Source organism: Puma concolor, chromosome E2 (genome assembly GCF_028749965.1).
Source record: "Puma concolor isolate L17-30 chromosome E2, mPumCon1.1.hap2, whole genome shotgun sequence".
NCBI classification, from domain to species: domain Eukaryota; kingdom Metazoa; phylum Chordata; class Mammalia; order Carnivora; family Felidae; genus Puma; species Puma concolor.
Genome location: NC_141681.1, coordinates 41,576,005 through 41,648,093, shown reverse-complemented (window position 1 = coordinate 41,648,093; position 72,089 = coordinate 41,576,005).

Here is a 72,089-nt window from a genome sequence, read left to right as displayed (position 1 = left end):
TGTGACGTGATGCCCATGTACTCTTGAGGGTAATTCGATGTGCCAGCCAGCTCGATGGGCAGAGAAGCTATAAACATAGTTGTCACAAGTGAGAACAAGCGCTGGGTCGAAGGCGGGCTGGAGAAGCAGGCAGCATTGGAACCTGTCTCCAAACCCTAATGAAAGTGTTAATTAGTGTATTACGGAATTTACGGCGAGAACAGCCTCTCCGCCGGACCCCTCAGGTGACACGCTCCTCATTAACCATTTCTTTCTCTTGCCCTCGCCTCTCCAGGCTCCTTTCCCAGGCAAAGCAAATCCGGGGAGAAGGAAGCAGATGGGATTGTGCAAGGGAAGGGAGGCTTTCGGGGGCCCTTGGCTAAACCGGGAAGGCCAGCAGGGCACAGGGCTGTCTGATATTTATAGGAATAAGTACACATTTAATCTACATAATCATTAATCTTTCTTTATGTAAAAATGATTAGTAAATAGGGTTTTTAAGCAACTGTTTAGTTTACACATTGGCATCATAGATTAACTTATTTCTAAAACACTTGATTTTATCACTCTGCCTAATGATTTGTCACATGATTTATTGGGTAATATGATAAATCATGTGCAATTTATTGTTTATCCTATAAAGTGTGCAACAATTCATTAAACAGTGATGAAACCCAGCAGTTGGGCAGGAAAGCCCACCTTGTTGGCGGCCGCACTCGGTGGGGCAGACGCTCCCTCGGGGAGTGGGGTGGTCCCTCTCTGTGTCCAGGTTTACGGCCTGGGGCAGTTAGACTGCGCTTAAATTAAATAGTTTTAGAAAATAATGGTGCAGTCATAATCTTATACTCTAGCCATATTTATTTTATATGGAAAAATAAAGTCTAAAGCCTGATGGGTGTTAAATCCGTGGATTTATTTGTGACAATAAATGTGGCATTCTTTGTTACGAAGGCATTAAACTTAATGGCAATGTTTCATAATCCTGCGTGGCAGTTGTGTTTCCTTTTCCCTGGCTTTATTTCCAGCCAAAGCACCGCTAAAAGTCTCCTGGGGACGTTTCTGGGTGTTCCCCAAGGTCAGAGGTCATCTTGATGCCCAGGGCCTGGGTGACAGGCACAGAGCTGAGGGCGGAGCCAGCGCCAGGGTCCAAAGTGAAGTCCTGACCTCTGACCTCAAACCTCCTCCCAGGGACACAGGAACCACTTCTAAGAGAAGTTCATATACTAGTGGTCGAGACCTAGGGAGCTGACCAGTCCTGCCGTCTTGCGGTGAGAGGCCGGGCACGGCCAACTTTCCCAGACCTGGCCTCTTGTCTTCCCATCTCTTGGTTCTTTGCTGTTCCTTCCTTTCCGTGTAGGTATTTTTGTCTGTCCGGCCTCCAGGCTGCTTTCCTTTGGCGAGAGAACCTAATTCCCTGTCCTTCACTCTTAGTACAAAAGACCTCACCAGCTCAGTGGCTCCGGCGATCGAATGACTCCTTCAGCTTTGACAGAGCAGAACGTCCGCTAATCATTTGAACGCAGGATCTACACGAGGCCCCCCAGAGCCGGATTTCCTGGAAACGGCTTTTACCACAGTAAAAGGAAGCCTGGAACAGCTGCGGCCACCTTGTCCTCCCAAGGACATAGAGAAAGTGCTCCTGAGGGGGCAGCTAGAACAGATGAAGACGGGAGGGACCCTACCCTGGGTTAATTGGTAGATTACATTCACTGGTATGTGATGTGGTGTGAACTCCTAGATCTAGCCGTATCTGACACAAGCTCTAACTAGGATCTCTTTTGCCCTCGTATTTCTTTTTTTCGGTTTTGTTTGTTTGTTTCGTTGTTGTCGTGATATACATTTACGATTAAAAAAAAAAATCTTATTAACATATTAGCTCTCCCGTTGGTGTGGGTCCGTGGCTTCTCATCAGGAAAGTTTCCCGTGTGGAGAAGGGACATCTCAGTCCCTAGGCTGCTTTTTTCCATCTCCATGGTGTCGTGCACGCTGTAATTCCCTGAGCGCGGGCTTTGGCAGAGGCGCCCCGAGGCTCTCACCTTACCCAGAATAGTCCTGCCTTGACCTATTTTATATACGGGGCCTCCGTGGCAAATTTCACTTGGAAACAGTTCAGCTGCTACAGAGGGAAGTATGTGGCACCTCGTCTGGGTTGGAAGCACCGGTGGGGAAGGCCCTGTACGTGTTCATTGCGTGCCGTGTGTAAGCCCTCAATAAGCATGGGCTAATTCTATGATTAATTGAAGGAAAACGCCGACAATCTAAGTGTGAATGACAGTTGCTAAGTTGTCAGGAGGCTAAACGGACCCTTAATGGAAGCCGTGATTTTCGTGCGGGGGGAGTGTGGTAAATTAAAGACGGCTGCAAATTCTTTGTTATTCTCCCCCATTGAAAGCTGGAGTCTTGGGGGGCCTCGGTGGCTCAGTCGGCTGGGGGTGTCTGACTTCGGCTCAGGTCATGATCTCACGGTTCGTGAGTTCGAGCCCCGCGTCGGGCTCTGTGCTGTCCGTGAAAAGCCCGCTTTGGATTCTCTACCCTCCCCCTCTCTCTCTCTGCCCGTCTCTTGCTGGCGCACTGTCTCTCAAGAATAAATCAACATTTAAAAAAAAAAAAAAGGGGCGCCTGGGTGGCGCAGTCGGTTAAGCGTCCGACTTCAGCCAGGTCACGATCTCGTGGTCCGGGAGTTCGAGCCCCGCGTCGGGCTCTGGGCTGATGGCTCAGAGCCTGGAGCCTGTTTCCGATTCTGTGTCTCCCTCTCTCTCTGCCCCTCCCCCGTTCATGCTCTGTCTCTCTCTGTCCCAAAAATAAATAAATGTTGAAAAAAAAAAAAAAGCTGGAGTCTAATTTCTCTTCCCCTGAACCTAGGAGTGCCTTAGTCATTTTCCTGAGCAATTATGCCAGGAAAGAAGTTCTGGCCCTTCCATTGTCAGGTCCTGAGAATCTGGTGGCTCTGGCCTGGTCCTTTTATAATGCTTACCTCCATGGAAAAAGTTTACCTATCCCGAGCCTGCCCCACAGGGAGGGAGCCCACGAGCCGTGCAGAGAGGCTAGACAGCTCAGCTCTACCAATCACACTGGCCCAGGCCAGTCAGGTGCGCAAAGAAGCCTTTGGATGACTCCAGGCCCAGCCACCATCTGACTGTAGCCACACAAGGACCATCTAGTCAGTGCAAACAAGGGAAGGACAATAATAGTTTCTGCTAAGTGGGGGGTGGTTTGCTCTGCAGCAATGGACGGCCAGACCTGGGGGTGGTTCTCTCAGCACACCTGGCTCCCAGGGCTCTCCGCCGAGTAGGGACTTTGAATTATATGATCTCTGATGTTGTTTTAACCTTCAAAATGAAATGGCCCCACAAACTCTTAGAGCTGATAGTGTCTCTTCCCATCGTGGCCTACAAACTGGTCGGGACTGCCCGATGCGACAGGAAGAGGCTGGACTCGAGGTGACTCCAGGCGAGGACACCGTCCGGCCCTCTCTCTGCCGCTAAGGAGCCGGGCTCCTGTGAAGGGTCATTTCTCCTCTCCTCCTGGTTGTCGCAGCTCATCAGACCCTCCAGAAGCCTGCCTGTCTCCCCACTTCCGGCCCCCCGGGACCCCATCACCCCATCCCGTTTTCTTCATAGCACCTCGTGTCATCGTGAATCTGGGACGGCCTCAGTGATGTGCTTGATGAATTCTCTTTGGTCTCCCATAGAATGTGACCCCAGTGACAACAGAGACCTAGGCCGGAGCTATAGCCCTGTCTGGCATGGGGTTCCACGAGCACTGTTGGACACCGATACGTATTGTTATAATGAATGGGCTGCTTCCTTCCCCCGTCACACCCGCCGTAGGGTGGCTGTGAAGCTAAATGGACTCTGCGGTCCCTTCTGCCTTGGACAGTCCAAGGTCTTAGGATGTGAGGACTCAAGAGGTTGGGGTAGGCCAGGAACAAGGGCATTCTTAGCCTCCAAGGGATTGGAACATGTGAGAAGTGATCCTTACCTGCACGCATCTTCTTGGGGGGGGAGGCGGGGACGCCAGGAAGGCCTCGGGGGTTCCCCCGACGAGCTCAGCTTGCCAAATGGCGGTGGCTGGGGCGAGCCTTTGGCCAGTTCCTGGCTCTTCCGCCCCCGAGGCGCTTCTAAGTTTTGGAATGTGTTTATGCCACATCCCTCTTAATACCTCATAAAATACTATTTGCCAATAATGTCACCCTGTAATTACATTTGCTGAACTCGCGCTGCCTGTGTGTATGCTCTTTTTTCATTATGTAGCTTCAACCTTTATAATGTTACCAATTGACACCATAATTAGTATAGTTTACTGCGGCACTGATTATGAGGGGCCTCCCTGTCAATCAGCCCCTGTTTGTTTCTGTTTGAGGAGCCATTATTCCTTTACCTCTAAACCCTGGCTAATCCCCGGGGCACATGGGCGCAGGGCTGTGTGTGGGTGAGAAGGGGGCACCTCCCAGGGCCTGCGGACCCTTGACCGCCTAGCTTTGAAGCGGGCACTTTGCTTCCAGCCTTGGGACCCAGTGCCCTCGGCCGGAGCTTTGGAAGAAGGAGACGCCCCGTGAGCCCGTGGAGGGGGTCAGGGTGCCGTGGGCCGCTCCAGCCTCTCCCCGGAGAGCCACGTGGCCTCGGAAAGCCGCTCAACCTCCCCGTGGCTCCCTCTCCCACCCAGATCGCCTTCCTGCCCTACCTGCCTCCAGGGGCTTCAAAGAGCTAACAGATGTGGAAGACCTTTTGAAATAAGCGTGCCATATAAATTCAAGGTGTTTGGGAATGGTTTTCTCATAAACCTGCCAACACTATCTTCTTGGAAAAGACAGAAGTCACAAATCCACTCTCGTTTTAATTTACCCTGGTATTTCCTCAGCAGATGGCTAAAGAGCTGCCTGTCATTGTGTCCTGTGTACCAGCACCTAAGGGCGAGCTCTTTCCGGCGAGCCCCGGGGACCGTGGGCTCCCCGGAGGACTGGGTCTGGCTTCCTGCGATCCCCATGAAGGCCCTGTTGGGAGAAGGGCCAGCACCTTTCCCTTCCCCTTGAGTTCCCGGTGCCCAGGGTGAAGAGGCAGCCGTCTGCCCTTTGCCGGCCTGCCCCGCTCACCTTCCGGAGGGGCGTGGGGAGACTTCTCTGAAGCCCGGATGTTTCTCCGCTCCTGCAGCCTTGTGGGGAGCACACCCAGGCGTGGCCCAACCTGACTGCCGGAAGCAGGAAGAACCCGTCCGTGGGTTTGTGGGCCCTGTGCCCGGGGCATCGCTGCCCTTGCGGCGGGCGGTGAATCTGTTTTGCCCCAGACTTCCCACATGGGCCCCGAGTCTGGGCTTCTGGCTGGAGGAAGAATGAGCAAGTCCAGTTTTAGTCGAAAGTCAAGCCTCCTCTTCAACCCCACTCACGCAGCCATCAGGACCTCTCTCTGCCTCCCAGCTCCATTTCCCACTGAGTTGAGCTCTCGGGGTGGGCTGGGCACAAAATGGCTGACGTTGAACACAAACTTAGACCTTTAATTTCATCTGTGTCTCAGGTGATTCTTCTTGGGGACGGTTTTCTTTACCGGGGCACAACCAGCTCCAGTGACGGGACACTCGGTCACCATATGGCAGCCCCTGGCACCGCAGAGCATCAAGCTTCTTCTTGAACCTCCTACTTGCTGCTGGAACCGGAGTCACCTCCCCCCCCCCCCCCCCCCCCCCCCCCCCCCCCCCCCCCCCCCGGCTTCCATCTGTAAGTCCTGGTTTTGCCCGTGCAGCTACCACAGAACAGGCCTGTTCCTCTGATTCTCTAGAATTTCGTGCTCCTCCCTTTTCCTCCAGCTCATCTCTCTCTCCCTCTCTCCTGGGATCCCTGAGGTACACATTTGAAGGGTCGGCCTTTCACACTTGTCACGGCAGCGGCCAAAAATTCACCTAGGATCTCAGCTTGCCTTCCAGAAACATGTGGGAGTAGCAAGACTCAATCTCCAGGTTTCAGCGCCCCCCCCCACCCCCCCACCCCCGCCTTTCCATCCCCTTCACACATGGCCTAACACACACACACACACCTTATCAGGACATTGCTGCTCGGGCATTAAGCAAATACCTACTGTGGGCCAGCTGTGCTGCGGGATACGGCAGTGCGAACAAGGTAGATCCCTGCCTCTTTGGGGACTCAGAGACCAGCTGGGGAGAGCCAGTTAGAGCTCTCCCAGGGTCCATGAAGTCTTGTTCTGGTTCTCAGAGCTGAGAGCAGGGGGCGGGGTGGCCTGACCCAGGTGCCACGGTTCTCCTCACCTGTGCTCAGGTGACGCGGTAGACTTCCAGCCACCCTTGCGGTTCTCTTTCTTCCTGGTCACCCTCCTCACTTTTCTTCCCCGGGGGTCCTCTTTCCACAGTGTTGTCTGCTTGGCACTGAAGCCCCTCCCTCTGACTTAACACTGAGCCCTCCGTGTGACCTCCCTTGACCACCCCCCCCCCCCCCCCCGTCTCTTTCCAAGCACCCCAGCGCTCAGTCTGAGAGTTCGGCAGCTTGGAGACAAAGGGGGTCTGGGCAGGCAGGTCGACCTCCTCACAGAGACGCAGAAAGGCATTTTGTAAACATCAGAGCCAATTCAGGCTCCCAGAGGATGCGCGTGTAATGTGACTTATGCTAGATTACTCTTGCTTAAGTTAGAGTCTATGATTTAGCATTCCTGTTTAGCCGCAGAATTCCACGGAGGATATTACTGGATCCCAAATCTTTTGTCAGTGTAATTGAGCATAACATCTTTTCAGGTTTGTATTTCAAAAGATGCATTATCTCCTCTCAGCCATTTGTTCTATTTGAGCTATTCAAAACTTTTAGCTTGCCCCATCCCTCTGAAGGAATTTGAGTTTTAGGCCGATAATTTATGTTTGTGCTGAGAATGTGATTTCCTTTCTGCACCGGGAATGATTAATAGACTTCTCTCTGTAAATTAGTACGGGAGAGGATATAGGTAAATTGCTAACCAAACTGAGAATTTCACTTTGGCCCAAAGAGTTCTTCAAGCTCTTTCTTACTCGTGTTCCTGAGACACACAATTTCCCCCTGGACTGTGCACCCTTTGACAGCAGGAGAGACCTTGGTCCTTGTCTCCCACCTCCTGCCAGCCTTCTTTTAGGAGCAAGGATCAGCAGCCACCCCCAGCCTGTTCTTATAGGGCCAATGTGCAAAGAAATGGTTTCCAAATTTTGAAATGGTTGAAAAAGTCAACAGAAGGAGAGTATTTTGTGGCCTGTGAGAGTGACGTGAACTTCAAACTTCAGCAACCCTAAATAAAGTTTTGTTGGAACGCAGCCACACTTGCTCGTGTTACCTATCGTCTGACTGACTTTGTACAACCAGGGCAGAAGCTGACTGGCTAGGGCAGGGGCCCTATGGCTGGCAGAGTCTAAGATGTTTATTATCTGGCCCTTTGCAGAAAGGGTTTGCCAACTCCCGTGTTAGCTCGCCTGTGCCTCAGGTGGGTGTTGGGGTTTTTGGAAGCATGGGCTGCATTTACTCGTCTTCTAGTGGTCGCATGTTATTTTCCTTGGGTCACTCCCCGTCCTTCACTCTCAGTCTCCCTGAATGAGAGGATTTGATCCTTTCCCTCCACCTGGCCTCACCCAGAGTGGGAGCACTTGACTTAGGTCACAGCCAATCACCTCGGCCCACTCCCTCTAGGGCAGAATCATTGATTCAGGATGGTCACCAGACTCAACTGGACCACTGAGGTCTGTGTCGGGGCTTCTGGGAGAGAAGCAGGTGGTCGTCCTGCGAGATGTGCACCAGGGCACGCAGAGGTAGATGGAACTCGAGGCATCTTGTCGCAATGAAATGCTCATTAAGGGAGTCATTGGCTCAATGACTTTATTTCAGTCAAGCCATGTCAGATGCTCCTACCCCCTGTCTGTTTGGTTAAGCCCATTGGTTTTCGCTTAAATCTGTTTCTGTTATTAGGGGGTTGCATTTGGGTCCTATGTGTCCTTTACAATAAAGACCTGGCTCATGGTCAGGGAACATGTAGACTGGCTGGGAACATCTGCCTGTAGCCCCCGGGCTGGCCCGAGGGGACCTCCAGCACTGGACCAGACACCTGCCTCCATTAAAGCCAAGAGTTAGTTGACCTCAAAGCCTCAGGTGGACTTTCCGTGCCTTCCCAGAAGAGATGGGGACAGAGTTCTGGGTCACAGAATGGTGTGCTGCAGTGGGAAAGGGTGGGCCACTGAGCTGATGGGGCAGATATGCCATGGCGAGCACCTCCTGAGCATGAGCCATCTCTGATGTGGAAGTCAGCCTCTGCTCACTGGCAAACAGACACCATGCTGGGGTGAGAGGCCAGGGGGTGCATGTCCGGGTTCGGGGGCAACCTGGATACTTCATGGGTCTGGGTCTTGAGCACATTGCTGAGTATCCATGAAACTTGGGGTCACCCTGAATGGGAATCATAATAGCGCTTGTTTTCCCTTGGGTGTTGTAGAGAATGATCGAGATAATCCAGATAAAAGCAGTATGTAAGCTATAAAGCAATGAATGACTGCCGCTGGGGGTGCCCTAGAGCCAGTGCTGTTCTGTCAACCAGTAGGACTTAGGGGGCAGGGAGATAGGGAACTACTTGGGCTCCTACCCTCACACGCCTCATGGAAGTGCCTCTTCTCTCTTTGGTGACGCCCATCTCAACTTCCACTGAAATGGATACAGCATGTACCATTAGCCCTACTGGATGAAGGAAGAAGTGGAGATCAGGGCCCTTGGGGTGCTTTGCCTAAGATCTCGCAGCTCGGGTAACACCAGGTCTCCAAGCTCTTGGTCTAGGCATTTGTAGCGATGTTGCCTTCAGAAACCACGTCTGGGAGAAGTAAGAGGATTCTGTGACGGCCCTTCCCATTCTGAACCAGTTGTCAGCAGGACAGACATGTCAGCCGGCCATGCTAACGGTAAATCCTGGCCCAGCCCCCATCTGCCTGCCCACCCACGATGCCAAGGGAGGTGGCTGACTCTGGCAGGGTGTGCTCTGCGGCAATGATGGGGATGGGGTTCTCCGTGGGTGCCCTCCGTGTCACAGATGACGCTGAGGTTTCATGGACAATTAAACAGGTCCAGAAAACAACATGTGGCTGCTTGAGGTTTAAAAGAATCGGGGCGTATGGATTCAATTTCCTCTGCAGCACAAGTGTGTTTAAGCATAAAGGAAGAAGTGCCTGGGATAGATGAATTTAGAGTGTCTGACGTCTCTAACCCCCCAAGCTGACTCTCTGTGATGCCCTGGTGCTTGTACATAGGATCCACTCCAGGTCTTTGGGAGCCTCAGAAAGGCCTAGCCAATGTCATGCCATGAATCAATTCCTTCATGGCAAGGGGGTTCTCAAACACCTATGTTTGAGAACCTCTCAAACAAGCAGTGACTTTGACTTCTATTTGATTCTTCAAAACCGGTTCATTTTGGATGGCTCATGGTGGTTCTTCCTGCCCAAATGGAGACAGTGAGAAACAAGCCGGGTGTCTGAGATGCTCAGAGCTAGACCTCTCAGCTGAGACCAGGAGAGGGGTCCAGGGTACGTGAAAGGAGAGAGGCATGCGTGGCAGCCTGGTGGGGGGCATCTGGCTCAAAGCCCTTCTAGAGAAAGTCCTTCACGTCAGTTCAGAGGAGATGGGATAAGGAAGGAGGATCTGAAAGGAGGGATGGCATGGCAGGCTGGTGAGGACGGGATGAAATGCTGGAGGTGGGGAGCTCTTCCCCCAAATCCGATCAAGACTCCAGCCCTGCCAGACGCTAGGACACTGCCCAGCATTTTGTGGAGGAAAGCACCGGAAGGAAGAGAGGTCTTCACAAAGGCCATCGGTTGCCAATATTATCAGCTCCAGACAAGGGAAGGTCCACGTGGGGTAGCAGACAAAGAGGTCCCCAGGCTTTGCCCCTGGAGTCAAGATGCAGAAAAGACACCCTTCCCCCTCCCCCCAGAGACCAGGCATGTCCTGGGGGAGGGAGGGTAGGGGCTGCTTCCCTGGTGACAACCCCTCTCACTGCAGTTGCCTGGGAGCAGTAAGAAGTTGTAAGGAAAGTTCCACCAGGAGAGAAGGAGGGACAGGTGGCCCTTGTTCTCTGTTGATGAGGGGAAGAAGGGAAAGGACCTTGCGTCCATGTGACAACAGAGATTTGTTTCCTTGGGAACTCATTTTCCACAGCCCCGGGTAGAAAAATTAACCCATCCATTTGCTACAAATGAGCCAAAATCTCCTCCCTGAGGCTTTCGCGAAATTCTTGCTATTTCTGCTCTTTAGGACAAACCAGTCAGGTGGTGTTTGTTTTTCTGGGCTGTGAGATTTGGAGGCAAATTGGGGTGAAAGCTGAGAAGACGTCTCCCAGCGAACCTTCCAGACGTCCGGAACGGTGGTGGGGGCTAAGGGGCAGGGGGCGGAGCTGGTGTGGGGGTCAGTTCCCTGGGGCGCTGAGCACGGTTCAGAGCTCCAAGTGGGTTTATTTCCGGCCAGAGAGGATGGCAGCGGTCGCTGTTCCAGACTGCACTCTTCTTTTTCTGGTCACGCTTAGAGCACATCTTCCTCAGAAATCCTTCAGCGAGGCTGCTCTCTCCCCTCTGCTTGACCGCCCTCTGCCGTGATGACCCCTTGAGCCTCAGGAGAAGAGAAATGCCAGGGTGTCGCCTTCTTGGGGCCGATTGCTCCGCTGGGGCACCAGGCGACCACAGCCAAAATAAAGGAAAATATCGAGGTCCCACCATTTATGAACATCTGCAAGGGACTCAAGGAGGAGGGGAGCCTCACGGAAGCTCCAGGGTGTGGAGGAAAGAGAGAATGAGGAAGCTTGCTTGTCAGGAGGAGCAGGCCTCCCTCTTTAGCTGAGGCAGCGACACAGGAAGGATTCAGAAAGGGCCAAAAAAAAAAAAAAAAAAAATCAAAACCATGAAGACGCCAGCTGAGTGCTTCCATATGCAGCTCTGATTGAATTATGAGCAAAGAGGAGGTTGAGGGAAGCTGTTGGTGGATCCCAACCACGTTGTGGCAAATGAGGCCCTTTGGCCCTTTGGAAAACCCATGCTTTATTAAAATAAATTAAAAGAGATGGAGTCCTTCTGTTCTCCTCTCTCCCCTCCATCCTTTGAGGCAGACGCAGGCTGCTCACCATTGTTTTACCTTCAGATAGCTTGCACTGTGCAAGGGCAAACCTGTAATTACCCTGCCTGCCGAAAATGATGGCTGTCGCTTAAGAGAAAACCTGACTGCTTTCCTTCCACAGGGTCTCTGATTTGTGCCAGAGCATCTGTCTGTAATCTCTTCAACTAGAGCTTTGTCTGAGCCAGCCCAGTGGCAGGGAAATGACAGGGTTGCTGGTGGCCAGATGAGACAGTGGGAGGGGTGCAAGGTTGGTCCCTGGGACGCTGCATCTCTAGGCCCCCTCCCACCCAGAGGAGGAAGCTCTCGGTGAGGAGCCTGGTCCCTGCCACCGCCAGGGAGAGCTCACACCCCAGGTCTGTCTGCTCGTGTGCCTTGAGGAAGCTCCTGGTCACACCCTGGAATGAATATCCTGTAATCGTTTAATGACTTAGGAGCCATGACATCAGATAAATGCTCCTCAGTTAGAGCAAATGCAGTTGCAAGTGAGAGAAACCCAACTCAACCTGGCTTATATGAGGAAGGGAATTCACTAATTAATTTATGGGTTAACAAATGTCCAGAGATTGGGCAGACTCAACACAGATGTATCTGGAGGCTCAACCACATCGCTAGGGTTTTGCCCCTGCCTTCTATAGATTTGTCTCTGTTTCCTGATCACAAAATGACTTGACTGCCAACAGCTCCAAGGGCAGCTTTCTTCTTTCATCCCCTGCTTGGTCCAGCCAAGGTCACTTTTAGTCATTAAAACGATCACGCTGGTTAGGGCAATGGAGGATCCTAATTATCTCAGCCAGAGTCATATGTTCTACCCCCGCAGCTTCATCAGAATCATAAGGAGAATTATGGGATAGTTTAAGGAAAATAATGGAGATTGTGGGCTATTGAGAAAGGACACGGGGAAATGAATGGTAAGGAGGGCAACAGGTGGACGGCCACAGCATACTCTAGAAGATTCCATAGGGGGTGTACCTGGATGGCTCAGTCGGTTGAGCGTCCGACTTCGGCTCAGGTCATGATCTCACAGTTCATGGGTTCGAGCCCCACATCAGGCTCTGTGCTGACAGCTCAGAGCCTGGAGCCTGCTTTGGATTCTGTGTCTCCCTCTTTCTCTGCCCCTCCCCTGCTCATGCTCTGTCTCTGTCTCTCTCTCAAAAAAAAAAAAAAAATAAACACTAAAATAATTTTTAAAAAGATACCATTGGAAGTCTCTGTTTTGGTGAGATATAGAGAAATGGATGCTTTCTTACCCTGTAGTCTGGACCACCCTGGATGCAGTCATTCTACATTGATTAGGTCAGAAGGAACCTCAGAGAGCCTGTTCTTTTTTGAAGCCAATGTGAGGTTCTCCAGGACAGAGCCATGACTAGGCACAGGCCTCTGGGGACTGGGAAGGCATCACCTTTTGAAATGTCTTAATACACAGATGGACAGCTGTCCCAACTATAGGGTTTTGCCCTGACAGGTAACATATTCTTCCTTGCATTCTGACTGATCTGAGGCCTGGTCTCAATTTTGGTCATTTTCTTATCCTGAGGGTACCCCCATGTTCTATCAGGAAACTGATTTCCTTGTGCTTCATGATGACATCTCACCCAGGAAGACATTCTATCCTACATCAAAATGGAGTATCCTGAGCTCCAGATTACTTCTGTTGCCTCTTCTCCTTCAAAACTTACCCATCCCAAGTGTCATACACTCAGAACTTTGCTAACCCAAGCTCAGATATTAGGAACTAACCACGGCCCACCATGTCATGACAGTTATCACGGGCATGATATGACAGAAGTCTTCAGAGCTGTAAATCAGTGCCTTGGATAAAATGGTGAGGCTTGAATTTGACCTGTGGAGGAAAGAGAATTGGAGGTAAGAAACTCTGTCAGAAATTCTCCCTGCCATGTAGGCAATTGTCTACTTGGCCTTTGCAAGTTTCGGGGGAAAGATGATGTGGCTTTAAGAGACAATTTTTGGATGCAGTTTCTGTCTTTGATCCGTTGGCCTTTGCAAAGAATTCTCTTTGCTGGATCTGCCTCTAACCTTCCAAGGGAAAAGAGGGATTTCCTTGAGTTTAAAGGTGGGCATACTGTCTGTCTTTCTATCTGTCTCCGTGTCAGACAGACAAAACGTTGGCCGGCAAGTAATTACAACAGGAATAGCTACAAATACCCAGGGAGAAAACAAAAACCAAAATCCTGACATTGCGACAAGCGGGAATACACTTTGATATAAGGAAGAACTTTTTTTTAGAGAGAGATATTTGTGACAAGAAGAACTCAAGGAAATAAGGGAAATCAATTTTTTTGGAATTATGTTTTATTTTATTTTTTTTTTTTCAACGTTTATTTATTTTTGGGACAGAGAGAGACAGAGCATGAACGGGGGAGGGGCAGAGAGAGAGGGAGACACAGAATCGGAAACAGGCTCCAGGCTCTGAGCCATCAGCCCAGAGCCCGACGCGGGGCTTGAACTCACGGACCGTGAGATCGTGACCTGGCTGAAGTCGGACGCTTAACCGACTGCGCCACCCAGGCGCCCCTGGAATTATGTTTTAAAACATTCTTATATGTGCCTAAATTATCATCAACATGTTACTATCAGAGGCTGAGGTCAAATAACCTTTAGGGGTTATTTCCTGCTGTTGAGTTGTAGATTCTAGAGAAGGCAAGAATCAAAACGCAGTTTCTAAAGACCCCTGGAACAGACTGGAGTCACGGGAAAATGGAAAACTAATCAATTCAATGTACTTTTTTGAAATGTGGGGTTTACGGGGTATCTGATCTGCATCCAGAACTGCATGGAGGGAAATGACACACGAGATGGCAAGATCCCTGTCTTCCAGAAATCAGACAATAAATACTTACTAAGAGTCCAGGAAGAAGCATATGTCAGGTGATACCTTGGAGATGTGGTGTCTCACAAAGCATATGGAGTACTAGATTGTATGTATGTGTGTGTGTGTGTGTGTATGTGTGTGTGTGTATGTATGTATGTATGTACATACCTTATACTCTAGAGGGGAAAATGATTATTTTAAGAGATAAAATGACAAAATTATTATTTTAAGGATACAAGGGATATTGGGAGAAACTGAGACTCACAGGGAATAATGGAAAAGGTCTCCCCAAGAAATGAGGATTGGTTTGGGAACTGAGAATGAGCAGTTTAGTCGGGATGTCAGATCAACACTGGGCACAGTTCAAAGTCGCCTCCAAGGAGGAGTCTTGGAAACCATGGTAATTTGCGTATTGGCTACAGATCCTCTCTTCTGGTACTAAATAAAAAGGTCAGAGGACTATCAGAGTTTAAAGATGCATGTCACAGATTTTGAGGAATTCTGCTATAAATTGTCTGATGGTAGACACCTCTTGCTGTAAAAAAAAAGGCACTAATGTAAACATTAAATAGTGTCTATTCTAGCAAAATGTCATCTATACCTTCTAATTTGGAGGGGAAGGAGCTGATTCCAAAAGATCCAGTAGTCTGTAATTACTGAAAATTTAGAAAATAAAAGACAATGAGATCACTACAAATGCAAACTCTTGAGGTGAAACAAAAGCAAGACTTAGAAAGAATTCGTAGCTCTAAATATAGCCGTTGTTAGAAAATAAATAAACGAAGGATAAACACAAAAACTCGGGCAAGAGTTTTCTCTAAATTTCTTCAAGTTTCAAATGTGGGTGGGTTATTTCAAAGCTTTAACACACATAATAGTTCTATGTTAAGTGCTTTATAATTTATTCAAGAAAGCTAGCAAATTAGTGATGTTAAAACCGGACTATATGCCACAAAAGTGAAAACAACAGACTATCTAACTTAAGGATGTAGTCTTAAGTTATTAAATGTTAAAATACTCAGATCAAATCCAGCATTGTAATTAAAATCCTTGCTGGCCAAAGAAACATTTTTACAGAAGACAAGTGATTCAATATTAGAAAACCTATTCATATGTTTAGTCTACTAATATAATTAATGAGTAGTAAAAAGCAAAATGGAAAAAAATTCTTCAACTTCTGAAAAGACATTTGATAAAATTTAAAAATCATCTCTCTTATAAGAACTAAATTAGGATGATACTTTTGAAACCTGTAAAAATATATCTTGACTCGCGAATCACTCTCTTATAAAATTATATAATATCGAAAGTTTCCTGTTAAGGCTGAGTAATAAAGAATCACAGTAATCAACATTATTTGAAATTATCTGGGAGATACGGCCAATGCAATTAGGAAAGAAAAATAAATAAAAGGCATAAACATTGGGAGAGGGAGAAGCATCATTATTAAAAGGCAGGAATCAGAATGGTCACATGTAGAGAATCCTGTGTTTGCATCAATGCAGGTGCAACCTAAGAACTGGTCAGACATAGTCATCATCTAAGAATTGGTAATAAGAATGCAATTAGGATCTTATTAGGGATCTTTGTGACTCCAGAGAGGTGTTACCATATATATTATCTTAGATTTTAGTTACATAGGCTTCCCATCTATGTGTTTAGGAGAGTCTGGAACCTTGTACAGAGAGCTGGGGTAGTCATTGAAGAGCTACTGGGGATGAAGACATCCACTGTAGCAAGTGTATTCCCCAACACTGCTGTAGAAGCATGGTGTGGGTAAAATCCACCTTGGGGTCAGAATTCTTTACTTCGAAGGGGGGCAAAGTGTGTAATTTTGATTACTTGAGTCAGACTGCCTTTACCTCCTGGCATAAATCTCCGGTTTTTTAATTCACAAAAGATGATCATAGTTGATTGCAACCTAGAATGACTGCAAAGAAAACCCCTGCAAAATATGTCATTGTGTCAGGAATATAGGAATTGACCCCCAAATAGTTGTAGTCATTTTGCAATCTCCATTTGATAAGAATAAGCAGTTGATAGAATACAGATCAACTTTGCAATGCTAAATAAAATGCAAAAAGGAAACACAACATGCAAGAGAGATGGTAGGATCCCAGGAAGTGGAGAAAGGTTCCTGTGTTCTGGAGTTCCATGGAGAAAAGTTTTCCTCCACTTCCTGGAAATGAACCTGTTTGGTGGTGCAGCCAGCCATGGGTCTTGCTGAACAGTTTTAGTTATCTTTCAAGGTATCTCAAACACAGTTATTAAACAGAACTATTGAATAGGAGTCATTTTTAAAATATGGAGTATCTAAAAGGAAATAAAGCAAAACACAACATTTCTTAAGAAAAATGAAGGAAGACTTTAATAAATGGGACACGGGGTTGGAGGACTCTATTCCTTTCCTAAGTCAAGCTATCAATGTAATGCAATCCCAGTGAGTCTTCAAAGTGAACTTTTGGCATATTGAAAAACTTTGTTTACATATTTCATCTAGAAGAATAAATGTGAGTTGAGCAAAAAAGAGGCTGCAAAGGAAAAATATTTAGAGAAATCTTGAACCAGATAGTAGAGCATATTTATGGTGTCACATTGTTTAAAAATGGATGATACAAAAATAGGTCGATGGAAGAGAATCATAAAATCACAAATAGATCTATAATCTATAAAATTGCTTATTATGTGAAACAGGTATTATAATTTATGAAATCATTAAATGGTTTTGGGGAAGTTGCTTAGATACTAGGAAAAACAAATTAGATCTTTACCCTTTGAGGGTTAGAGAGTCCTTTCCAGACATAGTACCAAAGTCAAAAAATAACTTATAAATTTACTGAAGGCTTCTAGATATTAATAGTACTATGTGCCGAATATGATTGCTGAGTATCCCTGGCTGGTTCGTTTACTTTGTGCTATTTGATTTTCCAAATTTTCTGAATTTCATGCATCGAGCTTATGTTCATTGCAACATTATTCACAATAGCCAAGGCATGGAAACAACCTAAGTATGTGTCCATAGGTAAGTATATCAAGAAGCTGTGGCACATACATACGATGGAATATTATTCAGCCTTAAAAGGAAGGAAATCCTGGCATTTGTGACAATGTAGATGAAACTGGAGGACATTATGCTAAGTGAAATAAGTTAGAGAAAGACAAATACTGTATAGTGTCATTTACATGTGGAAGCTTAAATTGAAAAAAATCAAACACATAAAAATAGAGAAGAGAATGATGGTTGCCAGGGATCGGTGGGTAGAGGAAATAGGGAGAGGTTGGTAACAGCTACAAACTTTAAGTTACAAAATGAACAAGGTCTGAGAGTCTAAGGTATAACACGGAGGCTACACATAATTATACTTACGGTGACTAGAAGTAACACTATCTTGTATAATTGAAATTTGCCAAGAGTATAGAATGTAAATGAGGTGTTAAGGGTGGTGCAAGGGAGGGATGCCTCCCTCGGTGGAGGGATGCATACTTATATCAAACCATCACGTTTTACACTTTAAATATTTTACAATTTTACTTACCAATCGTACTTCCATTAAGTTGATGAAAAGGGGGAATGGGATAACGTGTGTTGGCGCAGGACAGGGAAAGGCAACACCCGGCTTAAAGGCATCACGGAACATAAGCTGTGGCTTTTTGAACAAGGTTGTTCTTGATCCTCTAAGGACTATTTACCCACAGATTAGAAGATACTGATCAAACTTTACTGATGTATAAAAGACAGAGTGAAAGTTCAGTTGTTGGGATTCGGGTATGATCCAGATGGGGCTGAGCAATAGTGGGTCCCAGTCAATGGGCAGGCAAAAGAGCGGCCTGGTCAGGGTAGGTGTGGAGTCCAGAGATAAGGGATATTGTTCAGGACAACAGCCACCGCGGGGAGAGTAGGGCCTCTCTGCAAATTCTCCTTTCAGGAGGATAAACCCCAATTGATTATAGTTCTATTACAATCTTAACGTATTACTGAATTCAATTTGCTAACATTTTTTTAAAGAGGTATGGGAGAGGGAGAGGGAGAGGGAGGAGGAGACGGAGAGGGAGAGAGAATCTTAAGCAGGCTCCATGACCAGGGTGGAGCCTGATGCAGGCCTCAGTCTTATGACCATGAGTTCACGACCTGAGCTGAAATCAAGAGTCAGATGTTTAACCAACTGAGCCACCCAGGCATCTTGATAATATTTTGTCGAAGGTTTTAAAGCCTGTGTTCACAAGGGATGTTGGTGTCTGGTTTTTTTTCTTTTTCTTTTTCTTTTTCTTTTTCTTTTCCTTTCTTTCTTTTTTTTTTCTTTTGGTTTTGGTATATGGGTAATGCTGGCCTCATAAAATGAATTGGTTAGTGTTTCCCCCTCTTCAAAGTTTTATATAAGTTTGTGTAGGATCGGTGTTATTCCTTCTTAAATGTTTCATAGAAGTTAATAGAAAACCTCTCTGGGCCTGGAGTTTCCTTTGTGGGAAGTTTTTTAGTTGACGAATTCAATATCTTCAGTAGATACGTAGAGCTATTCACATTCTCCATTTCTACCTTAGTCAGTTTTAGTAATTTATGTTCTATAAAGTTGTGGGTAGTGTTCCCTAAAGCCTGTAGGATATGAGATGGTCTCCTTTTTTTCATATTATTGTTAGTCTCTGATTTCTTTGTGTTTTTTTTGATCAGTAAACCTTTAAATTTATCAAATTGACTTTTTTTTTTTAATTTTTTTTTTCAACGTTTATTTATTTTTTTTGGGACAGAGAGAGACAGAGCATGAACGGGGGAGGGGCAGAGAGAGAGGGAGACACAGAATCGGAAACAGGCTCCAGGCTCCGAGCCATCAGCCCAGAGCCCGACGCGGGGCTCGAACTCCTGTACCGCGAGATCGTGACCTGGCTGAAGTCGGACGCTTAACCGACTGCGCCACCCAGACGCCCCAAATTGACTATTTTTAAAGCTCTAGTTTTACTGTTTTTTTATTGTTTGGCTAATGAATTCTGACTGCACTTATCTTTTGAACATCCCATTCTCTATTTACTGTGATTTTAATTTGTTTTCGTTTTTGCAAATTTTTAAGCTGAGAGCTTAGATCATTGATTTTGGACCATTTTTCTTTTATAACACAAGTGTTTAAAGCTACTAATTTCCTCCTAAGTACTGTGTTAGCTGTATCCCACACATTTTGATATAGTGTAATTTTATTTTCATTCATATTAAAAATATTTTCTAATTTTTCATGTGATTTCCGCTATGATCTCTAAGTTATTTAGGAATATTATTCAATTTTCCAAATATTTTATAATTTTTTTCAAATACTTTTTAAAAAAATCTCTAATTTAATTTTGTTGAAGTCACAGAAACTACTGATTTCAATCTTTTGTAAAAAATATTTTTTAATGTTCATTTATTTTGGAGAGAGAGACAGCCAGAGTGTGAGTGGGGGAGGGGCAGAGAGAGCTGGAGACACAGAATCTGAAGCAGGCTCCAGGCTCCAAGCTGTCAGCACAGAGCCTGACGCGGGACTTGAACTCACAAACTGCAAGATCACAATCTGAGCCAAAGTCAGATGCTCAACTGACTGAGCCACTCAGGAGCCCTGATTTCAATCTTTTTAAATTTATTGGCAACTCTTTCACGGCCCAAGATATAGTTTATCTTGGTGATTATTCTCTGAGTATTTGGAAAGGATGTGCATTCTACTATTTTGGATGGAGTGTCTATAAATGTCAAGTTGGTTGATAATGTTGTTCATGTCTTCTATGTCCTAATTTTCTACTTGTTCTATTGGGTACTGAGTAGGAGGGTTAAATTTCCAACTATAATTTTGGATTTGTCTGTTTCTCTTTTCTATTCTGTCAGTGCTTCTTTGTGTATTTTGAAAGTCTGTTATTGTCTACATACATATTGGGGCTCATGGGGCACCTGGGTTGTTCAGTTGGTTAAGCGACCGACTTCCACCCGGGTCATGATCTCACGGTTCGAGAGTTCGAGCCCTCCGTCAGGGTCTGTGCTGACAGCTCAGAGCCTGGATCCTGCTTCCGATTCCGTGTCTTCCTCTCTCTGCACCTCACCTGCTGGTGCTGTCTCTCAAAAAATAAATAAATGTTAAAAAAAATTTTTTTTAAATTGTATACATACATATTTGGAATTTCTCTGTCTTACCTTTATCTCTGGTAAATGTGTTCTATGCTCTTGAAGTTTATTTTGTCTAATAATATAATATACCTATTCATCTCTATTTTCAGGTTTCTAGTGATGTTCTATCATTTATTCCCAATGTTGGTCATGTATATCTCATGGTCATGTATATCTCATGGTCATGTATATCTTCCCTCTTTTTTCTTGGTCAGTCTAACTAGAGATTCATTAATTTCTTTTTCTTTCTTTTCTTTCTTTCTTTCTTTCTTTCTTTCTTTCTTTCTTTCCTTCTTTCTTTCTTTTTAAGAAACAGCTTTTGGTTTTGTTGATTTTTTCTGTTTTTTTTCTTTATTTTTTTGCTGTACATGTGTGTGCATATGTTTCATGATTTGTCACTCATTGCTGTCACTCATTTTTTTTTTTTGAATGTTTACTTATTTTGAGGGAGAGAGAGACAGAGTGTGTGCAGGGGAGGGGCAGAGAGAGAGGGAGAACAGAATCCCAGGCAGGCTCCAGGCTTTGAGCTCTGAGCTCCAAGATGTCAGCACAGAGCCCAATGCAGGGCTCGAACTCATGAAGCGTGAGATCATGACCTGAACTGAAGTCGGAAGCTTAACCGACTGAGCCATCTGGCGTCCCAGTCACTCATTGTTTTTTTGTTTTTAGATGAAAGCTCATAATAATCTATTGACTTTGAGACCTTTAGTTTTTTTTTTTCTAGTATCAGCATTTAATGCAGTGATTCTTAAATGGGGGTGTTTTCCCTCTCTCTAGGGGACATGAGGCAGGGTCTGGATACATTTTAATTGTTCTAGTCAGCAGGAATAGAGAAATGAGTAAAGCAGACAGAAAATCCCCTTAGGAATTTGTTTTTTAATGGGAGACACAGCAGGGGACAAGATTAGAATATACAATATGATGTCAGGCAGTGATGAAAATCAAAGCAGGATAAAGAAATAGCAAATGATGAATACGGGCCAGTTGAGACCGAACGGTCAAGGAAGGTTGCTCTCAGTGATATTTCAGGAGACGCTTGAATGAAGTAAGGAAGAAGCCACACGAATCGCTGTAGAGTTTTCCACATAGAGGAACGGCAACTGTGAAAGCCCCGAGTTGGGCGTGTGCTTGGTACACGGGGGAACAGCAATGTGACTAATGTTGTTGAAACCCAGAGGTGGAAGAAGATGCTGAGAGAGTTGTGGGCCAGACTGTGTTGTGTTTTATAGGCTGTGGGAATAACTTTGGATTTTATTGTAAGTATGAAGGTAGGGAGCGCACGTTGGGACTAGAAGATCTCACGAGGAGCACTGCGATTTGGGAATAGAATGAAGGGAGTAAACATGAAAGCATGGAGACCAACTGGAAGTTATTGAAACCACCCAGGTGAGAAGTGTGGTGGTTGGACCTAGAGAGTTTAAGTGGAGATGGTTGCAATTCCAGACAAATCGAAAGTGGAGTCCATGAGATTTACGAATGGATGAGATATGATATTTTAGACAAGGTAAGGGGCCCAAAATGACTCCAGTGTTTTCCCCTGAGCAACACCCTGGTTGGATGGTGTTACCATTTACTTATTTTTTTTAATGTTTATTTATTTTTGTGTGTGAGAGAGAGAGAGCGCAAGGGGAGGGGCAGAGAGAGAGGGAGACACAGAATCCGAAGCAGGCTTCAGGCTCCAAGTTGTCAGCACAGAGTCCCACACGGGGCTCGAACTCACGAGCTGTGAGATCATGACCTGAGCTGAAGTCGGACGCTCAGCTGAGCCGCCCAGGCGCCCCAGTGTTACCATTTACTTAAATGAAAAGTTTGGTTTTGGCTACATTAAGTTCGGGAAGTCAATTCATCCGAGTAGAGTTGTCAAGAAGCAGTTGGTTATAACAAGTTTAGAGGCGAAGGGAAAATTCATGGTTGGAAATGTAAATTTAGAAGTTTCTGCCTAATAAAGTCTATTATTGTAATTTACTACATTAACAGTGTAAAGTAGCAAAACCATTTGTTTATCTTAATAGCTGTCCAAAAACATTAAAAAGATCTGCCATCACATTATGATGAAAATAATAAGTTAGGGATAAAAGGAAATATGAGAAAAGTACATAAAATATACAAAGTACTGGTTAAACATACACATTTCCATTAAAATTAGGAAACATAAAAATACTTACCATTATTCAACATTTTACTAGATGCTGTAGCCAATCAGCAAGGGAGAAAAGCAGGGAGATAAAGTTGGAACGGAAAAAAAAAAACCTGTCTTTCCTTGGATATGACATAATTAACTACTTTAAATAAACCAGTAGATTCGATCAACAATTGAGATAACCCGTTAACAATCCACTGATATTGATGTAAGATTTCAGCAAAGTGGCCGGATATAAGATTAATATGCAAAAGTCAAAAGTTTTCCTATACATCAGTGCTAACCAAGTGCGATGCATCTTGTTCAAAACAGGAACAACACAAATCTATAGACTATTGCACCTGAGAGTAAATAAATCTAATTATAATTATGATAGGACTTTATGGAAAAACCTAAACAATTCATAAATAAAAGTTTGAATGTAAATGGATGACTGGGAAGATCCACTTTAAAGATGTTGTTTCTCCCCAAATTATGTAAAAATACAATGTAACACCAGTCAAGATTGCAGTGAGATCATTATGGAAATCGACAGGCAGATTCTAAAATTCAAATAGAAGATAAATACTCATGGACAGCTATGCGGTTTGAAAGAGATGATCAAAAGAACGGACTTTCACCACCTGATATCAAATTTATGAAGCTCTAATCATTAAAGAAGTGAGGTGTTGCTTAAGAATATAAAACAGTTGGAAGAGACAAAATTCCAGAAATAGACCCTTGCATGTATTGTAGCTATGTGAAGCACTAATGTTTGAAACCAGGGGAGAGAGAAAGGGACATTCAAGAAATTGGGAGAACTAGTCCTACATGTTAAATATCTAACTCACAAAAGTCACAGAATGAACTTAAGACATATTAAAGACCTAAATGCACATACATGCGTGCATGTGCACACACACACACACGCCAAAAAAGAAGGAGCGAGAGAGTGATAAAATTTAAGAGTATCAAAAATAATTACAGAATTTATTTTAATAGTCATAAAAAACATAGAAATATGGGTAATTTTGACATTGCCAACATTTTCAAAATGGATATACTCAAAAAACATTTCAAATGATGCTGGAAGAAAGTATTTGCATCGAATGTGGTGGGGATTACTCTAAAAATACATGAGAATGTTTATAATCATAAGAAAATTCAAGCAGTCTAATGGAAATAGTTAATAAAGAATATTTAAATAGTTTAAAGAAAGGCAACCAATTTGGAAGGCAGAGAACTGTGCCCTAATGATTGCATTTGCAGGATTTATGATGGAGAAGCATTAGAAATCAGCTCAAGATACAGCCAACCATATTCATCGAAACATTGTAAATAGGAAAGAAAAAGCCTAAATGGATGAATAATGAACACTGTAGGAAAATTGTTAAAGAAGCAATAGCACAGAATGTTGTGCCACATTTTTAAATGTCAGTAAAAGTTTTGCGTTGTTTCATATAACTGGTATCTTCTTTTTTTAAAGTTTACTTATTTATTTTGAAAGCAAGCAAGCAAGAGTGGGGTTGGTGTGGGGGGAAAGAGAGAGAGAGAGAGAGAGAAAGCGAGAGAGAGAGAGAATCTCAGACAGGTCCCGCACTGTCAGTGAGGAATCTGATGCGGGGCTCGAATCCAGGAACCACGAGATCATGACCTGAGCTGAAGTCAGACGCTGAACCGACTGAGCCGCCCCAATAACTGGTATCTTAAACAAGCATGACTTTAACTACCTTCCCTTTAAGCTTCATTCACCGGGGGCATTTTTTTCCTACGCCTGGTTCAAAGTGACAACAGGCCCCAGACTAGTGTGTGACTCTCAGGTGAAGGGAGGTCAGGGACACGGTACGACGGGCCTCACACTGGGATAGAGACTCTTGGAGAAGAAAATCTCTTTATGGGTCCTTTCACCGTCTTCTCTCTAGACTCTTTAATATTAATCTCCAAATGACAATATCGGGAGTTGAAGAACACATTTTCCTTTATGCCCACTGCATATTTTTCATACATCAAATCTATAAGAAACTCACTCTGACAATCTGTTGCTTTTAAAAAATGTTGAGAATTGTTCCTCAATTTTTTCTTCTTCTATTTAAGCCAGAATCACTACTCCATATGCCCAGCTTAGATGCTGCCTACCCTATACGAGTCTTTTCCAAACCCCCATCTGGATGGATCTCTCTTTTTTTTTTTCTTTCTCTCTGTCTTGATGCATTTGATATGGACATATTATTGCATTTGGCATATTATATTCAATTAGTTTCCCACGTCTCTTTCTCCCCACTGAACTATAAGCCTCTGGAGGGCAGAGGCGGTATCTGGTTCAGTTACGATCTCCCAGACATATTTCACAGCCACAGACACTTAATAAATATAATTTTAAGAAATGCTCCTTTGACCTTCAGCCTCGGCTCAGGGAAGGGCTCAGGAAATCACGATTCTTAGGCTCGAGTGTGAAGTGAGAGTGAACTTTTTTTAACACCCCATAGTCAGGAAATGGAACACTTCGTATTAGCATATACATTTAATAAATGACAAATAACATCAAACACAACATATTACATGTGCAATGTAGCATGTGCGAAGCTGAAAATGACTTTCCTGAGTGCTGGGCTCTAATCAAGTCCTCTAATGTTGCATTAACATGGGTCCTTTAGCTTAATAGGTCCTCTTGATATCTCTTAGACATTTAAGAAATGGAATAGACTCAGTCATATCCTAGCTTTGAATGCATGGAACTAATTTCTCCCTGAAACTCAAGGACGTCTTCCAAAGCACGATATGGATTCCTGGATTCACACTGATAAAAAAAGAACTCTTTTGAAGGCAAACGAGACTTGCTTTCACCATCCAGTATCAGTCCCAATTTCTAAGTGGAGACCTTCTTCCTGATGCCTCTCTGAAAAATAGACCTGTCAAGTCCTTGGCATTTTGTTCTGGGTTGTCCAATGGTGGTTTTACTATTTTTTCCCCTTGGAACTTCCAGAGACCTTTTTCTGTCTTGAAAGTTATTTGGATATTTCTTTCCTTGCTAATGTTGGCAAAGCATTAATGCACATGGGAGGTGCACGTCTTGTGTGGACAATGTGTTTAGTTCAAAGCTCATTGAAAAATGATGCCTTTACTGGGTTTCTCTGACCAGCCTCAGGCTCTCTGAGATTAGTTTTAGATTCATAGACTGTGGCCAGGCATTGACCATGTGGTTCTGGCCTCTACACATGCAGGAAATTGTCCTTTCCCCCAGGAAGGCCTTTTCCTTCATCAGGTTTATCCCAAAAGTGTTAAGAGGACAGTTTTAGACAAATACAATCCACAGCTGTTTTTCTCCTTGCAGGAGGAAGGGAAGCTGTGGAAGGTGGTTCTCTATCGTCTGTGGCTATCCCTTTGCACCTCTCAGTCTTGGCCGAGTGTGTGTCTGGATATTTGAAAACTAAGTTCTGCATTACAAAAGAATAAAAACAAATCAAAAACAAAACAACACAACCCCCCCCCAAAAAAAAACCCAAACCCAACCAACCGACCAAACAAACAAAAAACCAGAGTCCGAAGATTCATCCCCCCGTCTCTATTTTGACGTTGGTTAATCCACATTGGAAGTTCTCAAGTTTTGGTGTCTTTGGGCACTAATGGAAAACAAGTTCCTCCCTGGTGTCCCAAGACCTGAACCCACTTTCAGTTCTGATATATCCTTATTCTTTGATCTTCAACTAGCCCCTCACCCTGGTTTCCTGGACTGAATATGAGGATAATTCCCATCTAATCAGTGATTTTATGAGTAAGTAAGATGCTACGTATACGAATGCACTTTGAAAAACAAATCAAGACTCTCAAAAAGCACATTGTTACCATCATCCACATTAGACCTCCTTATCGATATAGTAATAATGTAAATATTCAGTTCGTTCTTGCACGCTGCGAAGTTTTCAAAATGCTTCCATGAATCTTACCTTGTTTTTTGTTTGAATGCCATTGATGAGCTCTCTGCCTAGAGCCATAGGAAGATAGTAGAAAAGGGACGAGACGAAGTACAGAGGAATTATGTTCTCAGAATGTGTATGTTAGCCGGGGAGCTAGAACTAGTTATGTGTAACCACTTACAAAATTGTCATCTTATTTAGACTGATAAGGTTTACGTGATTCAGGAATAGATACATGCCTCTATGCTTTGGGCGAACAGATGGAGGCCAAGTCAACCATCCCACTTTTGGCTCACAAGCTTCTCTATTTCCACCATGATCACCAACCCTCGATCTTTCAAATACGAAAGGCTCTTTTGCTCGGCTTCTCAGATTAATTTGCGTTCTTATTCTTACAGACTTATTTCAAAACATGCCTACTCCACTCACATGTTTGACTTATCCCCCTTAGCAGATGGCGCCTCCTCCTGCTTTATTAAAAAATGTAGAAGACATCATACAGGGGCTAAGCATCCCAGTAACAAGCCCTAAGCCACCTACACCTGTGCAGATCCTTTCCCTCCTCCCTCCATTACTGTTGGATCCAGGGTGGGTCTATCTCTCCAAGGTGGATTCTCTTCCCCATCAACCGCCTAAGCTCTGGGTCCCCCTGCTCCTACCTTTACAGGAACCCAATACTGTTTATATAATATCCCTTCTCTTTCTTATCTTTACAACTACTCTTTCTACCACAGAGGCCTTCCTACTGGCTGTGAACACACTCGAACTTCCTATCTTAAAATAAGCAAGCAAGCAAATAAACACACCTTCCTGTATTCCCCATTTTCCTCTGGCCACTGCCTTATTCCACACCTTCCTGTATTCCACACCTTCCTTCCTTCCGGCCACAGCCAAACTGGTGGGAAGAGTGGCCTCTACTTTTGTGAAGAGTGGTCTGTGCCATTTGCACTCTTCATTCTCATTTCCACACCCCCAATTCTCAATGAAGTTCACGTCATGGCTTCTGCCCTCATCGCTCTGCCAACAATGTCATTAGTCCATCAATGACCTCCATGTTCCTAAGTCTAATGGCTGTTTTAAATGATTTATTCCCTTGGCCCTCAGCAGGGTCACTGGTAACCAATGTCTCATCATTGAAATCATCTCTTCCCTTGGATTTTGTGATAGCACATCCTCTTGGGTTTTTTTTTTTTCCTCTCACTCTACAATCTCCTTTTCAATCTATTCTATTTAATAGAAGAGAAATACTAGAGTTGTCCAAGGTATTTCCTACCCTTTCTCATTTTTGTTTGGGCAAATCTTGATTGCTTCTCTTACTAGTTATATATACACCTATAGCCTCCACATTGTTATCTGCAGTGAATACCTCTCTGTTGAGCCCTGGGATCATATCTCTGGCCAGTTTCCATCTTTACTTAAATGCTTCTAATGCACCTCAAACTCAGTGTGTTCAAAAGAAAACCTTATGACGTTTCTTCCTCTCTAGTTTCCCCTTTCCAGTGAAGGACTCCCAAGCCGTCCAGCTCTGAAGGAGCGTTACGTCCTCCTTGCACATTTCTTCCCCTGCTCTCCATATCCAAAATATTGCCAAATCTCAATGTCTTATCTCGTCATCCATATGGAATCTGGAGTGTCCATGTTCAGTGCCATCACACCAGTCTAAGCCATCGTCTCCCTCTTTCAGAACCATCATCTCCCTCTTTCAGAACCATCATCTTCTTCTTTCAGTCATTGGTGACTACAAACCAATCCACTCTTATGCCAACATTTTCCATGATGTGTCCAGCACGGTTTTTGCCAATGGAAAGTCTGATTGTGATAGACTAACATTATTTCTTTCTACCCCCTGAGTTTAACTCATGCGTCCAGGCATTTCACACTCAGAGCCTCAGAAAAAGAATGATACACATCACAGAGTGCAGAGAAAAAGAAATCTAGTTGCTGAGAACCCAAAATCTAGTTGTTGAGAACCCAAAATGGGAAGGAGTTATATGCATGGACAATAGATTTGGAAGTATGCCTATAAATAAAAGTTTCCCATATTCCAAACTGAAAAGAATTCTCATGATGGCAGGGATGGGGGAAGATAAAGGGGCTATAACAAGAGAAAGAGAGAGGTTGGGGCTTGGGACAAAGGCACAACATTTTCAGGGCCCAGGAGTAGGGAGCAGAGAGAGTGCAGCCTCCTCACCATGATCTGAATTCCTGGCTGATGACCCAGAGTCCTCTAGTCTCCACTTGAGCAATGACCAAAGCCGTGTCACCCTGAGGATGAACGTCTTTCCAGTAGATTGGCATCCACCAAGGACTTCTCTTCCACGTAAGCTGTTGACCACCAACAGGAGGGACACACTTCCAACAGAGGCTTTGCAAAGTCACGTCTGGCTCACTCCTTGATCACAAACCTACTTTTGATGACCCAGGAAACTCCTCTACACCTGGAAGGAAGGCGGGGCTCTGAAGCCTCGATCCTGGTAGCGAGGTAGGGAAGGCAGCATTGCAAACAACTCCGGAAAGAAAACCAAAACCAAAACCAAAACCAAAACCAAAACCAAAACCAACGAAACAAAACCAACTGCCACTCCCCTGCCTAACATCAGTCCCTGGCTTCTGAAACCTTAGCATGGCCTTGGGGACCCTGAAATATCTGGCACCTGCTGACTCTCCCTGTCTTGCTCCAATCTCTCCCCCTCTCTCTCAGCTTCCTTGTTTCACTCTGTATGTGAGCCACCAGACTGTGTCTGCCCAGGACTCTGCTCTCAACTGGAAGGCGTTTAGCTCTAAGCTCTGCATCAGCCCCAAAGGGGAGCCTTTCCTGACTCCATGCAGCTAGGGTCGGAGTCTTCTCCCACACGCTTACGCAGAGCCCGGTCCTTTTCTTGAGCTCCGATTGTAATTAGACCTTCATTAGTCTGGCGTCCCTCTGGTTAGACTGGTACTCTAGGAGCTATTTAAAAATTTGGGGGGGGGGTCGTTGTTTGGTACCTATTCACCCACTGCGCCCTAAGTCTCGGTACCTTTGGTCAAATCACAAATCACAGACCTCTCCAAGAGCTCGTTCCTGGAGAGCTGCAGGTTTTTGTCCTATCATATGGAGTTGGGGGAAGATCCGAAGGCCAGTCTGTAAACTGAAAAGGGCTGGCCAGATGTGCAGGACCGCGTCTCCCGTTCTATGAGCAGAGGCGTTGAGGGGCTCTTTCTGGTCAGATCTTGACAACGCATTGTCAGCCCCCTCTCCAGGACCTTCCCCTCCCACTCCGCCTCATCTGTGAAGTCTGTCGCCCAGGGATATTAGTAATTCAGTCTTCAAACTCACTTGCCACGGTTCGCCTTACAGGCTACCTTTGGTCAATGTTGTTTGCTTTGATGTTTTGTTTTGCCGGTGAGCCCGGCAAACCGCTACTGTGTGCTCCGTGCTATATAAGGCTTTATTGCATCGCATTGTTTACGCCTTGCCTGTGACAGGTACCGGTGGCAGTTACCACCCTGTGATTTTCCAGCAGCGAAAATAATAGAGGGACTTCATACAGGTAAAATAATTAGCGGTTTAGACAAAAATATGAATACCCTTTGTCACACAGAGTATTAGCCTTTTTTTTTTTTTTCTTTTGGTATGAGTGTCAGTTTCTGGGGTTACCAAGACAGATTAAACAGAATTTTATCCTTTTAACCATGAATTAGGGTTTCCCAGTTGTTCCCTGGCATAGGATGCTCCGGACTGTAAGTAGTGATGCAGGCTTAATGCATCAGCCTTAACTGCTGATGAACTGGGTGTTTTTTGTTTTGTTTTGTTTTGTTTTTTTAACAAATCTTGGATCACTTGGTTTTGTCCCTATATCTGCCTTCCCCACAGTGGGCAATACTTCTCATCGTGTGTGCGCGTCCCTGTATCCACGGCCGTGTGGGTGTGTGGGTGTGTTTCCCTTCGGGGCGGAGACAGGAAATAGAGGATGGCAGGTTGCAAAGAAGTCTCGGACGTTTTTTCTGACCGAAATCTGGCAAGATTTAAGAAAAGGGAAACCAACGGATTGCACGATTAAAATTGAATTTCAAGTAAGCAATAAACCAAACCGGGGTGCCTGGGTGGCTCAGCCTGTAAAGCCTCCGAGTCTTGATTTTGGCTTAGGTCATGATCTGAAGGTCCATGAGATCAAGCCTCACACTGGGCTCTGCGCTGACAATGTGGAGCTTTCTTGGGATTCTCTCTCTCCCTCTCTCCCCTTCCCCTGCTCTCTCCCTCTCTCAAAAATTAAAATAAAATAAAATAAAATAAAATAAAATAAAATAAAATAAAATATAAAATCCTTAGTACTTGCATTTCCCATGAAATATTCTACAAAAGAACTAGTCATTGCTTACCTGGAATTCAAGTTTACCTGCACGTCCTATATTTTAGGCAGCGACTCTTGTCCAACTCCCTCAGCTTTAAAATTGGAAACACGGATACTCTGGTTGGGGGATGTGTCCAAGACTCCACGAATTCACTTTGGGACTGATTTTGTGCGTTTCAGCTTTGCTTTCTCCCTCTGTGCACGGGCGGCACATTTTCGCCACTCCTGGGGCATCTCGGCTGGAGCAGGTGGAAGAGGTGAAGCCCTGGAAAGTGGGGGCCCTGTACCAGTGTTTCAAAATCTCTGAGCTGGGCCTGAGACTGCCCTGCAGTCTGAACTCTGGCCAAGATCCTAACCACTCTGCCCGCCCTGCCTCTCCGCCAGGGAGACCCTCCTTAAAAGTGCGTCTGTCCCCAAGGCTGCGCCATTTCCCCACAGAGCCTCATCTGTCCTCTCTGCTTCGGGGTTAATGCTTCTCTCCTTCTTTCTTTTCTCCCTCCTTGTGAACTTGGCAACTCCGTCCTCAACACTTTTGGAATGCGAAATGGTGAAGGTTTGCACTCCCTTTGCCCTTGACGGGACTAGAACATGCATGCTAGGGGGTGGAGGACAGGAGGGGTGTGCCTTTGTCTGGGGACCCTTCTAGCGCCAGGAGGTGGGGATGCACCTTTCATGTCCAGTCCTCTGTGCTCCCCCTGTGGCACATGTGGTCAGACACTGACCCAAGAAGCCCTGGGGTTGAGAGAAATCTTAGTTGAGGAGTATTTCAGTACTTATATATAAATATATATATAATATATAATATTATATATTATATAATATTATAAATATTATAAATATATTATAAATAATATATATATTATATATATATATTATTTATATATATATAACATATAATATATGTTATATATGTTATATATATTATATATATTTTTATATAACTATATATTATATATGTTATATATGTTATTACATATTATATATATTATATGTTATATATATGTTATATATATTATATGTATGTCATTATATATTATATATTATATATGTTATATATATTATATATTATATATATTTATATATATATGAAATATATAGTGTATATATATATATATATATATGAAATATATAGTATATATATACTTGCATATAGGCAAAAAACCTCAGCTTTGATTGTCAACACCCTATATCTCCCTGGTAAACAATTCAAGTTTTTAAAGACCTTTCTCTCATGGTGGAGCAAACCAGGCAGAAAGCAGCCCAGATGATAAACCCAACCACGGAAGGCCAGGTAACATTTCCCTTGAAAGGCTGGCCAAGAGTGATCCAGAGTCATAAATAGGGACAGAAGATCTATGAAGTAATAAGGTGTAAGGATTTAGGGCTCTCTTGCCTGTGGGTCAAAAGGAGGAAGAAAAGGAAAAAATAAGTATAAATATAATGATATATATAAAGATATATATGTATATAGATATATATGGAAGAATGAAAACGAAATGTTTTCACACCACGGCAACGATGTTCTTGCATTCTTGCCACAGAGCACGGGGGCTGCCTGACAATAGGTGGTGAGGAATTATAATGGCAAAAAGATGGTCAGAAAGGCAGGACTCGATCCCTGACTCCCAGCCCACTTCTATTTAACATTGCATCGGCGTTGCTGGCCGCGGTTATGGGAAAATAAAAACAGATTAGAAGCATAAGGATCGGAAAGGAGGAAATAAAGCGATTTCTTGGGGAATGTCCCCGAGGCGGGGTTGGGGTGGGCAGTCAGGTGGGGCAGGACACAAAGAAGAGAGGTTCAACCGTGACAGGAGGTGGATCCTTGGGGTTTGAGAGAGGGCGAGGGTCCTCTCTTCTCTTGCTACCTGTGGGAGCGAGGGGCAAGGATCTCTGTCATAACTTGTGAAGAGTCTTTTTTTTTTTTTATTTCAACAAATGCTCTTGACTTAAAGATCCTGGGAGGATTCTGTGGGGCTCACTGCTCTCCCTCACGTGGGTCCGGGCCCTGGGCTCTGGCTGACACATCCCTGGTGCTGAGGCCCAGCCCGACCTTCCATCCTCCCTGCTTCCCTCCACAGGACAGAGCAGGCGTTCCCAGGATGTGTTTGCTCCCCACCTTGGAATTGATGAATTAACTCCCGGCTGGTGGTAGGGAAACCGACCTCCCTGCTCCCTGGCTCCTCCCTTCTTCTAAGTTCACAGCCGCCAGCCTCTTGGGTCAGAAACCCTGTCACCCGGGCCTGTTCCTGGAATGGTTGGTTCCCGCGATGCCACCGGACCGGGTCTGAGGGAGACGGCGTGACACGGGCTGCCTGTGCATGCATGCACACACATATGCGGGGGGGGGGGGGGGGGGGGGGTACATACATATACATGGAGTCATATATTTGCTCTGCACGCATCCAGGGAGGAGAATGTTGCAGAGCGTGTTTGCCATGAATTTTTGATCTGGTGCTCTGTGCCATTACCACGTAATGAATATTGGTGAATATCACTTTAACTTAGGGATCATCCCCGGGTAAAAATGCCGTCCATCAGAATTTTGGAGAGGAAAGTCCCGTGGCAATCCATTCGCAGGGATGGAGATGTATGTGCATAAGCAGTGGAAATTGAAAACCTGTGTTAAGTGGTTGAAAAGCCTCCAGCAGGAGGCGGGGCTGACAGCGGATGTTGCCTGGAGGATAAAAGCCTTGTTTGTTTCACAGCCTTGGGGAGGGGGCTCTGGCATCACGGAGATAAGTGTCTGTGTCCTCCTGTGACCTCTCAAGGGCAGCGGAAGCGAGACCTCGGGAAGCAGTGATGGGATGGGTGAGCCTGGGCCACCAGTGCCCCTTCCCCACCATGAATGAAGGCAGGACTAGAGGCGAGGGAGGGAGGGAGGGAGGGAGAACGCAGGCCCTGCTTCCAGTGCTCCCAGCAAGTGTGCAGGGTTGGGGGGGGGGAGGGGTTGACGGTTGTCGCTGTGATGAGGCGGGGGAGGACGACTGCTCACCTCACTGTAGCGCTTGGGACCTCCCGCGGAAGAATCAGTCCCCCCGAAATGCAAGAACACTCCAGTTAGAGAGGGGTGGTGAGGGCGCTGACGGTCGTCATGGCTAGGTGGGGAGGCGAGACCACAGCAGGCTGCAGGATGCTCACGCCTTTTCAGTGGAGCCCCCTTCGCCCGCGTGAGCTGCAGCCACATCCCAGAGTCCCTTTCACTCGAGGGCAGGTGTGGGTGTAGGGGACCGAAGCCCGTGAAGTTCACTCAGCAAGATGCTTTCTGCGCAGGCGGCACGAACCTGTGATGGAGGGAATTCACCAACGTGCATCACTAACAGGATGGCGGCGCAGTGGTTTTGCCCGCAGGCCCAGCTGCCTGGGGGCTGGGACAAGGCTCAGACCAACGAGGACAGGGGCCTGTCCCTCTCACCTCTGTTCACAGAGCGGCAGCAACAGCTCCAGCATTTGCACCCACCCTCAAGCACAGCCTGGGGTAGAACGTGAGCCTCGGACCGGCAGTCCCACAGTCTGTCTGCATCTCATTGGCTCTAGTTGGGTCACATGTCCACTTCTAAACCAATCACACTGGACAGATGAATAGGAAGTGTTGCCCGGGCTTGAAACGGGGCTCTCGTGCTCCGCCTCTGAGACGGGCAAGGGACGACTTAAAGAAGAAGGCCAAGGGTGTGGGAAAGAGAGGGGGGTTTCTGGGAGCCGCACTGGAAAACCGGGTACTGTTACCAAGTGCAGGGTAAATGGAGACAAAGCCGGATCGCGGAGGAGGGGTCCAGGGACCTGGCTGTGGTGCCAGCTGCATGACAATATCTGGATGAACCTGAATCACCCTCTGGACCTATTTCCTACCGAGGATGATCACTGAAGCCCCCTTTCAGCTCTTTCCTGATTGCTGTCAGACCCAAGGGGAAAATCCACAAGAACATTAGGTTTAGCAAAGGTGGCTACTTTATACTTCAAAGGCCTCTTAGAAAGTCATTCTTGAAATAAAACTTAAAAAAGGAAACAACAACAAAGGCAATGGATCTCTCCCAAACTCTAGGAAATATGGTCCTTTGTTCTTTGAGGGGGGTGGGGTGGAGAAAGAAGGTGGATGGATTGCTGATGAACTGTAGGGGTGATTTTGATGGCACTTTCTCCAACATTAAACGTCAGCGAGGACTTTGGGGCAAAATGGTAACTTTTGCCCAAATCTGTTGAGAATAACAGTGTGCAGATTATACGGGATAGGACGGAAATATAATAGATGCTCTTTAAAATAAGCTCTCTCAGGTTTGCCTTCATCTGGGTGGATCGCACTCTCAGGGAAGGGGCCGTGTTCCCTCAGCTCACCCTTCCGCCCCTGGTGGCCGGAGGGGACTCTCATTCTGCCCCTTGTCTCTGCAGACACTCTGTTGGGTGCTGGGCACACCACAAGGTGGCCCGGTCCTTCTGCAGATTTCAGCCCCAAAGCCATCAATCAGTAATTCCCCGCATCAAAGTGTGGGGAGTTTATGAGTGCTGCCCGTCTTGTGTCAAAGGGACCTAAGGCAGGTGAAAGAGCATTGACGTTCTGCTCGGGGAAGTGGCATTTAACCCGGTACAGGCGAAAAGGGGTTGGCCAGGGGAAAAGGAGAGAGGATGCCTTCTGGAATGTGAACAGCGTTGGCTGTGAGGGAGTGTGGAGGTTCTGAAAGTACATGGGTGTGGTTGGAGGTGATGGGGGTGCAGAGACAGTGGGAAAGGGAAGCGGAGAGGCAGGCAGAAGTAGGCTCATTTAGGGCTTCCCCGGGCTGGGGAAGGAACCCTGGACTTCACCTCACTAGTGAGGAGAAGCCAGAGACGGAGTTTATTTTCTTCCACCTATTTTTAAGCAGGGGAGTGATTTCTTTGGAGCACTATCTTTTTAAAACCACATCAATAAATATACTGCATAATATGACTTGTGTAAATGTCTACCGCACGTGAAATCTGTGTCTATATTTATATACTTGCGTGAAAGATTATGCAAAAAAATATTAAGACTGGTTATCGCTGGACGGTGGGATTAGAGGCACAGGTGACTGGTTTTCATCTTCATGGCTATTGTCAAGTTAAAAAATGTGCATGACTGAGTTTTGTTTTAAAAATGTTACAGGGGCGCCTGGGTGGCTCAGTCGGTGGAGCATCCAACTTTGGCTCAGGTCATGATCTCCTGGTTCGTGGGTTTGAGCCCCACCTGGGGCTCTCTGCTATCAGCTTCGAAGCCCACTTTGGGTCCTCTGTCCCTCTCTCTCTCTCTCTCTCTCTCTGCTTCTCCCCTACTCATGCTTTCTCTGAAAAATAAAATAAACATTAAATTTTTTTTTAATTTTTTAATGTTTATTTAGTTTTGAGAGAGAGAGACAGAATGCGAGTGGGTCAGGGGCAGAGAGAGGGAGACCAGAATCCGAAGCGGGTTCCAGGCTCTGAGCTGTCAGCACAGAGCCCAACGTGGGGCTTGAACTCACGAGCTGTGAGATCATGACCTGAGCTGAAGTCGATCACTCAACCGATTCATCCAGGAGCCCTAAAAAACATTTTTTTAATTAAGATAAAATAAAAAATGTTATAAAACTGTACTAAAAGAATTTGTTATCCACAGCAACCCCACAGCGGATGCCCTCTTGAAGTGTGGCCCTACTCTTGAAATCGGGACAAGATATCCCTAATTGAATAAGGTTCTAAAGTTAAAGTTTTCAAACGTTGCTTTCTCTGAAGTTTGGCCTGTACGGTGGTCAGCTCTGTATCCTGCAGGGAGGGGAGCGAAGAAACGATTTCTTGAGGTGGTGCCCCAGGGATCCCACACTGGGTGTCTTCGTGGCTGCCGTGTGTATCCCAGCTGACGTGTGGCCGACGTGCTAGAAGGACGGCGACCTCCACCACCAAAGAATGCCACGAGGCTTTGGCATGTGGTCAGAACAATTCCAAGGTGGCAGTTAGAGCTGAAGGGCTCCAGAAAAGGGAGGCTTTTGCGTGTGCGTGTGCGTGTGTGTGTGTGTGTTATGTTGTGTCTCCCACAGCAAGGAAAGGGAACTCTTCTCAGCCTCGCCTAGCTGCCCTCCCCCAGGCTCAGACGCACCCCTCATCCTCTGTGTTCTGGCAGGATCCCTCGGCCGCCCGCCTCCCGGCCAAGCCCCTCTAGAGCCTCCCCCGGAGCCCAGGGGAGCACTCCACCAACGTGACTTGCTAAGCAGAGTGTTTTTCCTCCCAAACAGTAAGTCGATCCAGGGCGCCGTGTGTCCAAAGCACCAGGACACCTGTTCTGCCCGACACGGCTATGTGGCCTCAGTGTCCCCCTCTGTATGAGTGGCACCAGGGCCCGTGCTGGGTCTGCCTTGCCGGGTGACGTGGAACCGATGCCAGGTTGGGGATGCCACAGGGAACTGAAAAGTTACCCCAGTCTCAGGATGAACCCTAACTAAGGCCCTGATGTGGTAAGCCCAGAAGACAGCAGAGCATGTGGGGTGCAGACCCCTCACTTCTCCGGGAGGAGGGGGGTCCTGGAGGAGGCAGAATGGGACGGTGTTTGGAGGATGAGAAGACAGTAGCCTATCCGACATGGCAACGGGGGGCACGTATGGCTAGGACAGGAAGTGACAGGAAGTGACCCCCAGTGAAACAGGGTCCCTGGAGAGCTGGGTTTCTCTGCTCATCTCTCAAAGAAGGCAGCATGCTCCCCTTCCCCATCCCGATCCTGCCTGCACACAGACTCAGCACTTACGCGGTCCCCAGCCCTCCTGCTCCCTCCCTCACTTCCAGGAGGCAACCTCAGGGCCTTGAGGTGATCTCCTTTTTGCATGTTGGCTCCTGTTCCTCAGTCAGTGCTTCTGTTCTAAGCCACTCTGTTCCCAGTGAGCCTAACGCTGGCCGAGCATCTATCAACCGCGGCTGCTCAACTTGACCTCCCACCCTCACTCTGGCCAATCCTACCTCGGGCGGCACCTGAGGGCCTGGGCCGCCCACGGGAGGCGGAGACCAGGGTGAGGACGGTGTTATGACGGTCTCCCGGCTGCAGACTCGGTCATCCTCACCGACCACTGGCTCCCGCCTGGCCCTCTGTGAAGAACACGGCCCTGGGACGAAGCCCTGCCCTCCAGAGCACCCCGGCTGTTATGGAAGCAGAAAAGAAGTGGCAAGAGTTCTATAGCCCAGAGCACGACGGGCTTGGCTGCATGTGCTGGGAGGTAAGAGGAAGGACATCCTGGTCAAGGGCAGAGAAGGGGGCCCAGGTGAGAGGGCACCTGGCCTGGGTCTCCACAATGGACAGGCAAAGCCAAGTCCAGAGGGAGAAACCGTGAGGGAATTCTACAGAAAAACTGACAGGCCAGCGCTGGTGGCAGAGGGACAGAGGATCAAACTGGAAAGGTGGGCTAGCCTGAGATGTTTCAGGGAGTCTGTACTTCATCCTCTAGGTGCCCGTCGGTGAGGGCTTTGGGCCAAAGTGAAGTGTACTGTCTGTTGCTTGGGCTGCAAAGTGCTATCTCATTGTCATGATTGGCATCTCTCCAAGGAAGAATGGTGTTGGGCATCTTTTCATGTGCTTATCAGTCATCTGTGCATCTTCAGAAAAATGCCAATTCAGATTCTTTGCCCACTTATATTTGGGTTACTTTTTCTTATTGGATTGTAACGGTTCTTTATATATTGTGGATACAATCCCTTACGAAGTATATGATTTACAGACATTCTCTTCCATGCTTCTTTCCTTTCAACCACTAAAGCAGCCTCTGGTTGGTCTTCCTTATTCTCATGCTCTCCTGCAACCCGGGAGCCAGAGTAATCTTTTCAAACGCAAATCAGGTTATATTTCTGCGATATGACCTTTAAAAACAGCCTGATGCACATCTAGTTCTTTAAGGCACAAGTCGGATGATTTTAGATCCACCTTTTCCCTCCGTAATTGTCCCAAGAAGAACCTTTGTCTCACTGGCTTAGAGTTTTCCAAATCCATTGTCCTGGAGCCTCTGAGCCTGGGGACATCTTGCCATGTTCACCAACCGCACCCGTGCCTCTTTACTGGTGAGGAAGAAAATGGACGAAGGGAATCATGAGTACACATAACTAAGAAAATCAGGTGATCAACCTCTCTTAAGAAGTTTATGGATGATTTATGTCTCGATCGGGGAAAATGCTCTTGTACGATTTTCTTTTTCTGAAGACTTGGCTAAACAATTCACGTACTTTAGGGGATGCCAAAAAAAAAAATCGAATTTAACCTCTGTTGATTTTTATTAAAGCCTTTGGTCTAAACCCTTCGTCAATGAGAGCCATGAAAAGTCTATGCCTGCCTCTCAAACACCTTACTTGGCAAAGCAGTGGACCCATGGTCTCCTGAATCTTTAATCTGAGAATGATTTTCAGACTAATATTCGAACCCCAGTGCGGAGACATTTCCCACCGTCCATCCAAACGAAATGAAGTCAGCTTTGACTGTGCAAAATGTCGATGAATTCTTCAGAGTAAATCAGCCTTGTCAGGGTGATGCAGAACCGTCAGCTGTTTGTGACATAATATAATATGAAATGATATTGAACAACATGCGTTTGGCACTAAATTGTTAGCGGGTTTTAGCTTTGACAGCAGCAAGTTTATTGCTTTAATCCCAAGGTCTTTTAACCCTCTTTGACATAAATTGAGGTTGGCTTTTGTGAAAAAAAACTCCACTTTACTCTCTCTTCCTTTACCTAAAACTGCTTTTAACAATTTATGCTAGCACATCAGACACTCATTTTGAGTGACAAAAAGGGGGGAAGAAAGATCTATTAGACTAGAAGGGAGGAGAGGCCAACTTAGGCTGAGCAGCCTGTGCCTCTTTTCGTGCACACGTCCCAGCTTTCTTCAGGTGAGCATGCGTTTTCAGCCGTAATAATGTGTGGCTCCCTCAACTAAAACGAGGCTGGGCAGCAGGCTCCGGCAAGGTGGAAGACGACCACTGCCAGGGAACAAAGGCTCGTAATTGGAAGCAGAAGCCGTTTTGCATTTTGCTCCAACGGAACGCATTGCCACGGATGGGTTCGTGCCTTCCCCCTCCGCCACCTACCCCTACATTTTTAGAGATCAAAGATGGCTTTCCTTTTGCATGAGTAGTTTGGAGACGCTGATTTAGTAAGTGTAGCGTACAAAGACACCCCAGATTCTGTATCATAATTGTAGTACCAGCCGGCTGGATAGGCCGTGGCATCTCACAACGGGAGGACTCACTCAGGCCCCGCGTGTTCCCCTTCAATCTCCCTCTCAGGGCTGGGTTTCTGCAGAGACCCCCCCCCCCCCCCCCCGCCCAAATCCAGCTGGGATGCTTTCGGGGAGGGCCTTCCTCACACGGGAGGATGTTCCACTTTGGAGCACAGATGCTCCACCCTTACCATCCCGGTCCTCCATGGGCTGCGTCGAAGAGCCCAGAAGGAATCAAAGCTTGCAGCCCAACCCTCCCCCCCCCCGCCCCCACCCCCAGGAGCCTGCCGATCTCTGAGCACGGTGGCTATTTTTCCCGTTTCCTTGTTTGAAAAGTTCTGATTTCCTTTTGTCCTAGTAAGTGTACATTCAGTCATTCATCCTAAAGAAGGAGTCAGAAAAAATGCGCTGGATGTGTGCAGACAGCAGTAGATTGTGGTAATTATGAGCCTTGGCTGCAGCATCAGACAGGCCTGAGTTGAAATTCCAGATCTGCTCCCTGCCCAGAATGTCACAGCTAGTTAGTTACTTAAGATTTCTAAGTTCATTTTTCTCATCTATAACCTGGAGACATTAACAGGATCTCCCTCCTAAGGTTAGAAGGATTAAAAGACAAAACAGAGAGAATGCTTCCTTGGCACAAAGTCCTCCTGGTTATTGGAATACTAGCCTCTGCACAGCTTTGCTTGTAGATATGAAAGTCAGACTCAGCCTACATTCATTCGAAAGTGACCGTGGCCATGAAACATAATTTTGTACACGTGCTTTATGGACGTTCGAGACGTGTGTATTCAAGATACACATAGTTATGTATAACAACAGTAGGGATTGATGGCAAAAAGCAGGTTATGAAATCACATGACTGCATTTTATAAACAATTCATCATGTAATGCAGCATGTAAAAACTTGAAAGGATATACATCACTAGCTGTTGAGATTGGGAGTTCTGGCGTTTTTCTTTCTCCTTTGCTTATCTGGATTTTCCATAGCTTGTTACTATAGTGTATGTATCAAAATAGTATCTGCATATAGGATAGGTGCCCAAACACTTGCAGACTAAAAGGAAGTTTAATAACCAGGGGAGAAAGCATGCTCCTTAACTGATCCCCGTTGGACGGGGTCGAAATCCCTGCTCCACCCCAAATGCCGATTATAGGATTCCTTAGTCTGTCAATGCCCCTCTAATCATGTGGCCCCAGATGTGCACGTGATATGCCCACTGTTGTCTCATCAGGGCGCAGAGCCAGGTGGGACCAACAGCTCCTTCCCTGTACCAGCGGAGCCCAGCTTATTGGTGCACAGCTAACTTCCTCCAGGCCGTCCTCACCAGACTCTTGGGTTGAAGATCACCATCAAGATGGCGGATGCTATGGCCGAAAGGTTTCCTTGTTCCCCCATCTCCTCATCAACGTTCTCCTCTACCAGCCCAGCCCCCTGCCCTGTGTGGCAGGGCCCAGTTGGGGAGGGATGGGAGATGCTACTGAGTCATTGCCAAAGACAGTGGCCGGTTAGAAATGCTTTGGAGATGGGTGTTGTGTGCTATGGTAAAGACTGTTGGGTTCCTTGCTGCCTTTTTCATTCCTGGAGGTTGAGCTCTTGCTAATACATTTCTCTCCAGTTTAAATCTGTTATGGAGAACTCGGCTCAAACTTCAATTATTTTACAAGTGGTTCGATAGTTCAATAAATTATTCAGGGTTACAGTTCACATTGCTTTAACCAAATAAACTGATCTGGTTAGGAGAGATGATGGTAGTCAGACCATAGAAGGGCACACTACTCTCCCTTTGCAAAATGCCAACAATTCATACATTAATTATAGCCACGCGGAGGTAAGGAAAACCCACTTCTCCACTGTGACTCCTGAAGAGCGGCTCTAAAACCCACTCAAAGTAACAAGAAGAAAGAGTGCCTCTGTGTCACGTAAGGCCCTTTGAATAACAACGTCCCTCGGCCGGCCTGTGAGATGTCACTGGCCCTGGTCTGAACTGCAAACCTTCAGGCTGGGTCTCTGAAGGCTAAGGTTACTTCCCGGAGGGTTGGAGGGTTGGGGGGCTGAGAGGTGGGAAGCCTTCTGGTGTAGAAAGAGCTGTTTCCAAGGGTAGCCATAGCTTCTTTAGTCCCTAGGGATGCTCCAAGCAGGGTCCTGAGGGCATTTCTATCTACTCAAGACTACCTTTGCTGCCACCAAGATTGGGTTTTCAGGATGCTGAAGGAGCCCAGGGAAAGAGCCAAAGTCTTCTCCCCGGCTGCCCTAGGCTTTGCTCATAGGTCATAAGGTGATGCCCCACATGGCACCTCTATTTGGTCACTTAATACAGAGAGATTGCAGCTCCTGGAATACAAACTTTGTCTGTGAGTCCCACACCTGGGCCCCTGGACCTGATAACTCTGGGGCCCTTGACAGGACAGAAGTCCTCGTTGTCCACCGTGAAGCAGCCTGTGGTATGTGACCTGGTCTTAAGGACTCAAAGCTTATTGGCTGCCTGACTAAACATGGCCTCAAACCTCCAGGATGCCGAGGTCATGCTGACCTTTAAAATTAAAAAAAAAAAAAGGGGGGGGGCGCCTGGGTGGCTCTGTCGGTTAAACGTCCAACGTCATCTCAGGTCGTGATCTCACAGTCCGTGAGTTCGAGCCCCGCATCGGGCTCTGTGCTGATGGCTCAGAGCCTGGAGCCCGCTTCGGATTCTGTGTCTCCCTCTCTCTCTGCCCCTCCCCTGCTCTCACTCTGTCTCTGTCTTTCTCAAAAATAAATAAAGATTAAAAAAAAAAAATCTTAAAAAAAAAAAATCCCCAATCCCGTCCCACCTAGCAGGGGAGGCCAAGTAACCTCCGTCCAATACCCCTGAGGAGTCCCATGTGACTTGTTTCTTCCACTCTCTTCTTACACAGAACTATTGACACACCTGAAGCCCGGCCCCGTGGCCGCTTCTCCCCCACTGACCACATAGACACAGGCAGGGAACCCCAGGCTTTTCCTTCATCCTGAGCTCCCTTGTCAAAAGGCAGTCTTTTATGTAAACTTCCACTGAAGACCGGGAAGGGGGGAGGAAGGGCCGTCATGCACAGCAGCGCTCAGACCTCCAAACCCCAAATTCTGTCCCCATTTCTAAGCAGGTAAAATCTACCTTCCCCTTTCAAACCACGTGTGAGGATCCCAGCCCCTGCCTATCACAGTATGTTCCTTAGAAACTTCCAGACAGGTAAGAGAGGATGGAACTCCTCTAGCAGGCAGATGTGGCTGTGGTCATTTGTGGTTTGATACGGGGGTTCTTCCCCAACCCCCCCCGCCCCCCCCCCACCAAATATAGAAAGAAGTTGCTCTCAGCGGTGACATCTTAGGACTGTGGTTGCAAACTGGCTGCCTTGGGGCATGTCTGGTTCACAGATGTGATTTGCTTGGCATGCTATAAATTAAAAAAAAAAAAAAAGCTAACGTTTAAAAATCGGTGGATTTTATCCAAATATTATTACATGTGTATCTTCTCGTTAAAAATCAGATTATCGGGGCCCCTGGGTGGCTCAGTCGGTGAAGGGTCCGACTTTGGCTCAGGTCATGATCTCGCAGTTCGTGAGTTCAAGCCCCGCGTCGGGCGCGGAGCCTGGGGCCTGCTTCGGATTCTGTCTCCCTCTCTCTCTGCCCTTCCCCCACTCATGCTCTATCTCTCTCTCTCTCTTAAAAATAAATAAACATTAAACAAATATTTAAAATTAAAAAAAAAATCAGATTATCTGGCAACGCGGAGGTCCACATTGGGGTGTGACAGGGATTGGCCAGTGCTGGTTCCGCTGTGTTCTCTGAATAGACCAAGAGCATCCTGGCTTGTCTCGGTCTGCGCCGGACCACCTTGAACCTCCTTCCACTGCTTGACTTCTGCTTTTGCCTCTCTGCCTCTAGAGGCTAGAGCCTTGGAAGATTGGGACAGCCTGGGAATCTGAGGGCACTGCTTTAATTAATTAATTAATTAATTATTTTTTTATTTATTTAAAAAAATTTTTAAGCGCTTATTTATTAATTTTGAGAGTGAGCACGAAGTGGGGAGGGGCAGAGAGAGAGGGAGAGAGAGAATCCCAAGCGGGCTTGGCATCGTTAGCACAGAGCCCAATGCCGGCTGGAACTCAAAAACCGTGAGATCGTGACCTGAGCCAAAATCAGGAGTTGGACGTTTCACCAACGGAGCTACTGAGGCGCCCCATTTTTTAATTTATTTTTAAAATGTTTATTTACTTTTGGTAGAGAGAGAGCACAAGTGAGGGAGGGGCAGAGAGAGAGGGAGACAGGATCTGAAGCCGGCTCTGCACTGACAGCACAGAGCCCGATGCGGGGCTCAAACTCGGGAACCATGAGATGGTGGCCTGAGCCAAAGTCAGACCCTCAACCAACTGAACCACACAGGCGCCCCAGGGGCATGGCTTTCAAAGTGTGGTCCTGACCTTTAGGTTTATTTAGGCCATGACATGTGGTGGAAAGAGGCTCATTCAGCAGACCTTTGGTGGTTCATCCATTTCTTTCTGTAAAGCCAGGACAAGGTCTGCCCAGTCTGCTGCTGTGAAATTTTGTGTTAACATGCTCACACACACACACACAAAATGCTTTGAAGTCTTCAGAGGTGGCTCATAAAGTAAAAGTGATAGTTTTAGACTCTTAGTACTTCAAACTCCATGAAACATCTGTATTATACGTTCTCTTCCTTTATACTTGAAATTGGATACTGTTTTAAGAAAGAAATTTCAGTACCACTGAAACTGACAAGTTGAAGGAGTTGACAGTTCTCTCTGATTTGATGCCCAGGCACATGGTGACCTTAATTTTTTGGGAGTCAAAGCCAAGCCTTGGGTGCGAGTTTGGCATTTCAGAGATGTCACCATGTCTTTCAGGACACTGGGGCCACGTCTTGCTAATCGTCACATTGGTGTATGGGGTGTTTGATATTCAGGGACCCTGAGCGGCGTGCAATGCACAGAGACCGGGAAAGCAGGGGATGGGAGGGCTAGGGATAGGTGTCACATATCAGGGGCGTGTGACTCCCAGAGGATTACTTTAGATGATCAGAAAAGTCACAAAGCGGACCAGGTTTCTCAGCTGCACACGCTTGTTGCAAATGCATGGTAGGGCTAGTTTTCAAGACCGATTTTTCATTGATTCACTTTTGCAGCTGTGGTGGTTGCCCAGGGGTGTCTCAGGGACCACCGAAGTGACGTCCTTCTGGAGAACTGTAGGAATCAGGAGACACTGGGAGACCAGCTCTCCCCACCCTGGAGGTCCAGGGAAACCATGCTGATTCATTCTCGTGCTCTTTGAAAGCTTGGTGGCTGCTGCTCAAGGGTGACGGCCGTGGGCCTATGACATCTAAAACAGGTATGCCTTCCATGTAGCGCTTGTGAGTGGGTTTGGATTCGGGGATGCTTTCCGAACTTTTGCATTTAGACTTTGTCTTCTCAGTTCTCATGAAGGTGTATTTATGAATAACGGTTTCAGCACTATCTGTACAAGTGACTTGTTCCTCAACTTGTTTCTCTTCTGGTGTCAGAGACCCAGTGCTGCTGGCAGAAGTGTGCCAAGCATCTACCTTCCAGAGCCCTGACCTCTGCACCCCGCCTCCCTCCGGACGGTCACATGGTCACACGGGGTGGGGAAGGCAGTGCTACCCCTCAGGGCCTGAGCCGCCGTCCTCAGATAAAACCTTATCACTTCACTCTGGGCACCAAACATATTCATCTCAAACTCACTTTGATCCCCCTGGGACTTGCCTGGAAATCACGGAGCATGAGAACCACCCTCGCTTAGGACACTGGTCACTCCATGCTTCCCCTTGGGTTTAGGCAGCCCCCATTCTGAATTCACGACTGGCCCCTGACCCCAATCCCACTCCCTGCCAACACACTTTCATCACCTTTATTTCTCTTGGTCTCTCAGCGTTGCTTCTATTTCTTTTTATTTTTTTTTAAGTTTATTTATTTATTTTGAGAGAGAGAGAGAGAACAAGAGGGGGAGGGGCAGAGAGAGAGAGAGAAAGAGGAAGAGAGAGAGAGAGAGAGAGAGAAAGAGGAAGAGAGAGAGAGAGAGTCCCAAGCAGGTTCTGTGCTGTCAGTGCAGAGCCTGACTCGGGGCTTGATCCCAAGAATCCTGAGATCATGACCTGAGCAGAAAGAAAGAGTCAGGAGCTTAACTGACTGAGCAACCCAGGCGCCCCTTTATTTATTTTTCTTAAAAAAACAATGAATCTCTCCCTTCCATCATGGAGCTCTGATACCATCGTTCTGTGCAAGGGCCGGGTCCTTTTCTATTTATTGGTTCACTTTCCCCATCCCTTACCCCCATGAATGTGTAGTCTTTGTTTGTATGCATGCAACTTAATTTTTTGTAAATGGCATTGGCTGAGACATCACGGATTGTTTTGATTTCTGTCACTCAGCACCATGTTCTCGAGACCCATCCATGTTGCTATGTGCACATCTGTGCTGTTCCGTCCAGTTGCCGTGTGGGATTCTGTGGCACTCAGCCCATGGTGGACAACCCAACTGTCTCCAACTCCTCAACATCTCAGACGAGGCTTCCGTGAACTTGTACAATGCCACTTATGGACACGTGTGGGAATTCAGATACATGCCTTGTAGCAGACGTTTCTATCAAACTTGACTAACAGCTGCCTGACTGCTCTTTATAGCTCATGTTACGTCAAACGCTGTATTATGTTCTTCTAGCCCCACATTGCCTCCAATGTTTGGCATTATCCAGCTTTTCTAACTGAGTCGCTCTAATATATATATATATATATAAAGTGGTATCTCATTGTTGTTTTAATTTACATTTCTCTGATTATTAATGATTGGAAGCATCTCTTCAACGTGCTTGTTAGCTTTTGAGTTTTCTCATCTATAAATTACCGTTCATATCCTTTGGCCATTTTTCCAGTAGCTTGACATTTTCTCCTTGTTGGTATGCAGAAATTCCTTACGTGTTCTAGAAATAGTAACCTCTTGTTTTAGATATTGAAAATATCTTCTTTTCTATTGCTTAGGAACTTCACTCGTGGTTTCTTTGAGCAAAATCTTTTATTTCAATATAATAAATCAATCCCCCCCCCCTTTTTTTTTGCTGCCTTGTGGTGTTTGTTTTTAGAAATTTTATTTAAAAGGTCATGCCCAATGTTACGAAGGAACAGAAAGAAATCGGAGTTGTAAGGATTGGGAGGAAAGAGATAAAATGGACAATATCTGCAAATGATATGATCATCTACCCAGAATAACCAAAGGAATCCACACACACGCTATTAGAACTAATAACAGAGTTTCAGCAAGATTGCTAGACTCAAGATCAACATACAAAAATCAATAGCACTTCTCTACCCCAGCAATAACCAACTTGAAAATAAAACATAAAAATGAGCAGTGCTTTTCTACCCAGACATGTATTTCATAAACTCTTTGTGCTTTGTTTACTTAAGGGAATTGGTTCCCTCCTGTGGAACGTTAGCAGGACCCTAAGTGAAAACTACCACAGGCTGTAGAGACGAGGACAGGGGGCCAGTGAGAGGGTGACCCCGTAGACTGGAAGGAACCGCAGGTGAAGGATCTTCAACGTGTTTCACTGAATCGGTGGATTCAGTGTTGTGTGGTAATCTCCCTGAGGTGAGGAAAAGACACCCGTCTCGCTCACTTCTGCATCCCCGGCACCTGGTGTCTGCCACCTCGTGGGTCATCGATACTTATCGACAAATGGCTGGCGTAGCATATTTACCAAGGTCTTAGTGACCATTCATTTACAGCTTTCAGTTAAGTCCCAAGAGAAAGCTTGGTAAGGATAGAATTGACTTTGACAGATGAGCAGGGACACAATGTACAACATTTACCATCTTCAAGACTAGGATATGAAAGTGTTCTTGAGGACAGAGACTTCCTATCTTAAGGATTCCTTGGATCCCCACGCCCCCAGTCAAGGGATACTTTTGCATTGTGGTAAGATACACACAACACAAAATTTGCCACTTGAGCTCTTTTTAGGTGTACCGTTGGGTGGCATTGAGTACATTCATCCTGTTGTGTAACCATCACCACCAACCGTCACCGGAACCTCTTCGTCTTTCCAAACTGAAGCTCTGAACCCATTAAATCACAGCTCGCCTCCTCTGCCCCTCCCCAGCTCCGGGCAACCAGCATTTTAACTTTTTATCTTTATGAATTTGACCATTTGGGAAAGATCGTATACATTTCCAGTATTTGTCCTAGAAAATTTATATGATTCCGGTGTCTGTTTTCAATAGCTGTCCTTTCATGTCCGGCTTGTTTTAGTTAACACAACGTCTTCAAGGTTCATTCATGTTGTAGCGTGTATCAGAATTGCCTTTCTTTAAAGCCGAATAATGTGCTATTGTATTATATACCACAGTCTGTTAACCTGTTCACCTGTTGCTGAACGAGTGGGTTGTTTATGCCCACCATTCGCCACGTGTGCACGATCTGGGCCAGATAAGTCATGGGGGTGCAAGACAGTATAATACACGCTTGCTGCCTCGGAACTTCGCCTAGTCTTCTTAGGGAATGATGTATCTGTGCCAGGAATTTCAATACAATCTGACAAAGCAAGGTACGCATGTAACCCCACAGAAGGGAAACACTCTCTCTCTCCCTAGTGCAGGGGCATCATTGGACCTGGCTCTTCTGGAAGGATGAGTAGCTAGCTCATCTGGCAGATAGGGGGCATCTTGGCACTTCAGGCAGAGGAAGCAGTACACGCACAAAGATGACCAGAGACGGTTGAGTGGCTCAGGGTAACTAAAGTAGAAATTTCGCGGTCAGAGTGGTACGTGTGTTGGAGGGAATAAGGGGTTGATCAACCTGGAAAAATAGACTGGGGCCAACATTTGAAGGACTTTTTCCTAGACCCATAGGGAATTGCCTACAACCTAGGACAAATATATATATTTTATTTATGTGTGTGTGTGTGTGTATATATATATATATACACACACACACACACACAAGATACACGCACACATAAGCTATATATGTATATATATATATATCTTATATATATATATACGTATATATATATATATATATAGGGAATTGCCTACAACCTAGGACAAATATATATATTTTATTTATGTATATATATTTATTTATGTGTATATATATATATACACACACACACATAAGATACACAAACACATAAGATATATATGTATATATATTTAATATAATATATTATATATGTACATACATTTATATATATTTAAATTATATATTTAAATTATAAATTTAAATTATATATAAAATATATATATATATATATATATATATTTACACAAAAGGCACCTTGTGATTTTGTTACCACTGTTTTCCTTAATGATATATATTGGCACCCTGTCTGTATCCACCTATATATAGAAGGCATCACTACGTCTTCACAACCTCATGGTGTTCTATTGTATGGATGTACCATAATTTACTTAACCAGTTCCCTACAGGAAGACAGTTAGGGTGCTTGCCATTTTTGCTTCTACAAGCAATGCTAATGAATAGCCTTGTACACACATCATTTCACACGTGTGTACATGTAGCTGGAGGATAAAGTCCCCAAAGTATAATTGATGGGTCAGAGGGTATATACATACGTAATTTTGATAGATGGTGCGGATCTGCCCTCCACCGGGGTTATACCAATTCTTATTCCCACCAGCAACGTGTGATGCCTGTCTCCTCACAGCCTCATGGACAAAGTGTTCTCCACCTTTTGGATTTTTGCCAGTCCGATAGGTGTAAATGGCATCTCAAGACAGCTTTAATTTGGGGATCTCTCATTAAGGTGAAGTCGAGCTTCTTTTCCTATGTTTAACCATCTATATTTCCTTTTCTGTGAGCTCTCTTGGCCTCCATTTTCAACGCGGTCATTGTTTTTTTCTTATACATTCCTTGCAAACCATATCTTATACATTAGTCATATTAGATTGAGCTTGTGTTATATTTTCATCAAAGCTTGTTAGTTTTTTGCACCTTTTTTCTTGGTGTCTGAGACGGTCGTATGATTTTTCTTCTGACATCTAGTAATGTGATGACTTATTTAATGGATTCCTTATTAATTTGCTGTTCTTAAGTTCCTGAAGTAAAATCCACCTTTAAAGTGTACTATTGTTTAACGGCTTAATGGATGCTGTTTACTAATATTTAATATCTGATTTTTGAACGAATCTGCATAATAAGATTACACTATGGCTCTTTTTTTGGGGGGGGGATGTTGTTTTGATTTTCTCCTCAATCTCTACCAGATTAGGTGTCACGTTGTATTTGCTTCAGAAAAGATTTTGGGGACATTTGTGTTCTTTTTACTTACCCTAGTACAGTTTAAACATTATTGGATTTGATTTTTTTTTAAATTTTTTTTTAATGTTTACTTATTTTTGACAGAGACAGAGACAGAGACAGAGACAGAGACAGAATGAGAGTGGGTTAGGGGCAGAGAGAGAGGGAGACACAGAAGCAGAAGCAGCCTCCAGGCTCCAAGCTGTCGGTACAGAGCCTTACGTGGGGCTCGAACTCACGAGCTGTGAGATCATGACCTGAGCCGAGGTCGGATGCTCAACTGACTGAGCCACCCAGGCGCCCCTGATTTTTTTTTTTTTTTAATATGATAAAATTTCCCCAGGGCTAGAACTTTTTCGGCTCGATTTTTATCAAAAGATTTTAGGCAATTTTTAATGATTGTTTTCAATAGAAATTGGCTTATTTACATTTTCTATCTGTTTCTTTATATTCTCGTATTTTCTTCTTCCTCTCTTGTGATTAGGTTATTGGACTATCTAACTTCTTGTTCACCCTCTCCTGAAGACACTGCTCGTGGATTTATTTATGGGTTTCTAATGTTCTTTTAGTTTAAAGTTTATTTATTTATCGAGAGAGAGAGAGAGAAGGAGAGAGAGAGAGAGCATGAATGAAGGAGGGGCAGAGGGAGAGAGAAGGAGAGAGAGAATCCCAAGCAGGCTTTGTGCTATGAGCGTAGAGCCCAACATGGGGTTCCAACCCATGAGATTGAACCATGAGATCATGATCTGAGCCAAACCAAGAGCCAGATGATTAACCAAGAGAGCCACCCAGGTGCCCCTCTAATGTTCTAACATACTAATTTCTGTTTCTTTTTCTTGATTAGGTCTTTGCTTCTCCCCTTCGTTTTATTTCTAACATTTTTAGTCAGGTCCTTAATTAATTTTTTGCATTCTTTATTTTTCTATTGACCTGAGTTTCTGAGTTTATGACTTTTCTCTGAATGCTTTTTAGGGCATCCACAGATTCTGATACACAGTTTCCACTATTGTTTTTTGGAAAGTCTTAATTTGGGGGCTGGGTTTTTTTTCTTTGGCCCCAGAGTATGGCTAAGAATGGTTTTTAACATTTTTTTAAGTTTTAATTTTCAGATGGAAAGGAATTTTTACTTGCTGATTTTTTAATTTGCTTCCATTTTTTATGACACTGTGATCAGAGAATATTGTCTATGTTGTTTCTGCTTTTTGAGAATTTATCAGGGTTCCTTTGTGGTCTAGAATGTGATCAATTCTTTCATTAATATTTTGTGGGCATTTGAAAAGAAAATAAATGATCCATTGTCAAGGTGTGTAATCTGTATGACTCAGTACAGCCTGTGTTATTAATTACGTTATCTGGGGCGGCTATATCCTAAGTTTTCACCCACTTGGTTTGTCATGGAATTTGAATTGTCCCCTGCTGCTGGTGTCACCGTGGATTCTTGTGTGTCTCCTGTAATGTCTGCTTCATTAGTATCCGCTGAGTCATCTGATGCATGGGTGCTCAAAGCGGTTTACATCGGCACTGTGGGTTTTCCCTTTACCGTTATAAAGTGACCTTCTACGTCCCATTTTATAATTTTTTTTAACGTTTATTCATTTTTTGATAGAGAGAGACAGAGCGTGAGTGGGGGAGGGGCAGAGAGAGACGTTGACACAGAACCTGAAGCCAGCTCCAGGCTCCCAACTGACAGCACAGAGCCCGACGTGGGGCTCGAACTCATGGACCGTGAGATCATGACCTGAGCTGAAGTCGGACGCTCAACCGACTGAGCCACGCGGGCGCCCCTCCATGTCCCATTTTCTGCTTTTATTCTGAATCCTGCCTTCTGAGATATTAATGGGATGGCCTCTGCCATGTGGTTGAGCAGAAGCCACATAAGAGGCAGTGAAAAGAAGTTCAGTGAGTGGCTGGAGGATTCAGTGATGGTATAGCTCAGAAAACACCAAGAAAAAGACATTTATCCGAGGACAAAGACTCAACCTGAAGGGCAAGGCTATCCCTGGTTTTGACAACGGATATAGAAAAGAGAACAAACAAGGCTTGTTCCAGGAGCGTAGTTAGCCTGGTTGGGACAGAGTGGCAGGGGGAGCCATAGCTGTGGGAAGCAGCCTGTCTCTGAGGCATCACAGAAGGGAAAATGTTTGGCCTGTGAAATCTGGAAAGTTACCTACCCCATCCTGCCCTTGCTATCCTTCCCTGGAACTTATGATAATACCTGATAGAGGAAACTTGAACACACCCAATTAGGAGTAATAACAGGGGGAAAATTGGAAAAGGGAAACAAAATGTAACAAAATGAAAAACTCTCATGAGCAGTCATGCTTTCACAGAGCAGGTAAAATCTGTGACCAAACATTTTGTTGTAACTTAAAAAAAAATGGGAAGCAATCACATCTCTGGGGAAAGATCACAAAGAAGAAACACTTGTCTCACATGTACTGGGTCGGTGTTAAAGGTTATCATTCAAAAGTAATAAATCTGGTGATAAAATCATGTGCATCTGTCCAAGCACCGAGGAATATACTAACATAATATTACAAACTAAAATTGGGTGGTGAAAAACAAAGGAAGAGAAGAGAAGGAAAAGGAAATATGCTAATTGTATCATTAACGATGATAGAAAATGAGACAGTATCTAAAGAAATAAGAACTAAAGGTGTCTTATAAAGTTATAATTATAAGAGTTATGACTAGAACAAAACATAAACCCTCTTAAATATCAGGGGACCCGAAGCAAACAAAATAGAGCACAAAGTAGAGAACGGACTTTAAGGAACAGACAAGCAAAAATCTGATACACGATGGCATTTCTAAGACCAAATATGTGTCAGATCAAATATAAATGGTCTCGGCTGATCTATTAAAAAGATTTTCAGGGGCCCCTGGGTGGCTCAGTTGCTTAAGCACCCGACTTCCTCTCAGGTCATGATCTCACAGTTCGTGAGTTCAAGCCCCCGCGTCGGGCTCCACGCCGACAGTGCCTATTTGGAGCCTCGCATTACATTGGTCTTTGAATTTCCCTGAAAATTTATGAGCGTGTTTTTGTTTGTTTGTTTCCCGTCTTGCTTTTGTAGATTTCCAGGAGGAGGAAAATCCGACCTGTGAAGCAAAGCTCAAGCCCAAAGTCCAGTGAGCACCTTGACTGAGTCACGGAGTCAGTGTGAACGGAGAGTGAGGGGAAGGTGTGGTGGTGGCCCGGGGTTTCCAGTCTGTGCAAGTTGAAGGAATAGATGGTAAGTCTGATTTATCCTGTTGAGTTCTGCGGGCCCATGGGGCACCCATGTGGAGACATTGAGTAGGTAGTCTTCTGTATAAATTTGGAGCTTAGGGAAAGAGGTAAGGAATGAAAGGCAAGGATCATTATTATTTTATTGCTCCTGCCATTTATTGAGAGCTTGCTATGTTGCAGGGAGTATATAAATATTGCCTTGTGTAGTCCTAACAAGAAAACAGGCTCAGAGAAGTGAATTCATGCTGCCAGCAGCTGCTAGAGTTGATGTTTGAACCCAGGTCTCTCTGATGCAGCCTCTTGAGTCATGGCCTCTCTGCGGAGGGTTCACCACGTTGCTTTGGTGGATGGGTCTGAATTTAAAGTTAAGACAGCATATTCCATTGCATTGCCTCAGTGTTTTTGCATCAGCTAAGTCAGTTGGAGCAGGAGCAAGACGTCTCTTAGTGTCTCAACCGAGAACTTGGGCATAGTGGGCAGACCTGGGTCAACCCCAGCAATTTGGGGCTCTGCCACTGTGGGTGATGGTATGAGCTTGTGGTCGAGTAGCTCTGCACTGGGTTATCATTCGTACTGGCTCACGTGGTACCATGCGGACACAGCCCTCAGCCCTGTGCCCGCCTCCGTCACCAGACACACGCCAGTAATTTGGAGATTTGGATTTTGGAAGGCATTTGTTTTCTTCCCCTGTTTATAAAATATATATATATATATATATATATATATATATATATATATATATATATTGACTGCTTTGAGCTGGACCCAACAGGAAATGGTAAATGTTAAAAAGAGACCTGTCCAATTAAGATGGCATTTGTCTTTGAAGTACGGTGTCCCTCTGATGTCCCCAGTGATCCAGGTGGGCTGGATAGAAATGGATGTTATAGAAAAGGCAATGATACATTGATTTTTAGAAATCATGCTCTTTCACTGTGTGTGTGTGTGTGTGTGTGTGTGTGTGTGTGTGTGCACGTGTGTGTGTGCTCTAAGGAAATTGGTCAGAGTGAAAAGATAAAAATATTTTTTTTAGATTCATGTCACCTAGATGTGTGAGAAATGTTGCAATAGATCATTCTACACTCTATTAATTATGCTTTTTAATCTTTCATTTCCAAATGAAAGGAAAAATTGCCACTGCAGTGTCTATTGTGTGCCAAGCTTTGGGATAAGAGATTACAGGAGGTGATGTGATTAAATGGGTTAAGAAAAAGAAAATGCTGAGACCAGGTCTGAAACATAAAAAGTTTTATAGGAGCCCGTGTTATTTGTATTGCCACACACAAAATAATTAACATTAGCGATGAAAATACTGATGTTTGGACAGACTCAATCACTAGCTGGCGGGTCTACGGCGAGGTCCATATCGAGTTCTTATGGCTCCAAAGCCAAACATTAACTCCGTCCCTCCCTGCAAGAAAGTTTCTTTGGAACACGCAATGAGGAATAACGTGATGAATTTCCAGGATGAAATGCGGAGAAGTGAATTTCAAAGTGTTTTCCCGAATAAAGAGCCAATGCAGAAGTGGGCATAAGAGCACTAATAATGATGTAATTTACTGGTAATTCTTACCAGGCCTTCATAGACCATAGATCTGTAGATGTCACATGATCATGTCCATGCAGTAAATCAATATCCACAATTTACACACGATGGACAACTCTTACTGGCCAACGTTCATTTTGTTCAGAGGAGGGAGAATGCCAAGGGCTCCTGGAGATGTATTTCATCCAATGCCTCCTTTTAACTTTGATTTCTTGCCTTTCAGAACCTACTGTCAACCTTATTCCTTCCAGATCATTCTGAGCATTGTCAGCCAGAATGAGTTACGTTTTCTTATTGTAATCTTTCCACTTAGTCACCCACACCCCCTCGCACACACACAGTTGTGTTTTTCTCTCCTTCCTTTGAAAGAAAGACCTGCTCTCTTTTTTGTGAATGTAACCAGCTACTTCCAAAGGGAACAGAAAGGCCACACCCGTGTTTTCAGCCATCAAAGCACTGCAATCACTATACAAGTCTCTTGTTTCTTGTTTTTGTTTCAAGAATGCTATGAGGCCCACTGTCAACTTGGAATTAACATCTCCCCTTGCTCCTTCTCTTTGGCTGCTTCGGACAGGCAAATAACAGCCAGTATCTACAGTGATGCTGCATTTAAGGGTTATTACCTATAGACTCTTTATATATGCCGGGGTGAACTACCTTTCCATCTCCATTTATTACATCCTTAAGCAAGAGAATGAATTCTCTGCATGGAGATTGCCACAGCATCTGCTTCCATTAACATTAATGCCACAGTTAGAAGCGGGAGTAGCTGGAATGAAGATTCTTGAGCGGAAGTTAAACGGAGTCAGTTAATCCACATTTTCTAGTTCCCTTTAGAAGTCTGAGACTGGGAGGGAGAATTGGGAATGTATCTGCCAACATGCTTTTAATAGAAAATAGCAGAAAATCCAACTCAAAGGGTATTGAAATAATAAAGGGACTCTACTGGACTCCCTTCACTGAAAAATCTTAGCTTCAGGTGAGGGTTGATCCAGCAGCTTGATGATTTTGTCTTGACATGGGCTCCTGTAGTAGTTTTCTATCACGATGTAACGGATTACCTAAAAACTTAGCGACTTACAACAACAACAATTTTTTTTTAGCCTCACAATTACGGTGGGTTAGGAATTTGGGAGCGGTTTAGCTGGGCGGTTCTGGCTCAGAATCTCCACGGAGTTGCCCTGACGATGTCTGGTGGTTCTTGAGTCATCTGAAAGCTTGCCTGGGCCAGGCAGACATGCGTCCACGATGGCTCATTTACTTGGCGGGCCGGCTGTGCTGATTCCTGGTGGCAGGAGGAGGCCTCAGTTCTTCCCCACAGGGGCCTCCTCACCACATGGCGGCTGGCTTCCCCGTCACAACGCCTACGCCATTCACCTCACTTCATGTCGCCACGTGGGCATTTGATCATCTCCCATCATCACCGTGAGAAGAAGGGTGAGTACAGGACAATGGAGATATTTTGAGAGAGGGAGAGAGAGAAAGAGGCCGCGTTCACCCGACTCCTATGACAAACTATTGGTATCATCGTTCTTGTGTGCGCTTTTGTTATTAGGTAGTTTTGTTCCTCTCGTACGGTGCATGATTTATAAATGACACGCTACCATACATCTGTATGTTCAGGGGAAACCAGGCTGTGTAGGATTCAGTTCTATCTGCGGTTTCGGACATCCACTGGGGGTCTGGACTGCATGCTCACAGACAGGGGTGGGGACCCCTGTACCGGAAAGCCGTGAGCACTCCACCCCGGCGTCCGTGGTTCTGACATGACCGCTGGTGACGCCAGGCCTCCGGCTCCTCATCCGTGACCGGCAGAGAAGGGCATGTCCCAGAGCTTCCCTCCGATTGGACAGCTCGGGTCACGGACCTGCCGTGAACGGCATCCCTGTGGCCAAGTGGTGGACAGCAAGACTCTGATTAGCTTAGAGCCAGATTACTTTAGGGCAGATTAGCCCCCAGATCAGAGCGGGGAAGGTATCACATTCCCTGGAAGCAGGCAGGCGGCACAAACACGATCCTGGCTGTACGACAGGAGAAAGCGAGAGGATCCTGGGGGACCAGCCCGCGTGCAGTGGGGGGTGGGCCAGTGGCGGGTAAAGGGCATCTAGGTACGACTTGACAGCGAGTGTTGTTGAATGATCCGCCATATAGTTCATTTGACACAGTTTCAAATTCTCCGGTTAAGGAAGTACGAATAGGGAATCCACAAACCTGGTTTACGAGGGTGAGTGCAGGCTTCCGCTTACCACATTCCTCTCAGGTTGACCTCCTTCATTTTAAGAAATGGACTCAGATACCTATTGTCACCAGGATGCTTGGGCTCTAAATCCTCCCGTGGGGTCGTGGCGGGGGGTGGTGCCGGGCACACATAAAATTCCTGTTGAAAGCAGGTGGCCCCAGGCGCCTGGGTGGCTCAGCTGGTTAAGCATCCAACTTCGGCTCAGGCCACGATCTCGCGGTTTGCGGGTTCGAGCCCCGTGTCGGGCTCTGTGCTGACAGCTCAGAGCCTGGAGCCTGCTTCGGACTCTGTGTCTCCTTCTCTCTGCCCCTCCCCTGCTCATGCTCTGTCTCTCAAAAATAAATAAACATTAAAAAATATTTAAAAAAAAAGAATGCAGGGGGCCCAAGGAATGAACCTTTGAGTGACACCCTTCCCTTCTACCAGCACTCATTTACCTCCTTAACGATCTGTCTTCTTCCCTTAGAATATAAGCCCCCTGAGGACAGGGATTTGTGCCCGCCTCATTGAACCCTGACCACCTAACACGATGGCTGGTACACAGTGCGTGCTCAATAATCATTTGCTTGCTATTTGTTGATACTAATTATTATGTATTGCCATTAAGAAGTGAAGGGATTTGCTGGGTCAGTCCTCAGGCGTGAAGTCTGAGCAAGGCAGTGGCGGGGGGGGGGGGGGGGGGGTTAGGGCAGTGGGAGGTCTGGTTCCTGGCAGAGCAGGAGACGTGTGGAACGATAGGCAAGAGAAATAACAAATTTCTTTTCCTATACTCGACTTAATGCCTAACTCAAGCCCTCATTTTGTCAGGTGTGAGAACAATGTTAGCCAAGTTCGGGTCCAGGTTTTCCCTAGACTCCTTTGGCATGACAAGGTATCTTTGGATGGAGGTGGGTGTGGCGCCCGTGGCCATCTCTCTGTCCGGTGCTGGTCATGGCCAGGTGGCCAGCCAGCCCTGTCCAGGGTGCCCGTAGGTGTTCTCATCTCGCTGGGGCCTAGCCCCCCGGTGGCCGAGGATCAGGATCCTTCGCGGGGATCTGCCGGCACCCCTCCTCTGCACCTTCTCTCTTCTGGAACATGCGTTTCCTCTGGGGCAGGAAGCCTGGCTCTGATTAATCCTGTATTCTTCCCCATCTACTGTTCATGCCTTGGGGCGTCCTTGTTCTCTTCCCCTCCAGGCTTAGACTTTCAAGACTGCAAGTCATAAGAGAATTCTTCTTCTCTGGTTTCTGTTAGCCATCTCATCCCGGATGCAACGGGCCCCCGGTGGCCTGAACGGAGGGAGAGCCAAGGGATGACAGAAAACACAGAAGGACGAAGACATTGGCCACTGCATCCAAAAGGGCCATGATTAGGTCGCCCAGTGCTGGGGGGGGAAGGGAATGAAAAGTTGTTTAAGGGATATGGAGTTTGTTTTGTACTTGAAAAGAGGTCTGAAGATTGGCACACTTTAAAATGGTTAAGATGGCAAATTTTACGCTAGTTGTCTTTTACCACAATTAAAAATAAAAAGCAAAAAGAAGGAAAAAGGTAATTTATGTATAGGATTATGTCTTGTTCTACGCGGTCTTAAAATGATTGAGCGATAAAATGCCCAGTCCATAAATCCTTTCCCACTGACCAAAAAAATAGAGAAAAAGACACAAGACTGGGAAATGAAGTCCAGTCCCCTTCAGACTGGACTAAAAGCCAGGCAGTGGGGAGCTTGGACGGGGGTGGGGGTGGGGGGTGGGGAGTGGCTGGGGTTGGGGCCATCTGAGAACTTCGGGGAGGTGGGGGGCTGCGGCTGGAAGGGAGGTCGGGAGCACCGGGGGCCCCGGGAGCACGGCGAGGGAGGGCAGGGGCAGGGTGAGCGCTGTGGGTGGCGCAGCGGGGCTGTGATTAGGCTTCGCGGTGCGGAAGCAGCACGGAGATCACACGGCAGAGGTGTCTCTTTGTCTGCTTTTAAGAAAACGGCTGGTGAAGAAGCAGCTTTCTGTCAGGTAAGGTCTGCAATTCAGACAGCAGGAACAGAAGCAGAAACGGGGCCATTACCCGGTTTGCTAAATTAAAGCAGGCAACAGTCACGGCAGGCTGTCAGCTCCTTGCAGCCGCGGCCGCCCTGTGCCCTGTGTGGAGCGGGGCTGGCGACAGCCTCGCCCGAAAGCCCGGGGCGCGCCCCGACAACCCGACCTGGGCCACCAGCCTCTCCTGGCTCCCCAGGCGGAGCGCTTTGGCCCCTGCGACTCCAAGATGTGCGTGCGTGCCCGCACCCACGTGCCCGTGCACACCTGCGGGCTGTTCCAGAACATGCTACGTGTCTTCAGACTGATTAATGCTCCAGAACGCTCTCATTTCTCCAACACGTGCTCCGTGAGCCAACAGTACCCTTGGCTGAGACATGGCCGCTCAATGATGGAGGCTTCCAGAATACGAAGTTGTGTGTTCCCCCTACACCTGGACCCAAGCCAAAAAGGACCACGTATTATGACATCTGTACTGATGTACTGATGAGATCTTTGCTCGGCTTACCTGTTTATTTGTCCTCAACAGAGGAGAAACAGGTGAAAGAGCCCTTTGTGTGAAAGATGTACTAACCATAAAACGATGGTCACCGATAGACTTAGAGAGCCGAGGGAGGCCGAGGGAACCGGACTATTGGACCGGGCAGGGTGGTTGGGGGCTGTCTGGGAAAGGGTCGGTTCACTGAGCCCTGGGGTGTCAGAGCCCCCAAATCAAGAGCGCACCCCTCCTCCTGAGGTTGCTGCCCCAAAGCGGCTGAGGCGAGCACACAAGCAAGCAGCCTGATGAAATTTGCCAGAATCTGGAACGTTTCTAATGAAAACTGGATTTTCTTATCTTTTCTCCCATAGACTCTTCCTGATTAGTAGTTCAGAGCTCGGTGGAATTAACCATCTATCACTTTAAATGTTTATTTTATGTCCGGCTTATTCCAACATTTTTATTCATCTTAATGAGAAGTAATTGGGCCTCCTATTCCAGTGTTTCATTTAAAAAAGGGGGAATATTAATAAGGAATGAAAGCGTGCTAAAATCCATAACTATCTTCCCAGCTTTTACCAAGCTTCCATCCCCGAAGTCGCTGTTTTGGATTGAAAATAGTATTCAATGCACTTGAACCACATCCTTTCTGGGGCTGGCAATGCCTTTATTGTGTGTCATTAGGTCTTCTGGGAATCCTGACATTAAAACATATCCTTGGTTTCTCACTTAAGCCAATTTTATAGGGCAGGGAAAGAAAAGACAACATTTTGCAATGAAAGCACCTTCTCCCATCTGGCAAAATGGCTTTCTGGACTCTATTGTGGCTCATTGTCTAAAAATAGGATGAAGATAAATTGTTATCATTTGCGAAAGCCCATGACAATAATGATAAATGAACAAATTTTTTTGCCCTCTGAAGTCATTGCTTAAGGCTTTCTCTGGGATCAACAATGTTAAACTGGTAAACTTTCCTCATCTGCATCCGCAGAAGGTTTACAAATGGCTTTGTAAACAATTTTAGCCAGAGCGTTAATCTCCCCTGCAGAACGAGGGCTACGAGAGAGCAATGATTGATTTGCAATTTAAAATGACACTGAAGCCCCTGAAACAGATATGAAAGAAACTTTCAGTGAATAATGTTTTAGTTGACAAGAAAAGATAAGGCGCATCTTTCATCTGATAGTGGGCTGTTTTTGATAAATATTGTTCATAATGGAGAATTTTGGAATCATTAATGTGTGGCTGGAACATTACTACTTTTTGACTGGGACTTCAGAAACCAGTTTCTTTTGGCCGGAGTTTTGTTTCATGGGGGAAAAAAAAAACAACAATTAAAAAAAAAAAAAAAAACACAAAAAACCCTTGAGAAGCTGCTTGAAAGGCACCCATCACATTACCCTGTGATTCTCTGATCTGACCTGCATCCAAACTGGCGAAGCATGGGAGCAAACTTGCAGAGGACAGCACCCGTCCTGGCTGTGATTGTGCGGCCGCCTTGGGAATCCCACCCCTTCCCAAATCAAGGACGGGATAGTGTTGCTTCTGGATTTCCTGTTGGTGGCATGGCAGGTCAGAGAGAAAGGGACGGGCCCTGGAAGTAGATCTCTCATTCCTCTGTGTCTTTGCTCCTTTGTTCGGGTGGCGTTCTGGGTGCTCTGCTCACCAGCTCGCTCCCAGTGCAGCCGTGCTGGTGTCCAGGCAAGGGCTGGAGCCTAGGGCGTTGGCCTCACGGCGCCTCCAAGGAGCCGAGGATGTGTGGTGACCCGCACACGCTGGTCACCAAAGGCTAGACCCTGGAGAGAGCCTGCCTGTCTTGCCCTGTCATGGGCCCCACCCAGTACATTTTTCAGGTCCCTCCTCTTTCCCCCACCCCCGTCCCGTTCCCCTCTCATCTAACAATGGGTGTCTTTAATTTTTTTTTTTCAACGTTTATTTATTTTTCGGACAGAGAGAGACAGAGCATGAACGGGGGAGGGGCAGATAGAGAGGGAGACACAGAATCGGAAACAGGCTCCAGGGTCTGAGCCATCAGCCCAGAGCCTGACACGGGGCTCGAACTCCCGGACCGTGAGATCGTGACCTGGCTGAAGTCGGACGCTTAACCGACTGCGCCACCCAGGCGCCCCACAATGGCTGTCTTTAAAGAGTCAGATCTACCGTGCTGGTGTGTCCCACGTTCGGGAGCTCAGGCAGCGCACTGTATAGGAAAAAAGCATTGCACTGCCTAGCCAACGCTGTCTCTCACAGCACTCTGTGCCCCAGTGACATCCCTCTCGGGCACTCTGGAAACATCCCTGGGCCAGCCCCCATCGTGATTGGCAGACAGCCTCCCCCACCCCTTCCGGCAGGGTCTGGGCACTGGCTTCGTCTCACACAGCACTTAGCACATCGGAGAGCTCCGAAACATGATATGAATAAAATAATACAGATTAGGGCCCAAAGACACCAGAGAGCAGTCCAAACTGTTTATCCCAGATCCTTCTGTGTCGCGGAGATGTCCAGATTCATTCATTCCTTTTGGGATGGGTCGGTCAAATGTGCCTGGTGTCGTTAAAACCACTCCACTGGAGTTAGTTTCGATTAGCGTCCTGCGAGCGGGCAGTAGACAGGAGACCCGCTCTACGGCAGGCACGGTTGTGGGTGCTGGAAATCCAGAGGGAAGCAAACAGATTGGAAGTCCCTGACCTCACAGAGCTACTTCACGTCGGCAGGGACCTTGCCGAAGACCGCGGCACAGCAGTGCATTTTAGTGCGTTGACCAAACACCTGGGTTCATCTGTGCTCTGTCATTTTTCTTCTGCTCCTTGCGAAGTAAATTGAAGCACCTTAGCCAGATTTTCAAAGTTCTCTCTGTCTGACTCCTGTCCGCCCTATCAGTCTTGTATCCGAAATGCTATCGACCGAATGTCTCAGGTCCCCTGAAATTCACGCCCAAACCATCCCCCAGTGTGATCGTATCTGGAGGTGGGGCCTCTGGGAGGTACTCAGGTTCATGGGGGTGAAGCCCTCATGAACGGGATTAGTCTCTTGTGAAAGGGGCCCCGAGGGCTCCCTCACGCCTTCCACCCTGTGAGGTCACGGAGAGAAGACCGCCGTCTGTGAAGCAGGAAGCTGGCCCTCACCAAGCACTGAATCTGCCAGCACCTTGACCTTGAACTTCCCAGTCTCCAGAGGTGTGAGAGATACATGTCTGTTGTTTATAAGCCTTCCAGTCTATACTAGTTCGTTGCAATGGCCCAAATGGCTGAGTATACACAGCAATATACAGAATATGTCGTCCTCCTTGGGCCCCATGATGCCTCCAAACTGAACTTGATGCTTATCTACCAAAGCGTAGCTGACCCCAGTATTAGCATCACCTGGCTTGGGGGAGGGGGCGGTATTATTTCCCCTTCCAGCTGTATGGCTGGGCAGGGACTCAGTTGTCCTCCTCAGAAGATGTCAGTTTGACTCCAGGTTCACCAAAGAGCCCATGGCCCGGCCACAGTCCAGACCCCTCTCCCCCACCGCCATCTAATCGGTGGGAATCCTTGAAGAATACACCTCGTATCTGACCATCTCCCATGGGACCCTGGAGGCTCAGCCCTGGTACGTGCCCCAAGGTGGCCCTCGTCAAGAAACACGGGCACATGGGAAGTCTGTAGGCTTGGAGACAGGGCCCCGGCCCCAGCTGGCATGCGCTGAGCGGGTTGCATGCTCCTGATGCCTGTGACCCTTCCAGGGAAGGGGGAGAAATGGAGGGGCAGACAGAGTTTCCCTCTCCACCTGCCCCCTCTCTCTTCTGCTTTTCTTTGAAAGACTCTTCCCTCTGCCTCTGTTGGTGCGGGAAGCCAGCTCGTGATTTTGCTCTGCCTGTGCTCCAGGGAGGGGACACGGCACATCGTGTCCAGGAGCCCACAGAGGGCTGGACCCCGCGTCCTTGAGGATGAAGCCTGGGCATGATGGGGCAAAGGGGTACTGAGTGGGGCCTGGCGTGGCCTCCCTGTGACCCCCCCCCCCCCCCAAGGAAACCGGAGTGATCAGCACCAGGTGAGGACGGACTGGGCCTTCAGAGCGGCTCTCTGAGTGTTCTCGGGGTGGCCCACGGTCTCCAGCAGCAGCCTGGCTGGGATGCCGGCAGGTGCTGTCGGCCTGCCCTCGACCGTCAGAAGGCAGAGCTGCTCCCGGGACCAGCGGAGATGCGTGCTCTCATTTCAGAACAGTGCGAAAGGGTGTCTGATGTGATAAAAGCCCAGCTCCTCCTCACCACCCCTTTTAAATAATAAGCAAGAGCTCCACCAGTGGCACTTAAACACTAAGTGCACGAGGTATAAATTGCTTTGATAACCATATTCATCCCCTACCTTATGTTTTGAAGTATTCCAACTTGCTTTAGTTTTATTAATGTATTTCTTTTATCTTTCATCTGAATAGTGTTCTCTATGTAAAGTGACCAAATGTGATTAATGATGAATAGATTAAGATAGGACAGGGTGTTTGAAAAATGACTTAAGGGCTGCATGTAAGTCACTGGCTAGAGTCCCAAAATGCAAATTCTGGTTAAGTTAATGACTGGAAAATCATGATAGCCCGACTGCCCGAGCTTTTGCATTATTTAAAATTGCTTTATACACAATAAATAATTAGCATTTTGTGTTAGGACCAGTTAATTATTTCTTAATTATTTCCAGAGGCATTAGGGTCCCGGAGCCAAAAGTTTCAGTGTAAGTGACACATAGACATCCCTTCAGATACCTGGCTGCCCAGCTTCTGGAAGTTGCGTCTTCACTTTGCAAATGGTGCAGGAGCGTTCATGTCCCATTAGAGGTCGGCACTTTATTAAAACGTCTGGAGTAATCTAGTTTGCAGGAGGCTTCTTTCCCTAAGAAGAGTCCGTGCATTTTCCCGGATGGAGTCTTAAGGAGGGAAATTGTGTGCCTGTGCCCGCCTTCCGCTGACAAACGAGCCTTATCATCCGGGCAGCTCCGTGGTCTCGCTCACCCTCTCAGGAGCTGGGGAGCTTTATGAAAAATAAATTAATAATGCATACTAAATTACATCTGCAAGAGACATTTAGGTGTATATTGCAGTCTTCAAAGATGATTAGATTTACATTTTGTTCAAGGAGACTTGTCACCCCATCTTCCAGACGCGTCTTGCAGGTCTGCCCGTGCGCCCGCGTACTACCGGCTGCCCTGTGCGGTCGCGGTCACGGTCACGGGCGCTCCGGGGCCCGGCCTCCCGGCCACGTGGTGCGCCCTTCTGGCCGGCAGCTCGGGGAACCGGAAGCTTCAGGTGACTTGACTAGCGCGGCCAAGAAGGAAGCCAGAGGTTTGTGTGGGCGGGGCCATCAACGCGGGCTGCAAGGGGACCCCCGTCGTCGCTTCATCTACCGTGCTTGGTGTAGAATTGAAAGGCATCTCCATCCCGGGCATGCAACACGGAGGGGAAAAAAAAAAAAAAAAAAAAAAAAAAAAGCCTCCTTGAAAGTTGTTGGGCTTTTTGTTTGTTTGTTTTGCTGTGTTGTGTTAAACCACAGAGAAGAGAGAAATATAGCGGCAAGGATTGTTAAATCCTCGAGCCTGCTCTGCGGTGTCCACACTCCGAAACGCGCTGCTTTTGTAGCGAGAAGAGAGTCGGTATTTATCAGGGTTCAGAGCCAGTTCAGCCACACACTTGACAAATTATTTGTGGAATTGTTGTATTCATAGTCACTTAAATAAGAATCTGTCAACACGAAGGCTGAGCTTTGTTGCAGCGGGTCCCCTGGTTTTTCCCGAACACCCAGAGAATGATGGATTGGAAGTAATGCAAATTCACTACCATTTTATATGCTGGTGCCTTCCTCAGAGACAGGGAACATAGCTCAGGATCATCTTGTAAAAGGCCGTAACTGTAAAGGCCCGCTTCGGTGTTGGAAGTCTTGTCTTTTCTTCCTTCTTCTTCTTCCTCTTCTTCTTCTTCTTTTTTTTTTTTTTCCTTTTCTCTTTCTTTCTTTCTTTCTTTCTTTTTTTTTTTTTTTTTCCAAATGGGTCTTTGGAACAGGGAAACGGAATTCAAATATTTTCTTCACGTCTCATTTTGGAGAGTACTCATCACAGCAGGTGCACATTCTGGCTTTTTAGGCTAACTCATACATATGCTTAGCCGTGCTCCGTAATTAAAACAAATTGATAAATAAGATTACTTGGTTTTACGGCAGCTTAAAAGTTAATACTCCTTAGCTGGATGTTAAGTCTTCAAGAGAAGGGTGAACCAGACTCGGGCCAGAGAGGTCGGCAGAGCTGGTACGGAGGGCTTACGTTTTCGTCAGTCCCGTGCGGCCTTGTGGGGCTCCGTACGTTTGAGTGACCAGAATTTTCTCCCTGTTCTATGAGGGGGGGCAGAGCTGGGCTCTCACTGCACTGAGGAGAGGAGGCCTTCCCGCCTCTGTCTTCCAGGATCCCAAGGCTGGAAGAGGTATCACCAACTCTCAAGGCCGCCCTGGATTGGAGCGGCTGTTTCAGGTCCGGCGGAAGATTCCGGGGCCAGCCCGTGAGGTCTCCCCCTGTTGCCTGGACGGGAGTTCTCATGCATGGCAGGAGCCCTGGGGAAGATCTGCTCTGGGGAGCTCTCTCTCTGGAACGGGGCTTCAGCAGAAAGGGCCACAGGGGCCTTTTGGTTCTGGAGCTCTCTGAGGGCCGTGTGAGCCGAGGCAGGCCTCAACTTCTCTGGGACCCGGTAGAATCTGGGGCTGGTGCAACGGCCTTTGGAAGGTAAATTCTGTAACCCCGCTTAGACCAGCCTCTCACTCGGGAGCGACAGCTACAGACCAGCGGCCACCAACAAGGCCCAGAAAGGAAGGAGAATCTCTTTCTGCCATTTCCTTGCCACCAGAACCTTTCCGAAGGAATTCTGTTGCCTGAAAACATATCCTTTTAAGCTGCAGTGGTTTGCACGGTGGAGCGTCACATCTGTGGCCCCCATTTGAAAAAAAAAAAAAAACCAAAACCTGCTGGAGAGCAGTGAGGAAAAAAAGTTGAAAAACCCAATGTAAAAACAAAATCCCACGTTATATAACACATCCCCTCAATACCACTGAAAAATATATGTAATATTTTGAAATCACTGACTAATTATTTCTAATCACTCCATAATAATTTATGGAGGCACTCGCTCCTTTGGACGTGTTCCTGTTTTGATCTAAATGTATTCCCGAACACGCTGTCGAACCTCCCGGTTTGGCAACTGATCTGGTTTTGCTGAATTTCCTTCATGTGTCCAGATCTCTTGCCAATGAGGCTGTGGAACATATTTTGACAGCTCTGTCGCTAAGTTTGTTGCTACTTGTGTCTGGAACGGGTATCAGATTTCAAAGATTAATCTGTTTGTTTCCTCCCTGTTAGTGATGCCATTGGTTTGCCTGGAGCTGCTCCCGTCGGCGAGGAGGGGTCAGGCGCTGTTTGCCTGGCCAGCAAATTGCACGGGACACCTCGGTGACACCCGTGCTCCGGGCCGGCGTGCCTGGTGCCCAGAGCCTGGTGCCGAATGTGGTTGTTCTGTATCAGTATGTTGTACGAAGCCAGGATTTCCACAGCGAGAGACCGGGTGGAATTCACGTCAACGTTGACACTGGGCTGAGTGTGGCTGCCCCCCGGAATAATTTTTGTTCAGACAGCAAACTTTACATTAGACTGTGGTGCCTCGCAAACTATATAATAAAATCCTACCTTTCATTTCTCTTTTTGCATTCATCCTAATTTTACTGGGCGCTACTGGGCTCCCTGATGGACCCATTCAGAATCTTCTAGAAGAGCAACGCTCATGGTGTGGTTTCCGTCCCAGCACCATCAACGTCACCTGGACATGTATCAAAAACGTTGCAGTCCACCCACATCTTCCCACATCTGCTGAATCAGAAACTCTGGGCATGGGGCCCAGCAATCTGTTTTAATAAGCCCGGCAGGTGACTCTGATGCCACCAAGCCTTGAGACCACTCACCTAGACTGTCAGTCACACCGCCTCACCGGGTTTCATGAGTTTTTCTGATCACTGATTCCTGCAGCCCACTTAAGTTGTATGTCGTTTGCCTCTGGTCCCTAAGAGCCGTTGAATCACCTCAAGAGACCAAAGAGGCATGGATGTCAGGCACTGACACCGACGAGGCTGGCCGCTATGCTGGCCAATGGGGAGCCAAGAGTGAACACATGCCACTCCCCTGGCAGGGCAGGGAGCCGGCAGACTAAGAGAGCAGAGGCAAAAGTACCTGGCCCTTCTGGTCCTCCGGGACACGGGTGGGGCAAAGTGGGGACACAGAAGATGGGCTCCCTGACCAGGCGAGCAGGATGAGGCAGGAGGAAGCAGTGTCCAGGCCCAGAGCTCCAGGTCTGGTGGAGCAGGTGGTGGGAGGCCACTGGGCCTGGGGGCTGGCTTGTGCAAGAAATAACGGGAGCGTTGTTCTGGGAACGTCAGAGGAGATCAGCATGGCCGACGGAAGAGTGAAGAAGTTGCCACAGGATAGGAAAAAGGGGCTAGATCTCCCAAGCCAGGATCGGGAATTGGAGAATGCTGACGACTTCCAGCTGTAGCTGTTGGGGCTTGCAACATGGGCAGTGATGTGGATGGAGGCCTGCTGGGGGCCGGGAGATTGAGCGGAGTTGCGTAATGGACAAAGACCCATTGAGCTCCCTTTGAGGCAAGGCAGCCTACGGATGAAGAAATCGGGCTCCGGGAGCAGGTGGAGAGGACCTACTCTCAATCCTGGCTCTGGGACTCAACCAGCCATGGGACCTTAGGCCCGGTTTCGCTGAGCCTCATTCTCCTCACATGTAAATAAGGATGATAATGATAGCACCCCAGAGAATGACTACGTGAGACTATGCACATAAAACCTTTACACGAGAGCCAGCACGTAAGCCCCCAATATAAGGGACCATACCGTTGTTACTATTCCTATTTTTATTATTGTGTGTCAGGAGTTTTGTTGGGTGCAAGGCCACAATGGTGGGTAAGACAGACAGGGTCTCCTGCATGCAGGGGCATGATGGTGGCCTGAACTAAGTCAATGGCATGGTGCGGGGGGAGAGAGGAAGAATAACCCAGGGAACACTAAAGCTGGGGGGGATATGGGACAGGGGCCATAGAACATACAGGAAGAAGGTGGAGGTGGCTTCCCAGTCCGCAGTTTGAGTACATACGGGTGGCAGACTGGGACCAGGAGGAGGAGGAGATGATGGAGGGGAAGAGACTTGGGGCCAGGAAGTGGCGACCCGCTTTGTATCTGTTCCGGGGGAGAGGTCTGTCAGAGGTCAGATTCTCAGTGTTGGAGCATAAAGAGATTTGGACCGGAGCTACTAAGCACACGCGTGCACAGCTCCCAGAGCCCCAGGAGCATCGGAGGCCTTTGCAGAGAAGTCAGCATGCTTCCAGGCTCATCCGGGGAGACCCCCAGCAGAGTGGTTATCCTCGCCCTGAGAACTTGGCTCACCGCGCCTTACTCGCATTTGGCTGTACACATGGTGTCTTGGGTCGGGGAGCTCCTCTCTGTTCCCAGAGACATTTTCTTGCCAGTCCTGCCTCACGTGGTTCCCCCATTGAGATGTCTTCTGCTCCTCCCACACCTAGCAGACCTCCAGAATCCCAGGGTCAGAAGACGAGGGACTTCGAGGTACCTTTGAATCTGCTCTATAATCTCCCGGATGACGCCTATTGCTACTGGAAGCAAGAAGGAAGTGTGAGGAATGGTCAGGGAGGTAGTCAAAGCACCAAAGTCCACGAACATTTATTGAATACTTGCTATGTTCCAGGAGTTCTTTCTGATGCTATGGATCTGATTGGAAAGGTTCCATGAAGGGCCATTTGGTCAAAAGAACTATCCTTGTCTCTACTGCTGTCAGGGCACCGATCCAGATGGGAGAGGGTCCAGAAGACCCTTTGCCATCATCACGACCTTGGGAAGGAGTGGATATTCACAGCTCTCCAAGCTACGAGCTTGGAGAGCAGGACCCTGGGGAACCGGACACATTAGGGGTGTGTTTACAGAGAGTGGAGGGGGTTATGGAGGACTGGGAAGCAGGGAGGGAGGGCTAGAGTTTAGCACAGAATGTAGTGTCAGGCATGGAATAGAGAAGGGCTGGTGGGGAGGTGCCGTGGACGACCCTCACTGTCCAGGGCGTCACTACAGGTTTGCCATATCAAAAGCCGAGCGTCCACTAATACAGCCTCGTCTGGAGTGTGCGGCCACCCTGAGACAACCCAGAGCCACCAGAGGTGGAGCTCCGAGCGCTCAATAGGCACCCTACAAAAGTCACACAAACATACATACCTTCGGGGCAGTGGGTAACGACAATGAAGGGGCACAATGTAAGACGATGGGGATTAGAGAACGCACTAAAGGGGGCAGCTTTGACTCTGTCCCGTGCAGAAAGGAGGCCGGTGTGGCCAGACAGTCCTATTCTTCAAGGGAAACCTGGACGCCAGGCCTTTCTGTGCCATCTCTAGGTTGTTAAAGACGGGAAACTAATTCTTCTTCTTCTTGTTTTTAATCCCATCGACCCAAACAGAACACAACCATGGAGCCACATGTAGCATCTAATGCCACCAGTGGGTGACCCCTGAGACCCTGGGGAGGCTGACACTCCATGCAGATCTCAGTTGGGTGCAGGACCTCCTCTGACTTGTGTGTCCTGGGATGGGCCAGGACTTGTGTGTCCTGGGATGTCGGCTTGAGGCCGACAAGCTCTTGGGGGCCGTCTTCTCTCTAGCTAGCCTCCCTTCTGGTATCCTGTGAGGGGAGATGGGTGTGGGTGACAGGTTTCATTGCCAGCCCCAAGGCCCTGGGGGTCCCTGTGGCTCGTCGTCATCACTAGCAGCCGGAGGCCTGTCTGAGGAGGGCATGGGCCAGGAGAGCAGGGATGGCTTGAGCCCAAGCCAGTTGCACTGGATGAGAGCCCCTTGGCGCTCTCACTGACATCTACGAAAACCAGTGTGAGGTCGGAGTCCCCTCTTCACGGTGTCTTTGGGGGTCTTCTGGTGGCCTTCCCTTTGCCAGTGTGGGGAGACCACTTTTGTGTGACATAAAATGTAATAATGTCATTGGCTTCCCCCTGGTTTCCTGTTGATTGACTTTTATGGCTTGCAAACATTATGCCGGATTGGGAAATTGCAATAAATTTAATCAAGAATTATTTTATTCAGCCTACTAATGAGGAATAATAGCGTATGTATCAATTAGGCCTGTCAATTTGTGTGAAGAAATAGATTTACAAAGGGATGGTAAGCAAAAAAAAAAAAAAAGAAAAAAGAAAAAAAAAGAAAAAAAAAGTATCATTGGTATCAATTCACTTCATTATTTTTAATTTGCTGTGAATATTGAGTGTTTCTAACATAAAATCATTCCTCAATTAAAATAAAACAGCTGTACTGCTCTCAGCTTCTCATCCCTTGTTTTTGCTTACAGATTAGCAGTTGTCATTGGTTTCAGCCTGTTGTCATCTCATTAATTTGCACCCATAAATGGGTAAAAAAGTATTCTCAACTGTCAGTGAGAAACGCAACAGAGCAAAATGGTTTTCTCGTGTTTTGGGGAAACAGCAGGGTTGCTGTAGCAACAAAGGGGCGGAGGGCACGGGGGGGGGGGGTAGCGCCGTGGGGAAGCCAGGCCTGCCCTGCTCAGTTGGGACTCTCCATAACTCTCCAGACCTAGTCTTTTCCGGGGCGCTTGGCCCCATACCCCTTGATTAATTGTCGGAAAACAATGGCCACAAATAATGCCTTCTCTCTGCCTCGGCGACACAATGCTGTCATCCTTTCCCTCAGGAGGCGGACTCTCTTTCTCCACCTCGTGACTCTCAGCTGGCCACGGGACTTGCTCTGGCCACGGAAGACGGTAGGCAAAAGTGGCGATGTGCATTTCTGAAACCGAGCCTCGAGAGGCCCTGAAGGCCTCTGCTCCGTTCCTCTTAGAAGTCCGTGAACCCTGCAGGAACAAGCCCAGGCCAACCTGCCGGAGGACTAGCCACCCAGGAGGGTAAGACATGCCACGCGATGGGGATGGCGCGAGAGCGGCCAGCCTCCTGACCACCCGGCAGCTGACGGCGGACGTGTGCGTGAGCCTCGCCAAATCCAGAACGGCCCCCACTGAACCCAGTGCACGCAAATGACTCACAGAATGGTGAACCAGCCTGTTGTGGGAGCCGCGGTATTTGGGGGTATTTTTGTACGCAGCAAGAACTGATACGTACCCACTGTTCCAGAAAAGCCCAAAGCTGGAGTTTGGTGTTGGAAGTAAGAGACGGGCTTGACGTGAGATGGCCAGGGTCTGGGTAGGAGGCAGAGTCTGGTGTAGGCATGAATGAGAATGCTCAGGCTGATTTTATTTCCATAACAGACCTTCCGGCAGCCTGAAAGAAAGCGTGTGCGTGCACACCTCCACAGAGCAGTTCGTATGTGTTTGTACGAAAATGTACACGGCTTTCCATCCACGCACAGAAGCATACACGTGCGTGCTTATACGGGGGCTCATCGTGTACAATTAATGTCCCTCTGTGAGACCCAAAGGAAAGGTTAAGCGCAGGCAAAGGTGGTCTCCTCTTTCTCCCCCAATTCTGCTTCTGTCTGCTTCAGACAGAAGTGGTTTCATGTTGCCCTGGTAAAGGTCCCCCAAAGGTACCTGAGGTCCCCCAAAGGTACCTGAGGGTCGATCACCTCTCTCTCCAACTCCCACATGTCAGCAGACTCTGGGATCAACGCCAAGTGCTCTTGAATGCATC